We start from the raw sequence: 72,089 nt of genomic DNA on the forward strand, positions 1-72,089 counted from the left end.
CAGCCTACTCCTCCAGTTAGATGTTTAGCAGCCCACCACCATTCACGACTGGATGTGGAACGACTGCAGAGCTTGGATGTGATCCGTTGATTGTGGGATCGCTTAACTCTACCACGTGCTGTTTGTTTGTTTTTGCCGTTTGCCGTACAAGTCGTCCTGCTTCGTTACGTCAAGAGGTTGATACTGTTTTTTTTTTACATATTCCTGGTGTTGCTCCTCGCATGCCGCCCTGCAACCAACGCTGGCTTGATTGATGATTGGGGGTCCTGTCACGCCATGAGGTGGCAGATTGTGCTGGAGCACAGGTCTCCTGCTGCTGATGGCGCACCGAGCCTCAACGATGCCCAGTCTTGTGTTGCTAGATCTGTGCGAAGTCAGTCCCATTTAGCACGGTGAAAGTGCCACAACGCAATGGATTTTGTTGTTTCTCAATGTGAATGCGGGACTTTGTCTGCACTAGAACTGTGCGGTGGTCACTCTTACTGATACTGTCATGGACAGATGCATCTGCAGCAGGAAGATTGTTAAGGATGAAGTCAAGTATGTCTTTTGCTCTCTCTCTTCTTCCTTCATTCACCAACTGCTGCAAACTCAGTCTAGCAGTTATATCCTTTAGGACCCGAAACGCTCGATCAATAATGCTGCTCCCAAGTCACACCTGGTGGTGGACACTGACAGCCACACTGATATTCGAGCCACTCGGTTGCTGTAGAGCAAAGGAGACACAAGTTCTATATCTTCACAGAGCACCTTTATTTCTTAAATCAACTTCACACACAATTCTCCACAACACAACATTGCCAGCAGCGATCCCTTTATATATCAGTGGCGTCTATTGAATTACTGACATCAAATTAGGACTTAATTGGAGGGTTTGTTAACCCATTCGTTACAGCCTCCCCTTCTTTGGAGGAAAAAAAAAGAATATTCGTTTTGCACAGAGAAACAGAAAACACAAACAAACGCAAAACGATTTCTATTTGAAATTAAATACATTTCGTGGGGAAAAAAATGAACACATTCACATAAATATATGTCCTTCCTTAATAATGTCGAAAAGTTTCCTCGAACTAGCCCTTCTGTTACTAAAACAATCGGATAATTGAAAGCTACTATCGACACATTTAGTTTTTGATATTTCCTCTTTCTCCAGCATATCCCTTATGCTGGTTATGTTAATACTCAATCTTTTCTCATTTTTCAGATTTTTGTAGAGTTTTCCCATAGGAATTTATTGTCAAGGTTACACTCAGTTGGTATTTTACACAAAACCCCAAATCCCGCAACTTCTGTTAACATCTGGGATATTTAAAAGGCCATATCCACCGCCTCTATAAGGCTTAATGCCTCAGCAGCCAATGTGCTTTCAGCCACTCTCCTTATTTTCTTTGTTTCCCGTACAAGGGAAGATATTTTCCACTTGCCCCCAAATGAAATATTATAAAAACACTTGCGCGTGATACCCCATCACATAAATTGGCTTAGGATGCGTTACTGTAATCTATGAGTTTTAAGTGACGAAAATCACCCAAGAACGGGAACCTCAAAATACACTCCTGCATTTTTAGTTTGGCCAACGTTTTCTTTGCTCTCATAATGTCCTCCACTGTAGGATCATTCGTTTTCATACTCAACTCCAGGACATCAAGGGTAATATCCCGTCTGGTCTGTCTACCTAGACACTTCAGCTGTGCAATCAAACAGCGGAGCTCATATTCTTTCTGCCTTTGAAACCATCGCATCCTTTTGTGAAGCCCGAACGTGACGATTTGCTATTGGGCTGGTACTCTCCAAATAGGATTGCTGTCATTATGAGAAACCTGACTCAGTCTGTCCAATTTGCAACCCAATATATTTGAAAACCCCTGATGCCTGACTTCCATCACTGGATTCCTTCCTCAGCCCAGAGATTACAGTCGCTTCGAAATCCCCACTATCACCCCACAAAACGTCGTCGAAATGCAGCATAAAAATACCAAAAAGATTTCCTTCATACTGCGAGTATAACATCGCCAGATTTTCTTTCAAACGGCAACGCTCTAACTTTAACAAAACAGGCATAGTCGAAATAAATGCCAAAAACTCGACCCATCATTTAGCCCATAAAGACATTTACTTAACTCCCAGCTAAACATTTCTGTGTTAGCTGCCCCTTTAGAAGGACGAAGAAAAATGTCTCGCTGGAGATGATGCCCCTGCCAAAATTTAAGTTTAATATCTATAGATCTGCATGACCCTGCCTTTGTAGCGAATAGATCCAAGAAGATATTTAAAATAACCGTTTTGCCGTAGGTAAATCCACCCTTAACACCTGATCTCCTGAATTGTCTTTAAATCCTCTATCCACAAGCCCGGCCATTCCCTTGTATATTCCATCAGGAAGCACGGTTTCCGTGCAAATCCAATTGTGAGATAGAGCTATTTGTCTCCTATCTGGCTGCTCCGTGTGTACCCAAATTTACTCCAACTATTCAGTTCTTGCTGTTTGGCACCCTTTAAAACGTTTTCGTCTGATTCATTGGAAGCAACCAAACTCTCACGAATATATGGGCTTCTACTCCTCGTGGCATTCGTAGGCGTACCGATATTCGGAGAGCTTGTCAAGCCACAGCCCGATATCACGCCTGATGCCTTTTTGAGTTAACACTGCTTATTCTTTCCGTCCTGTTGTGTGATGTTTTTTTCAATATTTCTCCATCTCTTTCTGTGAACACGTTCACCATCGGACTGACTGTCCGATCTGAAATGTTTGTGTGCCCTCCATTTTCGGACTTCGTGTTCCCAATATATGGTCCTGACATCCTCGCCTCTATTGAATACATTCAACAATTGTTTGTATTTTTCAGTGGCCTTCTTGCTCCACTAATGATAGCTTCATCCTTCCATTGACTAGACCCTTCAACCAAGTAGATCACTTTTTTTCCAACCTGTGACAGTTCTCCATTAGAAAAAAATGGCATATGTAACGATTTCATCTAATTGTTTGGAAGCCACCAAAGTCTCAGGAGCATGTGTGCTTCTACTCCTCGTAGCATGTGTGCTTCTACTCCTAGTCGCATTTGTAGTGCTACCCCTATTCCGAGATCTTACCAAGATACGTCCCCTTTCCTGCCTGATATTTCGTGCTGTACAACCACTGCTTCATCTTTCCCTCCTACTGTGGGATGTTCTTTCAATAGTTATCGATCCCTTCCGATGATCACGTTCACTATCGGACTTACTATTAGAATTGCCTCTACGTTTCTGTGCCCTTCATTTTTAAGTGCATTGTTCCCAATCCATGACATTGACATTCTCCCCTGTTTGCTGTACATTCAACCAATGTTTATAGTTTCCAGTGGCCTTCCCTGTACGACTTTATACAGTTGCATCCAACTATTGTCTGGAAAATTCAGGCAATTATGTGGCCTTTGCACAGACTTCTGGCAGCTGTCGTGTCAGGAAGAAAATGGCCTGTTCTAGTTCATCAGAAGCATTGTGCTCTTCTGTAGGTACCCTGAAGATTTCAGTTAAATGATCCTCATGGTTCTGTACACGTGAGTACTGGATGACCCTGGTTCCTCATCATGTTCGTCTACCCTTTTTTAGATTTGCAAGTTTGTAATCTGTACCCATTGTCCTTGATGAATTTTTCCTAACAGTCTGATTACCATGTTGCAAAACAATTGATTTTCCCTCTATCCTTGTAACAATCCGTGGGTCTTTCCATTCACTAAAACTGTTTCTCTTATAGTACATTACGTCTCCTTGTTGAAACACGGTTTTGAGGGGTGTACATTGTGCCCTAAAGCTCTGCCAATTCTTTCAGAGACGTCTGCTTCCATAAATGTTCATCTACGTGTATGTAACGCAATCAAATGCTGAACAATGGCAGAGCTAATTATATTCCTTTCCCAAGCTGGTGGCCAGTCAGTCAAAATGGACAGAATTCTAGGAGACTTAGCAAATGTGATTTGATAGGGACAATAGCCCCCAACCATCAGCAACAAATTATTTGCATGCACCGTCCTTGTTAAGGCTTGATGTAACTGACAATTTGTTTTATCTGTAAAACATTTCCAGAGCGTTTCATCTATTATAGCATGGTTTCTCTCACACACCCCATTACTAAATGGGCTTTCTGTAGTCGTATTCATGACCATGATGTTCATGTTTTCACACATATCGCGAAACTCATCGTATGGAAATCCCTCCCCGCCCCCCACCCCCCATCTGTATGTAAGGAATTTTGCGTGTGGCCCCATTCCTGTCGATATCTATTTTTCCATGATCTGATCCCAAAATTACTCTCTTTTCTTTACTACAATGATTGGCTGTCTAAATCTGTTCGCTAAATTCAAAAAGTGCAAATTAATTATGCTGTGTGCTTCATTCCAGATCTTCAGGTGCATGGTCGCAATGTCATTAAAATCTCTGGCCAAAGATAAATTATTATCGGCCGTGATGGTGCCCTTCTCTACTTCCTACGAACGTCAAAGCGATCACTGACCTGTTCTATTAGCTCCGTACAGGTTTCATCTCTTACCCCTGCATCGTTTAATACAATTTTCAGCCTCCGCAGAAACGGACGCGCAAATTACCTATACAGTTTCATTACAATGAGTGTTTAACTGCTAAAGTCCCATTGCCGGCTGATAATAATAATTCCTTTAACCGCGTTTCCCGAAACATTATTTGTCATTAACGGAATACAATAGTATCCCAACTGTTTAAACTGCAAGCCCCCCGTTATTTTCCCAAAAGAAAACTGCTGCCTAATCAATTTCCATACCCAATTTCAGTGCGCTTTCATCATCGACGTCCACTTAATGGTAAAGGTATCTCACTGCACACAACGTTTGTGCTAATGAATGTTTCTCTCCGGTAATGTTGCACTCTTTTTAGTGCCATCAGTGCCTTTCCATTCCCAAACTTGAAACTTGTGGAAATTTGAATTATTTAACCTTGTTCCGATTTTCAGCATTTAAAAAGTCCAGTTAACATTTTAAGCAATCAATTCCATACTCGGTAGGTGTGCAACCACTGTAATCAAAACTCCCATTACAGGAGTAAAACTTCTCCTTGATAGGGCGCGTTGTCTTCTTTCTGGTCACCATCTCTTTCTGCTTCTGATTCTTCCGTGTCATCTCTAGCTTCAACCACTCTGATAAATCGTTTCCGACAGTTGAGAGCGTAATGAGGTTTAGATTCACACCGGAAATACAGATTTATCATACACTAGGCATTTCTGGAGTTCACTTACCTAGTACCATTCTCCATATCCTTTCTCCTGCAATAGGTAATAAATGCGTTTCTGTCCTCATAATTTCTGGGTGCCTATATTCTGTCATAATATCGTAGCCTACTTGTGCCCATACGATCTCACTTCTCTGTTAATAGTGTGTATTCCACATTCTGTTTCATCATTGACTTACCTATTTAAGTCATAAGAGCTGTGGGATAGACTGTTTCCCCAAAAATATATATTTAAGACCTCTGTCATTTGATCGAATAAGGTTTTATTATCGGCAAATGTCACTCATTTCAAAACCAGGAGACTTTCCATATTGGTTACGTTAGCAAAGTTCAGTAACTCAAATGCCAACACGGACTGTGGAAATTGCAGGCTGCGTTTTTGCATCCTTTGTATAGTCTACTAAATTCCACCACATACACTTAAAAATAGATGTTCTCTGATTTTCCAAATCTATCAGATTCTGACCCCAGGCTTCATTCGCACTTAATAAGACATTATTTTGTTAATATTACCCATGAATTATAATAAATTATCCAGACATTCTTCCGATTTCAGATGTTCCCACTTGAATTCGGAAAAAAAAAAGCTTTGTGTCTGATGTTAAAACTATAAAGTACAGAAAGATCAATTCCATACCTTGTTTCCTTTTCCCCAAAGCAGTTGCCATAATCCACATGATAACTTTACTTTTCCATTGTCCATAAGGTTCAGCTTCTGAAAATAATTGTGGATATTCACATCCTGACATTTCTCTTCTGGGTTCAGCAATTTTGTTGCCTCCGAACCTATTCACTCCAGTGTTGATTTAGAATTTGAGTGAAGTCTTTCTTTTTTTTCCAAATAAAGACTGAAGCTTGGCAATCCTTGACTCGGAACCGACAACCAACCTCTGCAATTACTCTTTGATCCTCTCGGTTGCTGTAGAGTAAAGGAAACACGAGTTCTGCTTCGTAGCAAAATACCTTTATTGCTTTGATCCAACTTCACACACAAGTCTCCACCAACAAAATGGTGCCTACATTTGACTCCCTTTATATCTCACTGACTTCTAATGAATAATTGGCATCAAATTAGGATTCGATTGGAAGGTTGATTAACCCATTCCTCACAACCGAGAGTACATTCTGCGCCCTTGCCACCCTCCAAGTGTTGTTCAACATAGAGCAGAGCTGATTCATCAGCCAATGGAGGACGGTACGTGGTAACCAGTCAGAGGTTCCATTGCCCATGTTTAACCTGGCGACATGAAACTTGATGGTTCCAGAGTTGATGTTAAGGACCCTTTGGGCAATTCCCTATCTACTGTATATCACTGTGCCGCCTCGCTTCAGGGACTGTCCTGCGGGTGGAACAGGACATATGCAGTGATGGTAATCGCGGTGTCCGTATTGTTATCTGTAAGTTATGATACCGTGAGAATGATTATGCCAGCCTGTTTATTTATTGTCTTTGAGACAGCTCTTCCAATTTTGACACAAGCCCCCAGATGTTAGTAAGGAGGATTTTACAGGGTCGACAGGTCTCGTTTTCTTTGCCATTGCCTTTTTCGGTGTCGAGGTCGATGCCAGCTAGTCCATCGGGCTTCATTTCTTTATTGAGACTTTGAAGCGATTGATACATATGAGAGGCTTCCCAAGCCATTTCAAAGGGCAGTTGAGAGTCAGCAACATTGCTATAGCTCTGGAGTCACATGTAGGCCAAACCAGGTGAGAGCGGAAGATTTCCTTCCTTAAATGGCATTCGTGCATCAGATGGGTTTTTCCGACAATCGACAATGGTTTCATGGTCATCAATAGCCTCTTAATTCCAGATATTCTTTTGCATTTTTTTTCCAATTGTGATGCAAGCAGAGATGACAATTAATAGAAATGGATTGTTGTTGAGTGAGGGTTTTTTGAAGTGTTGATCATCTGAACAGAATCGCTTCCCAAACCCGTTCAGTGAAATGTGTCCTGTTCCAATTTACAAAATTGTGTGAGGAAGAATTCTCTCTCCTGACAGTCTTGATTGCGACATTTTACAAGATGATTTGTAATAATAAAAAAGGTTATACGAGAAAGCATTGGTTTCACAGCCACATCGTCCCCTGAAGCTCCTCAGCAGCGCACACGTCCCGTTTTCGTTTTTCTTTCATTCCACGCGCCTTTTTCTGGATTGAGCAACGCATTACTAATCAACTTTGCTGCATTTTTGAAACAATTGAGGAGAGCAAATCATGTTTTCTTAGCCAGAAACGTGGTACTTGTTGAAATAAAATGCTTCTAAATAAGCTGTGCTGCATGTTTGAGTTATACTGTTGGACAGAGGGTTATTTGTTGGTTTAGAGAACAGTTGATCTGTTGAATGTAGTAATATCAAGGTAGGTTGCTACTATTTGTTGCACGTGGCGTTCGCAAGATTGACGGAAGTGAATTAAGCTCCAACCACATGAGCAAAGCGGCCAACTGGCGAGCCTGATGACGTTTTGACCAATTAATGTTAAAATACCACCTAGCAGTGAATAAAGAATTTAGCGTTCTTCGTTGTCGACTGATAACCCGCAAGCTGGAACTTAGAATCCTTTTTTTTTTGAAAATTCAGAACTTTAGATTACCCGGAAGATGGGAAAATTGTTTTACTCCAGAACAGTCTGAAGGTTGCCATCTTCAGAAATTTGCTTAGCAGCTTAGACATATCCTACCGAATGCAAATCTTAAACAGCAATGTTTCCCCAGTCATATAATCTACGCGATCTTTTTCTCTTCTATTTAATTCATATGATGTGGCATAGCAATGGGGATTTGCAGCACAGAAAGAGCCCCTTGGCACATCGTTTCTGTGCAGACGCAAATGGTTCATATCATCAGTAAAGCTTCCTCAATCCGAACTTTCTTTGGAAGGATAGTTTAATATGGAAAGAAAGTGAACTTTAGATAAATGCAATCTTGGCCCAAGCTTGATGCAAATTTAGTATAAGGAACTAAATTGCCAAATCGGAGCGAGCCGTTCAGCGTTGATCAAATTCATGGTGAGATTACCAGCTTGAAATTGGCCAGTGCTTGAAGAATTTTATATTTCGGACAATGATTTTGGAATTGCAAGTTCAGGGAATTTAAGTATCTTTCCCCAAATCAATCAACGTCTTTAGGCTTTTACATTTGGACGCAAAAGCGGGTCAGATAACAGGCCAAATGTTTTGGTCATTTCTATATTTCTCTTCGCAACAGTCATACAGCAGCGTTAATTCACTCACTGGGATTTTGCTGCTGAGAGCCTTCCGAACGGTATTGCCACAGAGATTTTCGAAAAGACAGGAACTATGTTACCTTCGTAAAAATAACCCTTCCCCAGTTGTGAAAGCCGTGGCCGTATCTATCCGAAACCTAAATGAATTAGTCCCTCCTCCCCTCACTCGTCCCAGCATTCTTGTTAAACTTGATACTTATTGTCTAAAAATATGTCTCCTGCGTTATATTTAGGAATGCTGCTCCCTCCCGATCTTACCTGCCAGAATTATGCCAGTCACTATTTGGCTAGTTAACTTCCCTTTTATTACTGCCTATTCTTTCATTTCTGAAATGTGATTACTTCCTTCATTTCTTATCTCTGTCTGATTGTTTGGGGGCCTAACGTACAACGCCAGGTCCCTGTGCGGCCCACCATGTGTTTTTTTTTTACATTTAGTCATTTGGTCTTATTTGATGGGACTTTCAGTTGATTACCCATCCTCAAGTCAATAAGTGATTTGTTGATCAACATCGCAGCCCCGTCCCCGTCGATCCCCACTCTATCTTTTCTGAATACCCTATAGCCAGGAATGTTGAATTGCCAATCCTGCCCATCTTTCAATCAATTATCTGACATTGCCACAATGTGATTCTCCCATGTTTCTATCTGCACTTTCAGTTCCTCCGTCCTATCCATCATGGCACTGATCTCATTAACTTTGTGCGAAAATTGTCTCTCTCCACTTCATTCTTCGTTATGTCTTTTGGCATTAATTTTGAACATACGGACCAGAATTATTGGCCGACATGCCGAGGCATTATCTTGCATTCTCTTTGAAGCATTCAGCAAAACAAGTTCGTTTTATTTTATTTGCCATATCATTGGGAGTTGGGCCAAAGTCAACATCTGGAAAGAGGCTTGAACCCTGGACTCTCAGATTAAAAGTATGTGGTTGTAACGACTGAGCTATCCAGGATCGCTTTAGAGCTGTCTCCAATGTTTGATTAGAAGTATCATACGCCGATTGCCTGCACTTCTTTGGTAATTCAACGATGGCAAGCATTTCTCTCAGAGGCAGTCTCTTTTTCTGTTTTTGTCTTCATTTCACAAATCCACTAACCGAAGCCAACTAGTCATGCATTACCAGTGCCGTGTAATGTGACAAGGATTTTTACCCACACATCTAAACTGGGCCTTTACAACTTTAAAAATTGCATTTATTTCGGGGAGATGTTGAGTTGCAGTAATTGCAATATGAAGCTCCAACATAGACAGAAATATAGATTTCACAAATTGCTCAGCGGTTCCATCTGGTGGTGATTGCGGCAGAATGTGTACACAAGGCAAACTCTTTGGGGTAACGTTCTAAAGTACCTGAGTCACATAATAGATCTGTCATCCCAACTTCTTCATCAAGAAGCTCCAAACTTTAACGATCCCAACTCTATCCTGCTAAACGTGTCGTCACACAAATAAATAAATTCTCGCTCACAGTGGTCAAGGGCAACAGCCGAAAAACGCCTCATGCATGAGACTCCAAAGGCAACTTCGATGATGCCGAAGTTGTCCACATGCCTAAACTTCTGCAAGTTACTACTGAATCCGCTTGAGTTTTTATTTAAAGCCGTACATTAACCGTATTGAAGCTTTCTGAATGACTGATCAGAGTCCAGATGGATTTTTTTTTCTGCTGCTCTGTTGGCATGTTAGATTTAAGTATATACCTGGAATGTGCGATCATACAGGGACTGACTACTTTTGCTGTGGAACTGATGAGCTATCTGTTCCTGCGACGGAAAATATACCTTTTGTGTGCGAAAAGGAGATGCCTGCATTGATTATTGTATCTCTGGTGGAGGGGGGAAATAAGAGCAAGGGAACGTAAGTGATAGGGTGGAGGACAGCAGCGATTCCATGAACAAAATGACAATATGGCAATAATGTTGCAAGGCCGGAGACAGAGGCAATGGGTTCAGTAAATGAAGAAATGATTGGGCAATGAATTGTAGGTTCCTGTAAATCTGCTGATCAAAAACAAAGAAAATTAAACAAGAGGACTTAGCATCATGTTAGCGACTACACTGTAAGTTAGGCTCTCATATTCAGTTCACGGTTTACAAGGTTACATTTTTCTGCCAGGTTATTAATGCAATTTGGCTCTTTCTCATCACTAAATCCATTATGGCCAGTTCTTTTCGGTTTTGAGATATGTTATTTCAGCAAACTGCCCTGAATTCAAGCTACCAATTCACTTATCATACAGAAATTCCGATTGAGACCAGTTTCGGGATATAGACAAATTTTGAGTTCAGACACAAACGGAAAGGTAATCTGGATGTTGGTGCGAAGGGTCCTTCCTCTTAGGAACTCTCATATCCCGGTATGTCTGAATGAAAAACACTATTCCTGACTGTACATGTTGTTGATATATGATGTTCACTTGCACCCTCAGTTTCCTACACAAGAACTGTTCATCTTTAAAGTCGACTTCCAAATCTATCTGGTCTTTTTAATTATAGAAAGTCATCTCTCTGTGGAACAATTGGGCCCTGCTGTACCGCCCCACATTCGGGGATAGAGACAACAATTATAACAAGAATGTTTCAGTTGGTAAAGCAACATAAATGGCAAGGTTCCCTTCAGAAATCAGCAAGTTATTTCGTAGAGAAAGAATTTGCAAATCATTTACTGAATGAACCATTAACTAGGACTGAAGGGGCTGCGCGATTCGTTCAGATATACCGATATGTATGTAATATAGATAGATAGATAGATAGATAGATAGATAGATAGATAGATAGATAGATAGATAGATAGATAGAGTGACAGACAGACAGACAGATAGATAGATAGATAGATAGATAGATAGATAGATAGATAGATAGATAGATAGATAGATAGATAGATAGATAGATAGACAGACAGACAGACAGACAGACAGACAGACAGACAGACAGACAGATAGATAGATAGATAGATAGATAGATAGATAGATAGATAGATAGATAGATAGATAGATAGATAGATAGATAGATAGATAGATAGATAGATAGATAGATAGATAGATAGATAGATAGATAGATAGATAGATAGATAGATAGATAGATATCGAGTGAGACTCGAGGAATGACAACATAACTTCTCCGAGCGAACTGAGTGTTTTTCTGTTCCAGCATGGGATTAATGAGACATATTGACCCATTAATTTGCAAAAAAAGAAAAGAACTGCAGGAATTGAATTGCCTGATGATCTGAAAAAAATACATCAACTCTGCTCCTCATTGCTATCGTGGTTAGCATCGCCACCGATCACGTGGAATGCCGAGGTTCAGTTCCCCAATGCAAAGAATCAGGGCGATTTTTTCATCACATCAAATTGGAAGGAACGTTTGAAAGGTGAATGACATACAGGAGACAAGCAAATCACATAAATGTTAATGGAAAAGTCAGGAACACTCAGTTGGACAACCTTTGAATGGGCCTAACTCGCACGAAGTTGATCTTTCTCTACACTCTAGGTATGACTGTAACACGACATTCTGCATTGTCTTGTTTCCTGCTCTATGAAAGGAATACTTTTTCTGAATAGGCACAAGGTTCAATAATTTTCACTGCATTCTAATATATGTGATGATAATGAATCAAATCAATTCAAATCAAATATTCAGTCTCCTGGCTTCAATGTTCAGACTCAACACTGAATTTAAAAAAAAACAGAATTGGGACTTTATTACTAAGGCAGGAAAGATTGGCTGGAGCTTTTTCAGCGGCTGAAAGGAGCCCAGCTGGAGGATTATCACCCTTTCCGGGCACCACATTTTAGGAAATATGACAAAGTGCCAGATGTAATGAGGAGGAGATTTATGAGAATATTACCAGAGATGCGGGACGACAGTCATGTGGAACGAGTAGAAAGCTGGGCTGTTTCCCTTCGAGCAGCGGAAGTTAAAAGTATGTTTAATGGAGCTGTTCAAAATGCCGAAAGCGTGGTGAGGTAAATGAGAATAATCTGTCGCCATTGTCAGAAAATAAAGAACATAATTGAAATGTGAAGAGTTTTTTTCATGCAGCGGATTGTGTTAATCTGGAATTCAATGCGTGAGAGGGTGGAGGAAGCAGATTCAATAATAACTTCCAAATGGATTAAAAAATGATCCGTGAAGTTTGGGGGGTGCAAGTTTATTGATAAATTATGGAACAGAGCCGATAATTGTATATTTCCTTCAGAGAACCGGCACTGACAAGACGGGCTGAATAACCTCCTTCCGTGCTGCATTATTCTATTGTTGCATGATATGCCGAGGGTGGGAAAACTCATGTTAACGACACAGTACCCGCATTAATCCCACTTTTTGAAGTGCAAAGCAGTTGCTGAAGTGAACTGAATGTTTATTCATTAGAGAATTCTTCCAACTCGGGTTACTGCCCAGCTGTGATCTCACCAGGAAACCGATATTGGAGTTTGGGTTATCAGCAGTCAGGTGACCCAGTGTTAAAATCTGGGAAACGTGCGAAATTTGGGTAAACAGATTTCCTGGTAGAATGTGTCCTCATAAACAGATCGGCAGCTTGAGTGTCAGGATCAAAACATCTGTGACTATTCATTCTGTTCACTCACTCGTCATCTCTCTCACTGGCAGAGGTTCTCCCAATGTCATTATCGAGAGCAAACATTCCGCAGAGAATGACTCCATTCATTCCGCACAGAAGCAGATGATTCGAAAAAAATCTTCTTTTATTATTTCGGAAGAAGCATCTAGATGCTCCTAAAACGGCTGACCTATTTAGTTTGAGTCTGATTTTCCCGACTTCTCTCAGTGCCAATCCTTGTTTTTACTTTTACGTTCTCAGTTCACACTGACCACAACATTTCCGAATTATGTTTGCACATCAAAATAATAAATGTTTATTCTTAGAATGCATTAGAAATATCTGTTTCTGTATTTCTAAGAAAAAGGGACATGACAACATGTCGGGAGGTGGGTCTGAGACCAGGGAGAGATCAGATATAATCTGATTGAATGGCGTGAGATAATCGAAGGGCTGAATTTGCCTACTTCTGCTCCTGATTCCGCTGTTACTAAGTTCCTATGTGTTTTCCCTCGAACCAATGGACAACGTGGATGTGTATGAAACCATTGCATGTCTGTCGCAATGTTTCTTCAAGAAATATACTTAAAGCCAATCCGATAAATGTGTGATTGATTGGAAGTTTTGAGGAAGCATTTGATGAACCCATATGGCAAAGCAGCAACGCAGTAAATGTTGTCCATCCGGAGCAGAATTAATTATTGCCGGGAACAAGTTACAGCTTACTGTGTCAAGGGAAGGACCGACTGAGGAATGTCAACACTGCTTCGTCAGAAAGGAGCGGAGAGAGATAAATGGTGAAACATATTAAATCTTGACCTTCAAGTGACATTTCCCTTCATCCACTTCTTCAATTCGCATCTTCTGTTTTTCTTATAATCTCCCTCTTGGCTGAAACACAGCCCCAATTGATCATTGGGAGAACTTGTTAAGAACAAAGAACAAAGAACAATACAGCACAGGAACAGGCCCTTCGGCCCTCCAAGCCCATGCCGCTTCCTGGTCCAAACTGGACCATTCTTTTGTATCCCTCCATTCCCAGGCCGTTCATATGACTATCTAGATAAGTCTTAAACGTTCCCAGTGTGTCCGCCTCCACCACCTAGCCTGGCAGCGCATTCCAGGCCCCCACCACCCTCTGTGTAAAATATGTCCTTCTGATATCTGTGTTAAACCTCCCCCTTTCACCTTGAACCTATGATCCCTCGTGAACGTCACCACCGACGTGGTGAAAAGCTTCCCACCGTTCACCCTATCTATGCCTTTCATAATTTTATACATCTCTATTAAGTCTCCCCTCATCCTCCGTCTTTCCAGGGAGAACAACCCCAGTTTACCCAATCTCTCTTCATAACTGAGCCCCTCCATACCAGGCAACATCCTGGTAAACCTCCTCTGTACTCTCTCCAAAGCCTCCACGTCCTTCTGGTAGTGCGGCGACCAGAACTGGACGCCGTATTCCAAATGCGGCCGAACCAACGTTCTATGCATCTGCAACACCAGACCCCAACTTTTATACTCTGTGCCCCGTCCTCTAAAGGCAAGCATGCCATATGCCTTCTTCACCACCTTCTCCACCTGTGACGTCACCTTCAAGGATCTGTGGACTTGCACACTCAGGTCCCTCTGCGTATCTGCACCCTTTATGGTTCTGCCATTTATCGTATAGCTCCTCCCTACATTATTTCTACCAAAATGCATCACTACGCATTGATCAGGATTGAACTCCATCTGCCATTTCTTTGCCCAAATTTCCAGCCTATCTATATCCTTCTGTAGCCTCTGACAATGCTCCTCACTATCTGCAAATTCTGCCAATTTTGTGTCGTACGCAAACTCACTGATCACCCCAGTTACACCTTCTTCCAGATCGAGTGTATAAATCACAAACAGCAGAGGTCCCAATACAGAGACCTGCGGAACAACACTAGTCACAGGCCTCCAGCCGGAAAAAAACCCTTCCACGACCACCCTCTGTCTTCTGTGACCAAGCCAGTTCTCCACCCATCTAGCCACCTTCCCCTTTATCCCATGAGATCCAACCTTTTTCACCAGCCTACCATGAGGCACTTTGGCAAACGCTTTACTGAAGTCCAGATTCAGTCCCAGTTTGAACACTATGGGGAACTGAGTGTTTAACGTAACAATTCATCATAGAAAACTCAATCATGTTCTTCGCTACTCCAGGGAATAGAAAATGGACCGAGTGCTCAGAAGAAAGAGCGTACAGAAGTAGGTGAAGATTGATTGTTGTTGCAATAGTAATGCTGCTCAGTATGAGAGGAACCATAGGTTCAGACATTTGGTGTATGTGCTTGGCTAAGGTGCTAATGGTGCGAAGCTACCATCTGTGGTTTTATGACTGAACGACTCTCGGTCAGAATCCCGCCTAAAATTAACGAATGCCTCTCGGTGAATTGCTTCTCTCAGAAGAAAATCGGGCCATATTGCCTCCTTTTGTGCTCAGAGCATTGCACACATATACAGATAATTGGGAGTCGATGTTACCCAGTGTCACGACTCTGCACAGCTCCGTTAAAAGCGCTGCATGACTTTCTTCTCTTTTCAAATAAGAAAAGAATCCATTCACATTATTTTACAATTTCTCCAACTACTTCTGTCATTTGGATTTGAGAAGTAACCTAAAATAACCAAACTGGAACGTTCCATCGGTTGGATGGATATACATTCCTTCCTGTAACTGTGTGTTTACAGGAGGTAAGGAAAATAAATGAAACAGTAGTGAATTACAGAACTGGAACCCAGCGGTCGGGATGTGGAAGGTGTACAAAGCACAAGCAATGCAGGCAGCAGGTGAGAAATCAACGGAATGTTTTCTCACTCGTGAGAAATAAGGAAGCAGGGAGTAGACTATCAAAGGGAAATTGATATTGAAGCACACAATTCACGAGATATTGATAGATATGTAAGAAAATATTTCCAAAACCTTCAATGTGTGACAGATATAGAATTTGAAACAGAGATGCGCATTGCAATTCTATGCCTTAATTAGTTGAAAATGAGAACGAGAAAGTTTTCCAGACAAACAGAAATCAGCTCAGAAAATTGTTCAGAAAGTAATCATATGCTAAAATAGACAAACTTCAATATCAGAACGCCAGAATTGGAAATGTGAAATTTGAGGGGACTATTATGGAACATGAGGACACTGCAAATTCAGAATTATTGTAAAGCGTCGCTGGGCAGAGCGACATGGAGCTCATTATACCCCGCATTCATCATCTAATTCCAAAATTGAGTTGTGGGTTTGGTTTGATAAATCGAGAAATATCATCAGTAAGAAGAGAGATCATGCTACATCTGTAACACCTATGCAGCGAGCTTAGCATGTAGACTGGAGGTTAACGCTGGTAAACAATCTTCTCCAAAGGACATGAGAACGGGGAAGGAGGACGTCCACTGGGAGGTTTTCACGGATAAAACATTTCAGCTATGAGAAGTATTTGGGGAGTTTGATTTGTTATATTGAGAAAAGAGATTAGCTGACCTAATATGGCTGTCCAGATGTTGCAAGGTTTAGGGAGACGAAACAGGGAAAATATTCGCTCCATTTTATGGGTCGAGAACTAACGGCCGTGGACTCAGCGTCATTGACAAAGATCTATAAAGGCAGATATACCATTAATTTGGTGGGATCTGAAAAAAAATACCTGAAAAGTGAGCAGCAGGTATTAAAGTTGGTTCGCTGAGTTGGTAGGAGAGCTGGTTCGTGTTGTGGAGGAAATGCAAGAGCGCAGATTCACTTGCCATTAACGACTGATGTTGTTTATCAAGGACCAATATTCTCAACTTATGTACCTTGTTTAAGGTGCTGTGACCTCAAGGTTTAATTACCAAGTCTCAAACCGGGGAGTAGCGCATGGGCGTCTTGCAACTTTTGAATGTTAAGGAGTAATTTGGGCTCGGGACGTGAGAACACGAATGCAAAGGTAGAAAGCATGAAGACGTTCGAGCTGTGCTGTGTTTTGTACTTGTCGGAAGAGAATCTGAATCTGGATTTCATGAGGCATCTTATTTCTAGCGATGACCTGCTGCTATACTTTAAGCAAGCGTGGCAAAGCCACGAATTTCAAAGCCATTCTATGCGCCCACCGAGGCTATTTCCCACATGCATGTCAAACAAATAAGTGTGAATGGGACCAACTACACGGATGAGCTCAAGCAACGAGACGCTGTTTATTGCACCGTTTTTTGTTGAAAGGCTGACGACTGGCATAGGGAGTCAAAGAACACCGAGGGAGCAGGACCACCAGAGCTGAGTAGCGGGGTCCGAGGAACCGGGGTTCTATCGTGAGGAACCAAGAAGTGGGGCCCAGGAGTCGAGAGCCGGGGAACAGAGGGCCGCAAAGCAAACTGCGCAACATGAGCGCAGGCCAGGAGTACGATCAAAGGGAATGGAACTGAATGCACATTACTGAAGTCCAGGGAGCCAGAGACGAATATTGGAGTACTAGGGGACTCAGCTACCGGGGCTCAGAGTCTGGGCATTCGGAGTGGGATCCAGCCATTTGCAGAAGGGGTTGGGCATCCATAGTGTGGGCGCGAGAGTCTGAGAGGGAAGTGAGAGACAATGCGTGATGAGAGAGTCGAGGGTGGTAATGTGCCTGGGTTGGTGAGTGAATGTGTATGGGAATAAGCGACTGCGGGCATGAAAGTGTCGACATGAGAGTGTGATTGGTGGTGCGAGAGAGAGGGTGGGTGAGCGATTGTTGGACTGACAGTGAGATTGATGGACTGGGAGAGTGTGTGGCCGGTGGGAGAGATGGGACGTTAAAAAACTGTTTGTGGCGTGAAATATTGTGGCGTTGCAAGAGTCTGTGCAGTGAATGTTTGGGAGTCATTAAAGTTTGGGAGGGTGAAATAGTTTGGGGTAGTGAGAGATGTGGGAGTTGACTGAGTGTGCGTGTTGTGTTGTGGGGGAATGGGAGTCGTTGGGAACGTGTGTCGGAGTGAGAGTGTGGGCAGGAGTTAGAGTGCAGGGTTGGAAGATATATATTGCGTGGCTCAGTCCCGTATCAGGTTTCTCCTTCAACCTAACCCACAGTGCCATATATTCTCATCCGCATTCAGAGTGGGCGTGGATGACGGGTTGAGTACATTTAGCCTGTGAGTGTTCTGAAAGCTTACACTCTAACCTTCTCACAATTCAAGACCGATGTTGCTGTATTACGTGTTTTTTCTGTTGCTCTGCAATTTGACTATTTCCAAGCATCATTTTTTTTTATTATTCGAAGAGCTGTGCCAGTATTTATTCAGCAGATATTTGCTCAGTGGCCTATTGACACAAACTTTGAAATGTGGCCCCTGACACGAACATGTTTTATTGGCCTCGCTTAAAACCTGCACAGAAATCTTCCTTATGACTGTGAGGTTTCAAAGCAAGTCGAGGTTAATGTCCAGAATATTGAAGAACTTTTGGGAAATAGACAAGGAGTAGAATCGCCAACAAAGAACAAAGAAAGAAAAAAGAACAATACAGCGCAGGAACAGGCCCTTCGGCCTTCCAATCCTGCGCCGCTTTTGTGCCCACTGGACCATTCTTTTGTATCCCTCGATACCCAGACTGATCATGTGGCTATCTAGATAAGTCTTAAATGATCCCAGCGTGTCCGCCTCAACCACCTTGCTTGGTAGTGCATTCCAGGCCCTCACCACCCTCTGTGTAAAATCCGTCCCCCTGACATCTGTGTTGAACGCTGCCCCCTTCACCTTGAATCCATGACACCTTGTGTTCATCACCTCCGACCTGGGAAAAAGCTTCCCACTGTTCACCCTATCTCTGGCCTTCATAATTTTATACATCTCTATTAGGTCGCCCCTCATCCGCCATCTTTCCGGGAAAACAACCGCAGTTTACCCAATCTCTCCTCATAGCTAAGGCCCTCCATACCAGGCAACATCCTGGTAAACCATTTCTGTACTCTCTCCAAAGCCTCCACCTCCTGCTGGTAGTGTGGCGACCAGAACTGGACGCAGTATTCCAAATGTGGCCTAACCATCGTTCTATACAGCTGCAACATCATATGCCAACATGTATGCCTTCTTCACCACCCTCTCCACCTGTGCTGCCACCTTTAAGGATCTGTGGACTTGTACACCCAGGTCCCTCAGTGTGCCTATACTACTCATGGTTCTGCCATTTATTGTATAGCTCCCCCTTACATTAGGTCTACCGAAATGCATCACTTCGCATTTATCTGGATTAAATTCCACCTGCCATTTCTCCGCCCAAAGTTTCAGACTATCTATATCCTGCTGTATTCTCTGACAATGTTCATCACTATCCGCAACTCCAGCAATCTTCGTGTCGTCAGCAAACTTACTGATCGCACCAGTTACATCTCCCTCCAAATCATTTATAAATATCACAAACAGCAGAGGTCCCAGTGCAGAACCCTGCGGAACACCACGAGTCACAAACCTCCAACCAGAAAAAATACCCCTCCACTGCCACCTTCTGTCATCTATGGCTAAGCCAGTTCTCCACCCATCGAGCTAGCTCACTTTTTATACCGTGAGATTTAACCTTTTGCACCAGGCTGCCATGAGGGACCTTGTGAAACGCTTTACTGAAATCCATATGGACGATATCCACGGCCTTTCCCTCCTCTATTGTTTTTGTCACCTCCTCAAAAAATTCAACCAAATTTGTGAGGCATGACCTCCCTCGTACTGCTGTCTATCACGCTGTCTATCGCAAATGAGATTATTCAGTTCTAAATGCGCATATACCCTATCTCTAAGAATCTTCTCCAACAACTTCCCTATCACGGACGTCAAGCTCACCAGGCTATTATTACCTGGGTTATCCTTGCTACTCTTCTTAAATAAGGGGAGCACATTTACTATCCTCCAATCCTCTGGGACCACACCCGTGTCCAGTGAAGAGACAAAGATTTATGTTCGAGACCCAGCAATTGCATTTCTCGCCTCCATGAGGAGTCTAGGATGTTTCCTAAAACGCCTAACACTTCCTCCCTTGTAATTGAGATTTTTTCTAACGGGTCAACATATCTCTCTGAGACAATACCAGTCAACATTTGGATAGGCTGAGCGAGTGGGCGAGGATCTGGCAGATGGAATATAACGTCAGCAAATGTGAGGTTATCCACTTTGGAAGAAATAATAGTAAATTGGAATATTATTTAAATGGAGAAAAATTACATCGTGCGACTGTGCAGAGGGACCTGGGGGTCCTTGTGCACGAATCGCAAAAACTCAGTCTGCAGGTGCAGCAGGTGATCAAGAAGGCGAATGGAATGTTGGCCTTTATCGCGAGGGGGACAGAATATAAAAGCAGGGAGGTCTTGCTGCAACTGTAGAAAGCACTGGTGAGGCCGCAACTGGAGTACTGTGTGCAGTTTTGGTCCCCTTATTTGCGAAAGGATATATTGGCCTTGGAGGGAGTGCAGAGAAGGTACACCAGGTTGATACCCAGATGAGGGGTGCATCTTATGAGGAGAGATTAAACAGATTGGGTCTGTACTCGTTGGAGTTTAGAAGGATGAGGGGTGATCTTATAGAGACAAAAAAGATAATGAAGGGGCTGGATAGGGTAGAGGTGGAGAGACTCTTTCCACTTAGAAGGGAAACCAGAACTAGAGGGCACAGCCTCAAAATAAGGGGGGGACGGTTCAGAACATAGTTGAGGGGGAACTTCTTCTCTCAGAGGGGAGTGAATCTCTGGAATTTTCTGCCCATTGAAGTGGTGGAGGCTTCCTCGTTGAATATGTTTAAATCACGGGTAGATAGTTTTCTGATCGATAAGGGAATTAGGGAATATGGGGAGCAGGCGGGTAAGTGGAACTGATTCGCTTCAGATCAGCCATGATCTTGTTGAATGGGGGGGGGGGGGGGGCAGGCTCCAAGGGCCAGATGGCCTACTCCTGCTCCTATTTCTTATGTTCTTATGTTCTTATGTAGCATGCCTCTCTCCTTTATGAATTCTGATGCAAAGTATTCGTTTAGGATCTCACCTTCTTCCTTCGGTTCTCAGCATAATTCCCCTCCTTTGTCCCGGAGAGGTCCGATTGTTTCCCTAACAATCCTCTTGTTCCTAACGTATGTATGTAAAAATTGCCTTAGGATTCTCCTTAATCCTGTCTGCCAAGGACATTTCGTGACCCCTTGTTGCCCTTCTAAGTCCCTGCTTGATTTATTTTCTAGTTTCTCTGTATTCCTCCAGTGCTCCATCTGTTTTTAGCTGCCTGGACCTCATGTATGGATCTTTTTTCTTTTTAATTAGACTCAAAATTTCACTGGTTATCCACGGCTCACGAATCCTACCTTTCCTATCCTTCCTCTGTACAGGCACATGCCTGTCCTGCAGTCCTATCAACTGCTCCTTATACGACTCCCACATGGCAGATGTGGATTTACCCTCGAACAGCCTCTCACAATCAACAGCCACCAAATCCTGCCTAATCCGGCTGCAGTTAGCCTTCCCCCAATTCAGTACGTTACCCATAGGACAACACTCATCTTTTTCCATTACTATCCTAAATTTTACAGAATTGTGATCACTATTTGCCACATGTTCCCCTACTGCAACTTTGATGAACTGAACGGGCTCATTCCCCAGTACTAGGTCCAGCATAGCCCCCTCTCTAGTTGGACTGTCAACATATTGTTCCAAAGAACCTTCCTGTACACATTTTATAAATTATTCCCCGTCCCGGCCCCCAGCCCTCAGCAATTTCCAGTCTATGTGAGGGAAATTAAAATCTCCCACGACAACAACCCTATTTTTTCTACACCTGTCCAGAATCTCCTTAAATATCCGTTCCTCAACTTCCCGTGGGCTGTTCGGAGGACTGTAGTATACCCCCAGGATAGTGACTGCGCCCTTCCTGTTTCTGCGTTTCACCCACATTGACTCGTTACCTGACCCTTCCATATTGTCCACCCTCTATACCGCTGTAATATGTTCCCTACACAGCAATGCTACTCCCCCACCTCTCCTCGCCCCTCCTCTGTCTCGCCTAAAACACTTATACTCCGGAATATTCAACTGCCAGTCCTGTACTTCTTTTAACCAAGTCTCCGTCACTGCAGCCACATCCAAGTTCCACGCAAGCATTAAGGCTCTCAGCCCGTCGGTCTTGCCCGTGACGCTCCTTGCATTGAAGCAGATGCACTCCAGACCTCTAGTGGCAAAGATAATTTGATTTTTTTTTTTGTCAGTGTTAGTAACGTTTAATTGGGAATTTAATTCAGTAGACACGGTGGCTGTGTTTCTGCAGGCGGATCAGCACGAGTGTGAAGTGTTTTTTTCAAAACTCCTGAAGAGTTCGAAGGCACTGGGTTATCACTGCTGCCTCACAGTGCCAGGGGCCTGGGTCCGGTTGCGGCTTGGGTCACCATCTGTGTGGATTCTGCACGTTCTGCCCGTATCTGCGTGGGTTTCCTCCACGTGCTTCTGTTTCCTTCTACCGTCCAAGATGTGCGGGTTAGGTGGATTGGCCATGCTATTTGCCCAGACTAGCTAGAGACAATGTGTGGGGTTATGGGGATAGGGGCTGAGAGGGATTGTGGTCTGTGAAGACTCGATGGGCCCAATGGCCTCCTTCTATACTGCAGGATCATATGAATCTACGAAATGGATAATCAGTAACACAGCATATGGAATCCCTGGCATGGTAGGAAGGCACACTTTAGAAGTGAGCAAATTTGCCAGTGGTTTCTTCTATGCTTCCATAGTACGGTATGTTTCAGTCACATCCATGTTTGTACAGTTAAGTTTCTTCAAGTGAATGCAGATACTGCAAAGTTTTTTTTAATCTACCATGGCGGGATACCATCAATATGATGCAAGTTGATCACTTCCTGCTGGTGTGAGTTCGAAAATAATGTTATTTTCAGAATTCGATCAGATTGTATGGTTGGCAGAGAGAAGAACGGTAAGAGAAAGATTTAAAAAACAAATACCAAGCGGACAAAGCTAACTTTCGATGAGATTTGGAGTGCTGAGTCACCGTGATCAAGAGAATGAGGGAATGGGGGGAAAGAGGTAAGACGAAGGAGTGCGAGGGCGAATGGGAAAAAGTGTATGCAACAGAGATCGAATTGGAAGGAAGTGAGAGTACCCAGTAAGAACAAGAGTGCAAAACGCTTCTTGTGGCAGAGGGTTAGAATGCTGATTTATGTGCGGAGTGAGAGGAGAAAGACGGGAGGATGATGAAAAGGTGGGAGAGCAGTGGAATTAATAGAAAGGTATATGCAGGGATCAAACTAAATAGAGAGTGAAACAATAGGAAAGGGAAAAGGTGATCGAGGCAGATAGAGAGACTGAGGAACAAAGAGAGCCAATGAGAAGAGAGAGAGTGATTAAATAACGGTCAAAAAATAAGACCATGAGATATAAGCGCGGAATTAGAACATTTGGCCCTTTGGGTCTGCTCTGTCATTCGATCTTGGCTGATATGTTTCTCCAGCGCACTCTCCCGCCTTTTTTCATATAACGTTTAATCCCCTTCCCAATAAATGAGATATCTGTCTCTGCCTTAAGCACCTTCAATGACCTGGCCTTCACAGGCTTCTCTGGCATTGAAATACATGGAATCACGAACATCTGGCGAAATAAATTCCTCCTCATCGCAGTTATAAAAGTGTTGACCCTTTACTCTGACAGATTGCCCTCGGATCATAATCTCTCCTACCAAGGGAAACATCTTCCCAACATCCCCGCTCTCCAAACATTTCAGTATTCCATGAATTTCAGTGAGATCCCCCTCATTCTTCCAAACTACACCCAGTACAAGACCCAGATTCCTCAAACACCTCATAGATCAGGCTTTCCATTCCTGGGATAATTCTCGTCTCACAAGTCTCGACCCTCTCCAAGGCCTTCTTTAGATAGGGAGCCCAACGTTTCTCGTAATCTTCCAAATGTCTCACGAGTGTCTTAAAAAGACTCACGAGTTCATCTCTGTTTTCCTTTGTATTCAAACCCTCTCTAAATGAATACGGATCTTGCAGTCCTTCCTAACTAGCAAGTCAGCCTGCAAGATAACCTTCCGGTCATCCGGAATGGACTCCCTTGTTCCACGCACGTCCGATTTCTGAATTCTCTCCCCTTTTCGAAAATAGTGTACACCTCAATTTTTCCTGCTGAAGTGCATAATCTCACACTTTCTCACTTTGGCTTCCATTTGCCTCTAATTTTTCAACTCTCATAACCTATCCAAACCATTTTGCAGCCTCCCACCTGTTCAGAATTACCTGTCCCTTCATCTTTATTTGTATCATCTGCGAACAGAGCGACAATCCGCTCAGTTCCTTCCTCTAGATCACTGATGTATAAATAAGTTACAAAGGCAGAAACATACGAGCAATGATGAAAACCATGGAGAAATAAATTTTGAACAATAAAAAGAAAGAGAGGGGCGGCACGGTAGCACAGTGGTTAGCACTGTTGCTTCACAGCTCCAGGGTCCCGGGTTCGATTCCCGGCTCGGGTCACTGTCTGTGTGGAGTTTGCACATTCTCCTCGTGTCTGCGTGAGTTTCCTCCGGGTGCTCCGGTTTCCTCCCACAGTCCAAAGATGTGCGGGTTAGGTTGATTGGCCAGGTTAAAAATTGCCCCTTAGAGTGGGATGCGTAGGTTAGAGGGATTAGCGGGTAAATATGTGGGGATAGGGCCTGGGTGGGATTGTGGTCGGTGCAGACTCGATGGGCCGAATGGCTCCTTCTGCACTGTAGGGTTTCTATGATTTCTATGATTTCTAAAGTTAGAATGAAAAATAAATATAAAGTACAGCAGAGAGCCCGAGAACGGAAATAGAGGAGGAAATAATCTTACAGAGCATGTGGAAGACTGGGAGACTAATAAAGTAACACATCGACAGCGAGAGACTGCAAGGGAAATAGAGAATCACAGACAGAGAGAGATCGTGAGATGCAACATGCAGACTTTGGGAAAAGGCACAAGAGAAAGCTGGAGAGGGAGAGAGTTCAGACGGGGATATTTGAAAACACCTTTTATTTACTTAACTCTTTCCTTGTCGGAAAACGTTCCAATGATCTTCACAGACATTTGAAATGGTAAAACCTTTACACCAATCCAAGCAGCTATTAGGAACGAGAAAATGATTTTACGCCACATCCTACATGAAAGAGAAAAAAGGACTAAGATTTTTACTGACGGAATTCCAGTGGATTTTGCTGCGACAGTTGAAGATCGCTAGAGTTGAAACGATTAAAACTGGCAAAATGGATTAAGATAGGGATTGGAAAAAAGTACAGGTATACGGAGAGTTTTGGTGGTTAAATGAGATTACAGAAATCAGAAAAACTTTCGGGACTGGAGGAGGTTAGAGAGATGGGATGGACGTCGGGATGGAGGAGGGTACAGAGATGGAGACACATCAGTATTAGGTCAGCATACAAAGTTCAAGAAGGTGGTATTTTCTAATGGAGCTTAAAAATATTTCGGAAGTCAATGGAGGCTGTAGTTTGTGAAGATCTTGCGAAATAGAATATGTCACAGAATTAGGGTGACTTATTGGGACTGGAAAAGATTTCAAACGTTGGTGGAATGTTGCTGTTGGGAAATGTGCCAGAGTGAGGGAACGTTGTATGAGCTCAAGAAGCATACATAGTTTGTGCAGGGTCTATGGACTGGAACATCTTAAAGTGATACTGAGTTCTACAGGTGTCGAGGTATTTAATGAGTTCAGGAGGAATCAACATAACAAAAGCTTTGGAAAAAAATGTAGCATTTTTAACTCAAGGTGTGGCTGGATAGAAAATCAGATAGGTCAGATTCACAAGGGACGATTTCTGTAAGGGACGTTCTGTGATTAAGCAATAGATTTAGCAGAGGGTGTTTTATGGAATATGCAAAGTGGAACGTTTGACAGAATTGCTTTGGAGTAATGGTTTCTGGAAGAAGCAATTAAAAGGTCGACAGTTTGAACAGATCCCGACAACATAAATCAGTCAGGTGAAGTTGTGGATTAGAATAAACGTGAAGGAGTAGACACGTTGTCAGATCTGGACGTCAGGTATGACATCTGCGGACTTGATTGGGAACAGGTTCCAGAGAGAGGCACGGAGGTGGCCCATAACCACGAACCAAGATGAAATGATTTGCACCCTCTCACCCATCGCATCTCCAACCCCCGAGCTCTTATCTCCTATCCCAGACACAGGCTCCACATGTGATCACGCAGATACTGAGTCACTGTCTGTCCCGGGGAGGACTGGGGGTAAAGAGAAATAGATTGGAATAAAACGATCATGGATTCAAGATATCTTTTTCTCAAATATTGTTGATGAAGCGATATTTATACCTCAAATTCCACCAGCCAACCAATCAGTATTCTACTCTCATCCAGTATAAATTGTTGTTTCTCTCTTATTCCGTTATTGTTGCAAAATGTACGAATCACTATAAGACGGGGAGCTTCAAAATTACGCCTCCTTCAGCAATAAACAAGTGGTGCACCAGCAAAGAAGTAAACTCTTTCTCTATGGAGGCAGGCAGGATGGATAGATGGATGGGTGGATAGACGGGTGGCTGGACAGATGGGTAGCTAAACAGATTGATGAAATAGTAGATAGATGAACGGAGGGATGGAGTGAAGGAAAGAGGGAAAGAGGGAATGATGGAAGGAGGGATAGTGGGATGAATGGTTGTATAAACGGACAAATTGACTTGCCTGTCATGAACATCTCTTTGATGTTTTTCATCCTCGAGGGTTTTTCCTTTGTTTCCGCCGTTGGTCAACTTTTGCATCAAAGCACTGAATCTTCGAGCAGATTCAAATTTAATTGTTTATTAATTTAGCTATCGACGTAACAGGATATTTCACCACACTCTTCAACTGCTCTCTGAATTTGGACTGAGTCGCCACATAAATAAATGTGTTTGTGCAGCAGTTTAAATCCCGTAGCATATACGCAATTTTTTCAAAGTTATAAAAAGAATCATCATCTAATCCATCTGCAGCGTCAAAAAAATATAAAAGATACACCAACCACAGAAGAAGGAAGCTGCCAGGAATGGTGAACAGCAAAATTATTGACTTCATTCTGTTCTCTATCTCTGGATCACTGTGATTCTCTCCTTTGCTCTCACCTCTCAGTCCTTTACGTATTCGACTAGTTAATAAAATATGTCTGACAGTCAGGGCGTTGACCAACAGAATTAAACCGAATGGTATCAATGGGGTTAAAATCTTTTCAAATTTTCTAAATCCAATCCATCTAGGGTCAGTGAAATAGCTTTGCTTATTAGAACAGTACCATGGTACATTCTCGATGATCTTTCTAGGTTCAAATCTGAAGTAGATGGGAATGTTTTTTAAACAAAGCAAAATGCCAATTGTAGATAGTATTAGCACCGCAGTTTTCCTGGTGCAATATTTAAGTTTCAGTGAATGACAACAAATGGCGACATATCGATCAAAACTGAAAGCGACAGTGAACCAAACAGAACAGTCTAGGGCTGCACGCAGAAGTGCATAGCGAACACTGCACACAGGGGTAATCCACAGGAAATTAATGTTGAAGTAATAATCATTGATGCGCCTGAGAATGACCTCAGTAATAATGACCAAGAGATCCGCAGTTGCCATTGCCACCAGATATTGAGTGGTGCAGGTGGAGAGACCACAATTCCCACGCGACAGAATGACGATTGCAAGCCCGTTAACTGTAAGAGAAATAACAGTCAAGAAACCGGAAATTATTAACATGCATCTGCTGCTCCCAATCACATTTGGCGTGATATTTAGCGTCAAAAACTGCGGATTAGGATCGGGTCAGTGAATCTCAAATTTGACCACAACTACCCTTCAGCTCCCACATTTGCGCCTGGCTGGCCACAGCACGCTTTCCAAATGAAAGCATCCCCATCCCTCCACGTGTCCCCAGATACCTTCAATGAGGGGAAGCACCTTCATCGAGGACCATTTTCTGAGATAATGGTACCGGAGTGAATGAAGGCAGATTTGTATTTCAGGGGCAAAAGATAAATGTCCAGATAATGCATACACAAAAAACAGAATGCACTCCAGAGTGTAGACAATGTGGAATTGCGAACAATTGGACGAGCTGAAATGGGAAATCTTGAAGAAAAAGCAAAGTATACAGATGGGTCAAACGGAATGAGGGTTAGATGAGTTGGAAAGAAAGAGCGCTTCAAGTGGTGCCTGAAGATAGACATAAAATATTTGGGATGAATATCCATGCTTTAAAATCTATACATTGAATATTAACTAATCATACCCATCAGTGTATTTTTGTTTAATATTGAAATAGATTATTGATTAAAGCACTGCAACCATAACCCAGTGAACCTCATGACTCTGCACAGGGAAAGTGATCATTCAGCCTCTGAAATTCTGTCATTAACTCTACACGGAATGCAATTGTTCAATGACAGAAAATGTCGATAAGTGCAGAGACAATTCTGAAAATATCGTGCATTTATTGTATTGAAGGGATGATGAGAATTCGATCGAATTTCACTTTGTCATTCACATATTAATTTTAGAAAAAGCTCATGCAGAGACTTAATCAGCCCTGTTGATTTTGCAAACTTACCAGGCACACCAACTATCCCAAGGACCATGTAGAATATTTTTCTGACCCATTGAATTGGTCGATGCATTTTCTGTGTGAAGTCAATCTGTCAGTTTGTGCAGCAGACAATACATGCACTGAGCACCGATTTTATAAACTCCAGGATCTCTAGGGAGATAGTGAAGTTTCAAAATTGTTTTATTCTTCAATTTAGAACAAACAGATTACGACATATGTCATAATTCCTGTTGAGGGAATATGCACGAAACTGAGAATTAATCGAACCATACACGATCTCATCGTCTGATCATATTTTTATCAATGCAATCTGTGTTAAACAGCGGTGGAGACATTCCCAAAAACAGCAAGTCACACATCCTTTGATCTCATTTTTTTGTTCGGAGATAACCTTGACTCTGAGTGGCCATTCAACAAGTAAATCCTTAATATTAGAGTGTCCTTTTGGAAACTTCGTATTCTAAATTGTGCCTGTACTATTTAGCTTTGGGTATTCGGTTCAATAACACATCGAACGAGATCAAACCATAGAATGTTTATACAATGGCACAGGGCCATTTGGTTGGTCGTGTCAGAGTCAGCTGTCTACAAGGTCAACTTATTTCTTAGTTGTCCTTGGCCCCAATATTGTTCCAAAAAACGTTATCGTCGGTTGTTTATTCAATTTGCATCCGACTGAATATGGCATCACCACACTCGCAAGCTGTTCATTTCAGATCCTAACAACGTGTTCTGTAAAACTCTGATTATCTCAATCGGCCTTTGATTTTGTTGCAAAATAACTGAAAACTGCGTCCTTTGTTTTTTGACAAATCAGCCTTTGCGAGTATCTCTCTACACTGTGAAAGACCATCATTATTTCAAACACATCTCTCAGCTCCACGGTAACTTTTCCGTCAAATTCTATACTATTTTGATTTCCCTTACATCTTTGTTCAAGTGTCGTTTCCAGAATGGTGCTGGATTTCCAATCTCCTTCTGTCTCTCACTCTGAGCTCAGAGCAACACAGGTTCAAGGTTTCATCTCTTTATTCAATACGTTACTGATTGTACCCGTGTGATGACATTATGGTATTAACATATTTTCTGTTCAAGGGGAATATTTTAAAATTCATTTTTATACAGGTCGACAGTATATCTGGAAGGACACAGTTCATATGTCAGGGGATCAGAAGGATTACTCATTTTAGCCATATGATATGTAGTTAGGAGAGAGCGAATGAAAACATCTGGAGAGCCGTAGATAGTCACAATTAGCGTTTAAAATTGGAGGTCCATTGATTTCTAACTGTGCCAACGACCACTACCTTCCACATGAGAGTGCACATCTTCTCAGCATCTAACTCTGAGAAGTTTATATATTTCAATAAGAGATCTTCCATGTCTCCATATTAAAAGAATTCCAAACTAATCAATTTTTCCACTTAAGACATACCTTTTCTTTCCATGGATCAACATGCTGGACCTTTTCCGAACTGTTTCCAATGGCAGAATATGCATCTTTAATTGCCTGGTAAAGACTCTACTCAATGTTCTAAATGCGGTAACTTCATTGCCTTCTCCACTTGCACATACCATAGCCGTGAATCTGCTTAAGCACCTCCACTGCTCTCTTCCCAAGTGAAGTTTGAAAATCAATATTTTCAGATGGAAATACTTCATCCTCTTCAGTGATGATACTGATGAATTGCTTCTCGTCCAATTATTGAGGTTGTAGTGTGGGGTCTTCCTCAGCCAATGATGCAGGCTTCTCACATCCTGAAGATTCTAAATGTTCATTTTCCAATACAGAAGCCATGTCAATGCAGACCACCAGCACCTCCCCCCCTCGCAACCCCAACTCCCCTCCCCCCCCAACCCCCCAGCTTACACAACACACACTCACTCGATTTCTATGAAAATCACCATCAAAATCAGAAATAGCAATTTTTTCCCTCCTCTCCTGCAGCTTTTGATTGTCTCCATGCTGTGGCAGGTCACTTGGCCCCGACCCTGATTTTCTCACATTCATCCAGAGAAATATAGCTTTCTGGCCAAAAAGGTATTCACTGGGTCACTGATGAGATAATGACAGTCCCGCAGTCTGTCGGCAGTCAGCCGCTGGTGTGCTTCACACCCAGGTGCTGACCTGTCGTTTTGAGACGTTGAACCCCCTCCTCGATGATGTGACCAGGCGACTTATTTATTCCGCCAGTTGCACTTCCTGAGCTATGACGTGCAGCTGTTGTTGATAGGCCTGAGGGGTCTTTGGAATGTTCGGTCTTTGGACGTTGCCAGTCTTTCGCCAGGGCCTCCATAAAGTCTGGGATATGGTTGCCTTGCGTCACAGCCTTCTCCCATCTGAAGTAGAGGCTGCCATCAGGGAGCCGCTCCTCAGGAATCTGTTTCTCCTCTCAATTTATTTGCAGTGACTGGCGGAGAGATGGTCTGTGGATGCTGGAGTGGCCAGGGTCAGCGATTTGGTGGGTAGCGGGGGAATGGGCTCGAATATGCCCCACGATTTGTCTCCATATGCAACAGTTGGCATGCAGGTCCTCATTGACGGCATGTCTGGCCTCAGAACAACAATACTTGGGTCCAACGTTACACAGCATCTCAAGGAGACACAACAGTGTGGTGAAATCCCGTCCAATCATAGACCTCCTCGGACGAAAATCCACATTGTCCCCAAACCCAGATCCGCTTCCCCAAGGAATTGAACCCCACAGTGTGAGAAGCCTCACGGGAATGCTTCGGTGCCCTCTGCCACTGAACAGGGTGGCTCCCTTTATGGGCTACTGCTGCACACCTTCCACTTCTGTGCTCTCGCCCCAAGATAGGATTTGCTGCTGTCCAGCAATGGAGGACTATCTATGGAGGGATCCTTCTCTTCTTCATGGGGATGGTGCAGGAGGGAGGGGTTCAGGTACTTAAGCAATTGGGGCTCGTACTGGGGAAGGTGTGACCTCTATGAGAAGGATGGTCTACACCTTAATCAGAAGGGGACCAATATCCTGGGGGGTAAATTTGCTAAGGCCATGCAGGGAGGTTTAAACTGATTCGGGGGGGGGGAGGGATCCTGAGTAGTGGGGCTGAAAGTGAGGGATGCATGGATGGGGACTGCAATGCACGGCATTGCAGAGGTGGGGTGGAGCAGGGTTTGAAATGTGTATACTTCAATGCCAGGAGTATTCGCAATAAAGTGGGTGAACTTGCAGCGTGGATCAGTACCTGGGACTTCGATGTTGTGGCTATTTCAGAGACATGGATAGAGCAGGGGCAGGAATGGATGCTGCAGGTCCCGGGGTTCAAATGTTTTAGTCGAAGTAGGGAAGGAGGTAGAAGAGGGGGAGGTGTAGCATTATTGGTCAGAGATTGTATCACAGTGTCAGAGAGGAGGTTTGATGAGGACTTATCTGTTGAGGTAGTATGGGCGGAGATTAGAAATAGGAGAGGAGAGGTCACCCTGTTGGGAGTCTTTTATAGACCTCCTAAAAGTTCTAGAGAGGTTGAGGAAAGGATTGCGGAGTCAATCCTGCTTAGGAGTGAAAGTAATAGGGCAATTGTTATGGGGGATTTTAACTTGACTAATATTGACTGGAATTGTTATAGCTCTAGCTCGTTAGAGGGGTCAGTTTTTGTTCAAAGCGTGCAGGAAGGTTTTTTGACTCAGTATGTAGACAGGCCAACTAGAGGTGAGGCTATATTGGATCTGGTGCTGGGAAATGAGCCAGACCAGGTGCTAGACTTGGAAGTTGGTGTGCATTTTGGTGATAGTGACCACAATTCGGTTACGTTCACCTTAGTGATGGAAAGGGATAGGCATGAACCTCGGGCCAGTGGTTTTAGCTGGGGGAAGGGTAATTATGAGGCTATTAGGAGAGAATTAGGAAACATAGGTTGGACTAGGAGATTACAGGGACTGGGAACGTCCGACATGTGGAGATTTTTCAAGGAGCAGCTACTGCGAGTCTGTGATAGGTATGTCCCTGTCAGGCAAGGAGGAATTGGTAGGGCTAGGGAACCGTGGTGCACCAAAAAAGTTTCTTTGTTGGTTAAAAAGAAAAAGGAGGCTTATGTTCGGATGAGACATGAGCACTCGGGTAGTGCACTAGAAAGCTTTAGATTGGCTAAGAGGGAGTTGAAGAGCGAGCTTAGAAGGGCTAAAAGGGGACATGAGAAGACTTTGGCGGATAGGGTTAAAGAGAATCCTAAGGCGTTCTATAGGTATGTCAAGAACAGAAGGTTGGTTAGGGCAAGTTTAGGGCCAGTTATAGATGGCAGAGGGAAGTTATGTGTGGAACCGGAGGAGATTGGTGAAGCATTGAACCAATATTTCTCTTCGGTGTTCACGCAAGGGGACATGAATATAGCTGAGGAGGACACTGGGTTGCAGGGGAGTAGAATAGACAGTATTACAGTTGATAAGGAGGATGTGCAGGATATTCTGGAGGGTCTGAAAATAGATAAATCCCCTGGTCCGGATGGGATTTATCCAAGGATTCTCTGGGAGGCAAGAGAAGTGATTGCAGAGCCTCTGGCTCTGATCTTCAGGTCGTCGTTGGCCTCTGGTATAGTACCAGAAGATTGGAGGTTAGCGAATGTTGTCCCATTGTTTAAGAAGGGGAACAGAGACTTCCCCGGGAATTATAGACCGGTGAGTCTCACTTCTGTTGTCGGCAAGATGTTGGAAAAAATTATAAGGGATAGGATTTATAGTTATTTGGAGAGTAATGAATTGATAGGTGATAGTCAGCATGGTTTTGTGGCAGGTAGGTCGTGCCTTACTAACCTTATTGAGTTTTTTGAGAAAGTGACCAAGGAGGTGGATGGGGGCAAGGCAGTGGACGTGGTATATATGGATTTTAGTAAGGCGTTTGATAAGGTTCACCATGGTAGGCCTCTGCAGAAAATGCAGATGTATGGGATTGGGGGTGATCTAGGAAATTGGATCAGGAATTGGCTAGCGGATAGGAAACAGAGGGTGGTGGTTGATAGTAAATATTCATCATGGAGTGCGGTTACAAGTGGTGCACCTCAGGGATCTGTTTTGGGGCCACTGCTGTTTGTAATATTTATTAATGATCTGGATGAGGGTATAGTTGGGTGGATTAGCAAATTTGCTGATGACACCAAAGTCGGTGGTGTGGTAGACAGTGAGGAAGGGTGTCGTAGTTTGCAGGAAGACTTAGACAGGTTGCAAAGTTGGGCCGAGAGGTGGCGGATGGAGTTTAATGCGGAGAAGTGTGAGGTAATTCACTTTGGTAGGAATAACAGATGTGTTGAGTATAGGGCTAACGGGAGGACTTTGAATAGTGTGGAGGAGCAGAGGGATCTAGGTGTATGTGTGCATAGATCCCTGAAAGTTGGGAATCAAGTAGATAAGGTTGTTAAGAAGGCATATGGTGTCTTGGCGTTTATTGGTAGGGGGATTGAATTTAGGAGTCGTAGCGTTATGTTGCAACTGTACACAACTCTGGTGCGGCCGCACTTGGAGTACTGTGTGCAGTTCTGGTCCCCACATTACAGGAAGGATGTGGAGGCTTTGGAGAGGGTGCAGAGGAGGTTTACCAGGATGTTGCCTGGTATGGAGGGGAGATCCTATGAGGAGAGGCTGAGGGATTTGGGATTGTTTTCGCTGGAAAGGCGGCGGCTAAGAGGGGATCTTATTGAAACATATAAGATGATTAGAGGTTTAGATAGGGTGGATAGTGATAGCCTTTTTCCTCTGATGGAGAAATCCAGCACGAGGGGGCATGGCTTTAAATTGAGGGGGGGTAGTTATAGAACCGATGTCAGGGGTAGGTTCTTTACCCAGAGAGTGGTGAGGGATTGGAATGCCCTGCCAGCATCAGTTGTAAATGCGCCTAGTTTGGGGGCGTTTAAGAGATCCGTAGATAGGTTCATGGACGAAAAGAAATTGGTTTAGGTTGGAGGGTCACAGTTTTTTTATTTTTTTTTATTTTTAACTGGTCGGTGCAACATCGTGGGCCGAAGGGCCTGTTCTGCGCTGTAATGTTCTATGTTATATGTTCATCGGGACCTGGGGTGGAGACTACTGCATGCAGCATTGCATTAAAAAGAAAATGGCAACAGTCCACGGGCTTCCATGAAACCTGCCCTTTTTGGAGTCCGTGAACCACGTCGAGGGTACTTGTTTTAAGCTGCACTCCCTTTTAGTTATGAAAGAAAACTTTTATTGATGTTTGGTTTGCCCTTCAGTCCCCCGCTCCGCGTTTACGGACACCCGGTGTGGAGGTCAGCGGGGAAGGCAGCAGACTTCCTCGTGCACCTGCTGCTGGGCCTGGCTCAATATGTTACAAACAGATCCAGGCAGCGTGCGAACAAGTTTTTTCTTCAGTCCGACTCTCTGCCCTTCAACCGCAGCTCTATTCACAGCTGGGTGCCTCTGGAGAGGGAGCATGCGCCGTCCGAGGGCACAATTGAGGCCTTTCATGATGGTTTGAGCACTGCAGTGGGGACTGCCATGTATTGTTGACCCCATTTAAGCATATTTTGGACCAGTGAATTAAATTTCTTTTCTGCTTTATTGTTTGCTTTATGTGGTTTGTCCTCTATTAAGAGACTTTCCTTCTTGCTTTATCACTTAGTGTAGTAGATTCGGTTTAATCTTTTTTAACAAAAAGAAAGTTAGGACGTGTGTATCTTACGACCAAATCAGAGCCAAATTCAAGATCACTGAATTTTATGACCCTCTTCAGCTTTTGTAAGGAAACGTTCCTATTTAACTGGAAGCTTAGCTTTAAAAAGTATCTATTGTTGCTAAATTTTATGGCCCGTTCTGCAAGATTGTGAGGAGTTCGTGTTATTTCATAGATTCATAGAATCCCCACAGAACAGAATGATGCCATTCATCCTATCAAACCAGCACTGACACCAATTCCACCCAGGCATTATCCCTGTCACCCCACGTATTTACTAATCTACTTGACACTCAGGGGCAATGTAGCATAGCCAATAACCTAACCCACAGACCTCAGGAATATGGGAGGAAACGCATGCAGAGATGGGGAGAATGTGTAAAACCCACACAGACAGTCACACGAGGGTGGAAATAAACCTGGGTCTCTTGCGCTGTGAGGTAGCTGCGCTGACAACTTTGTTACCCATAGCCTGGTTCAAGAATGTCCATTGTTACTGACTTTTACAAGTGTGGTCTAGTTCATAACATACCCAATGCAGACTCCAATTCTAACATTTTGAAGGGAGAGGTTTTTAGATTTTTAAAAAATCATGATATTTACTTCCCCTGGCTGAACGCATTAAATCAGCAACTTTCCTTTGGCACCGATATGCAGTCCAGGGAACTTTACTTTTTCATATAACGGTAACTTCTTTCCTCATCGTGCATTTCCTGTTGGCTTAGATTTTCGTCGGCCAGAATATGCGTTCCCTTTTCCTCCACCTCATGCAATAAGGTATCCAAAACATGTTCAGAGATATCCTGACTTTTCTTCCTGCCAGATAGACTTTCAGCTGCCATATTCTGCATTAAAAAAAAAATTCAACATGTTAATGAAAATGTAGAACAGATTTAAATAGTACCTTCAGATATAAAACAACAAAACCAATGTTCACTTACAAATAGCAAGCATAAAGCATCTTATATCATAAAGATACAATTTAAAATTACACTTAAAAAATGAATAGCCTTGACTGTTTAAACGAAAAATAATCCGGTTAATATGAATTACAATTTATTTTTAAAGCGGTTGTGTGACCTGTTGCTTCCTTTTTCTTCAATTCAAAGCTGTAGATTCCAACAGCTGCCCTCAATGGGCGTTCCTTTGCATTCAATGCGCGTTCCCACAGAGTAACGTCAGAGCGGGGCGTGGGTGGATGGAACTGCGCTCCACCCGAACATGCGCTGATCGTCACTCCACAGATCAGAGGGCTGCCTCTGAGCATCCCGGAAGGGTGCTCGCCATTTTTCAGCGCCTGTATGTTCATTCGTGGGGCATGGGTGTCGCTTTTTGGCCAGAATTTATTGCTCATTCCTAGTTGCCATTGAGAGGGTGGTGGTGAGCTGGCTTCTTGAGTGGCTGTAGTTCACCGCTGCGAGTTGACCCACAATGCCTTTAGGGAGGGAATTCCAAGATATTGACGCAGCAACTGCGAAGGAATGGTGATATATGTCCAGGTTTGGATGGTGAGTGTCTTGAAGTGGAAATTGCAGCTTTTGGTGTTCCCATGTATCTGCTGCCTTCGTCCTTCAGATGGAAGTGGTCGTCGGTTTGGAAGGTGCTGCACAAGGGTCTTTGGTGAATTGCTGCAATGCATCTTGTAGATAGCACACACTGCTGCTACTGAGCGTCCATGGTGGAGAGATTGAATGTTTCTTGATGTGGTGCCAATCAAGTCTGCTGCTTTGTCCTGGATGATGTCAAGCTTCTTGAGTGTTGTTGGAACTGCATCCATCCAGGAAATTGGGGAGTATTGATTCACATTCCTGACTTGTGCCTTGTAGATGGTGGATAGCTTTTGGGGAGTCAGGATTTGAGTGATACACTGCAGTATTACTAGCTCTTGGTCTTGAAGCCACTATGTTTATCTGGTGATTTCAGTTAAGTATGGTCAATGGTAACCCCAACGATGTTGACAGTTGGGTATTCAGTGATGGTAGCACCTTGAATATCAAAATATGCTTTTTGGAACTTCTTAATTGGTGATGGTCATTGCTGGTAATTTGGGTGGCACGCGATGACAAATTGAGTAGCACTGCTGCCTCAAAGCGCCAGGGACCAGGGTTCTACTCCCGGTTTGGAACACTGTGTGGAGTTTGCACATTCTCCCCGTGTTTGCGTCGGTTTCCTCTGGGTGTTCCGGTTTCATCCCGCAATCCAAAGATGTGCGGGTTAGGTCGATTGGCTATGCTAAATTGCACCTCAGTGTCAGGGGATTTAGCTGGGTTAAATGCATGTGGTTTTATGGATAAGGCCTGGATGGGTCTGTGGTCGGTGCAGAATTAATGGGCCAAATGGCCTCCTTCTGCACTGTAGAATCCTATTAGTGTTGCTTGCCACTTGTCAGCCCAAGCCTGGATATTGTCCAAAACTTGTTGCATTTGAAGATAGACTGCTTCAATATCTGAGGAGTTGTGAATGCTGCTGAACATTGTGCAATCATCAACGAACTACCCCACTTTGACCTTTTGATGGAGGGAAGGTCATTGTTGAAGCAGCTGAACTTGGTTTGGCCGAGGACACTACTCTGAAGGACTCCTGCAGAAATGTGGGCACTTTTCCCACTGCGTATCAACAGGCAAAGACTTCCAACCGGTACGCAGAAGTTACCTCGAATCCCGGCGTAATGACTGCACACCGCACATGCGGATACGGGCTGGACATGCGCACTAAAAGCACGCTGCACTCAATGTTCCGTTTTTTTTAAAACTGACGGGAGTGAAGCGCTGTTTCGCTCCACTGATATAACCATTTTGGCTGAAGATGCTCATGCCAAATCTAACCTATTGTCAAATACGAGCTGCTATGATATTTTCCAGCATGATTTCACAATGTCACTATCATTCTTCAAGAGCTGCTAACTTGTTTACATTCAGAAGCAAAATAAATACCCGTAACTTAAACCGCCTAAAATAGGTGAATTTCAAACCGTGATCCAATTCCCGATGCGAGCCTTCAACCTCCAACGAGGCAATCTGCGGAGACACAGCGTGACACAGGAAGACTCTCGCCATGCCCCCTCATGACGTAAAGGACTGCGAACACCCATTGAGTTCCAGTATTGAAACAGCAGTGTGTATTGAAGACAAATTATATTATCAATGAATGTTTATTTTGTTTCCCTTTTGCTATTAATTTTAAGCATTTAATCCTATTGTTATTGACCCTTTTAAAATGTCATTTCGTTTTATAATTGGAAATGTGTATTATTTAAATTGTATAAATTAACAAATATTTGCTGCGGTGACCCGCTGCAGCAAAGCAGATCAAAATAATATGCAAATAAGTAAGTGTGAATACTTCGCTATCAATGGGGCAAGAAAGCTCATGTGGTGTCCAATTACGTTTATTTCGATACGTCAGCGCAGCAATTCGAACTTTGTCATTGCTATCAAATACACCCTGCCCTCAACCTCACAATATAAATATTGCCGTATTTTCCTTGTCTTCAACTGTGACAAAGGGTCATCCTAATTCGAAATATTGGCTCAATTCTCTGTCCGCAGATGCTGTCAGATCTGCTGAGATTTCCAGGCATTTTATGTTTTGCTTCAGATTACAGCATCTGCAGTATTGTACCTTTTGTCTAAGGTTTGGTTGGAAATGCTATGGGTGGCCTCTTGGTAGCAAAGTGGGATCAGTGGTTATTAGGCAATGGCAGGATTTCATAACGTAGAGAAAGGAAAGCATTGTCTAATGTTTTATGGAATAAGAGAGGCAGATTTAGGCTGACTGTAGGCTTTTACTGGCGACATGCATGCAAATGCAAATACGGATTTTCAACGCAGCTTTTCTTGGAAATGTTTAACATGCAGGAGGCAGGAGATTGTTTGAATTCAATTTCCTGCCTCCTATCGGAAACGTGTTTGGAACAGCTCCACGTCTGCCAGCGGTCGCGGTGTGGTTGACTGAGCTTCGGTAATTGCTAATGCTTTTCAGTGTGAATATATCGGCCCAAAATACCGATTGCGAGCCGAATTTTTTTTTTAAAATAAATAAATATTTACGTTTCCGGTGCTGTTCCGCCGAAACGAGCAAAGTCTGCAGCAGCCTCGGACCCACAGCTGAGCCTTCTGTCCAGCCTCCAGCGCGCGTGGCAAAAGGTTGATAACCACACCTTCTAATGACGCAGCACGCTTGTGAACGTCCATTGAGGTCCAGGTTCCAAAAGACAGTTTTGCAGTGAAAACAGGACCATGGTCTTCGATAGGTATGTATTTGTATTTCACTTGTTTTTGCTATTGATTTTAACTTGCTAACACTGCTGTTATTGGATCTCGAAAGCTGCATTTTTAAAAATATATTTTAATTATTTCACATGAGTATTATGCAACATGAATAAATGAATGTTTTGTTGGTTTTAAATTGTGGAAGTACAATGTAGGGTCGTGGAATCATAGGGTTGAAATTTACCGTGTTGCCCTAAATCTGCAATGTATTATTATAACTTTCCAATATGCGTGGCATGCTAACAATTGTTTGTGTGATTTAATTTAGACTGGCAACTGAACATTTTGCTGGGGACAAAGAGAACTCAGAATTCCTCTGAACATGATTTGGAAAACGGAGTGGATAAAGTTGAACAGAGAAAAGTTCAAATGTCGGGCATTGGAAATCGAAACCACCGAGGAAAATACGAGCTACGGCTTGGAAGTAACTTCCAACTTTGGTGTCTGCAGATTGTGAAGTGCCGAGGACCGCAGAACAGTGTGACCCGAAACATAATGAAGTGATGCATTCAGCCAGGATATGCAACATTGTTTTGCTGAAAACTTAAAACTGAAACAAAATCACTCTGAAAGTAAGGATTTCAATCTGTACTGAGTATGATGCATTGATCTGTCTCCTCACAGATTTGCAGAAGGGTCGCAAATTTAGAAACAGCGGGGGTCTCCGAAGTTGCCTAAACAGCACAGTCTCCTTACAAACCAGAAGAGGATCTTATAATGCAGTTACCTAGGAGATTGTAAACACTGCCGCAGTCTATTGAGATTTAGCTGTTACTGACATACAGGTTGATGGCAAGATTTTTAAAAACATTTCAATCGTTTTTCTACAGGCACAAGGGCATATAATGCCCGGGAGCATTCGCTGACCCCAGGCGGACTGGCGTATAAATAAGTGGTTCACTACACAGGAGGAAGACGCTTGGGACCTGCTGGTTTTCTCATGCCTGGAGTATGTGTTGGTGGAGATATTGAGTTTTGTCAAGGTAAGATGAAAGGCGAATTGATAATTTCCAAGACAGTTGCTATGATGGAAATAATATGTTGCTTTGTGTCAACTTTCACAGATGCCATTGTGACAACACAGCAGAATATGACTGAGAGTCAGGCCACAGCACATGTTCCAACTGGTTATCTAAGGGAAGCTGGTAAATCACAACAGTGCAGCACTGAAGCTGTAGCAGAGGGGGAGGCCGTGCAGCCTGATGAATTCTCTGACATTGATATTCAGAATGAGCAAGTGATTAGGGAGGGCGATCCCTGTGATGACGCGGCTGCTGAAATGGAGTAAAAGCACCCAGAACTTTCAAGAGGTGAGTAGCCTTCATTAGTGGCAGAGGAAGACTCTATATCTCCTGAACCTACACTTCTTACAGTCAGTGGAAGTGGTTATTAATACACTTTGCGAGGCTGTAAATGTGTTAGCTGAAGGTTACGCTGAAAATGGAAGGAGATAAGCTGTAGCCCTGAGTGATTTCTACCAGCAGCTGGAAATAGCAAATGAGCTGCTGAGACAGCATCATGAGAGTTTGGTGCAGCAGAATGAGATGCTGAGACAGCAAAATGATTTCCTTAAGCCGTTAATAAATAAGTTGGTGACACCTGCTGCTGCACCTTCAGACCAGAAGCAACCTCTTTCAGAGTCAGCTGCTGCTGGGCAAGACCGGGCTGCATCAGGCATGCAGGGAGATATGTCATGTCGGGTGGAATGGCCCAGAGACGACGCAGGAAGAATTCACATCCTTCTCTTCAATCTCCAACGCTGCTACCTCTACCTCAACCACTTTCTCCTCTTATGCATGTTCCATTTAAATTGCTTCTTCCAATTTGTTTATGGTTAATATTTCCGTCTTGTTTATTTAGATTATTCAATGAATATTATCATATTTCAATCTTGAGTTTTGATGTTTGAATACATTTTTGTACAAATCTGTTAAGTTTAATGGCAAAATTGTAATAAACAAATGACAAAAAATATATAATTTGAAAACTTTAAACATGTTTGCATTTAACTTAACATAACTACCTCTACTTTTTTTTTGCACTAAAATATATTTTATAACTTGATCAGGATAAACAATAAAATATTTTTCAAGCTTAACGTAACGGTTCCTGTCTTTTTGTAGACGAGTTGTAAAGGGGATGGAGGGTTTGAAGAGAGGAATGGATGCAAGGGAGGGAAGGGGTGTGTTTGGACAAATGAGCTAAATATTTTAAAAGCTAACTGTCCAAACGTAACAGCAGCCAGACGACCCCGAAGTGCCGTTGCGTCACCTGGAGCTCGGGCTTCTCCATCAGGCTCCTATTGGCCTCATCCAGCTCCTCCATCTCCATTGGTAATTGCTCTTCTGGGTGCATTTTCACTCTACTCTTGCGGGCAAAGTTATGCAATGCACAACACGCTACAACAATCTTTGTCGCTAATTCCAGTGCATATTGCAAAGTGCACCCTGACATGTCCAGACATCGAAAACGTGACATCAGTACACCAATTGTTCTCTCCACCAGCAGAGCACGGTTGTAACGTTCCTGTGCTTGTTTGTTCGTCTTGCGGAATGGTATCATAAGCCATATTCTCAATAGGTATTCCTTATCACAAAGTAAACAACCTGCATTTCCGCGTGATGTTGTCATTGTCGAATATATCATTGAACTCTCAAAAACGAATGATCTTGTCCCCCGTTGTTTGCGTTTGCACTGAAAATCCTCATTTATGCATCACGCACAATCATGACTTTTAAAGAATGCAATCCATTCCTGTTAATAAACGCAGCAGCGTCATGTTTTGTTGCCTTCAGTGTAGTGTCTGTTCTACCATCAGCTTAAATTGCCTCTTGAAAGCCAGCAGTTCTGTGAAATCTGATGGACCTCTCCTTCATCTTTGCAGGAATATGTCAATTTTTTAAAACTCAGAAGACCTGTGCAAAATCGCATCAATTACATGGTGAATACACATTCTCGCTGCGTTTCGTGATATGTTAAAAATTTCACTGGTGCCATGTTGAAAATAGGCAGATTCCAAAAATAAAATCAGTGCTGTTGTTGCTTTCATCTCCACTGTTTAGGCATTGCGACAGCCAGGACTTCAGTCAATATTTCACAAAGGCATCCCATTCCTTCCTTGTTTTAGCACAGTCTCCTGGTTCACATCTCCTCGGACATCATTTTATATGATGTCCTTTGCCTGTGCACTCTACCGGGTGCGTAACTGATCTGCCTCCTCATCAGGCGATGACATAGCCTGACACTGCGTTCATGATGACTGCGCCTAACCTGAAGACACAAATTGGAACTAGTCATCCTTAAAATTATTGTTAATAGCTGCAGGGCAGAATGCTTGTGGGCATGTCTCCAGATTTACAATCTGCTCAGGATTCTAAATACATTTCAGATAGATAGTTCGCATCAATTTACAGGTGACTTCCTTGCATCAACGAAGGCATTCAACATTTCCAAGTCATTTAAAACAATTACTTAGACGAGTAAGTATCAACAAAGACTGAATTATAAAATTATTTCTGCACTTCTTTACTGAGGCATGGAAGAAGCAACATGAACTGTATTCTTAAATTACTTATGTCGGTTTTAACTGTGGCTTGGAAGAATAAACATAAACCACGTTATAAAAATATTTATGTGATTCGTTACTGAAGCTTGAAACGTCAAACAACGGAACTTAAAATAAATTACCTTTCTTAAGTCCCTCCTGAGGCTTGTAAGGATTAACATAAATTACAGCACTTCAGTTCAATTTTTTTCAAAGATATCATCCTTAATACCAGCATAATGAGCTGCGGTTTTTTTAATGCTGATTTTTTAAAGGTTTTTTTCCATCGTTTATTTACAACAATAACTTCATATCTAATTATCCCAGCAACATTACCCAGCTCGGCCCCTATCCCTATGTAATTATAGAATCCTAGAAACCCTAGAGTTCAGAAGGCACTGAAGGGATTCAGCCCATCCAGTCTGCACCAACTCTCCGTATATTAATTTCACTTTGGCCAACCCCACGTTTCCCATAAATCGATGTATTTACCATGGATAATCCGCGTCATCTACACTGTTTTGGATACTAAGGCGCAATTTACCTTAGCCAAATTTTGGACTGTGGGAGGAAAATCAAGCAGACAGTTGAAGAACGGGCAAACGCCAAACAGACAGTCACCCGTCTTCCCCTGATACTCATTGACCCTAAAGTGCTATATTTAACTGTCTGTTGAAAATATAAAACGTTTTGTCCTTAACTATGCTATTTGGTAGCGAATTCAACAAGCTGATCACTCTCTGGGTGAAAAAAATAATAATCCTCACCTCTGCCCTAAACGGCCTATCCTCCATCCTCAACCTATATCCCAATTCTGGACGCCCCCACAATTGGGCACATCCTTCATTCATCTACAATTTATTCTTCTTTTAGAATTTTATAAGTTTCTAAGAGATCCTCTCTCATTCTTCTGAACTCCAGAAAAGGCAATGCTAACTGACTCAATCTCCCCTTATACATCGGACCTGCCATCCAAGCGATCAGTCAGGTAAAACTTATCCTTCAATGGATTGTTATCTTCTGTTGTCTCTTTGTGGAAGCGATGATATCAGTTGGATGTGGGTGAAATGGCACTGGTTCCATTGGGATCGGGAATCCACAGTTCTATTCAGTCACTCAGTTCAAACTGCCGGAAGGAATGTGTGATAATATTCAGTTATGCTGTCCACGTTCTTCAAACACAGAAACCACTGTCTCAGATGCCCATCATGGGCTTAGTCATCTACTGGTACCACCGAGAAGATGAGAGTGACACAGCTTATGCTGGGTACAGTGAAACATACGGCAGAAAGCAAGGAGCCATGTCGACAGGGATAATACATTCTCAGCTGAGGCACTAAAGATCACCCGTAAGATACAGCGAAAATGACGTTCTGCATTCTATGACAGTGATTCCCGTCACTCTGTACCGATTGTCAGTGAGAAGACTTACAAAATCAGGTTAAAGTCCAACCGGTTTATTTGGTAACAAAAGCAACTCACTTTCATTCCCATTGTCAGTGTCCAGCGCTCCGAGGAGAAGTGCACTGCGACCCAGGTGCAAAGTTACGTTCCCTGTAAGAAGGTCCAAAAAAACACTCCCATGGTAGGCACAGCACAGTGTTGGCGACAGAGCAAATTTTCCTCAGCAATGTCCCTATTAAACCCTCCAAGGTTTGGTACAGCATGGGATTCGAACCAGGAACTATGTCCAGTTTTTTTTTTCCATTTGAATCACTGACGTTTGGAATAATAGCGTCGATTGAGAAACAATGCTTGCCACCTATTTATATGAGTAATGTTGTTGCTCTCTCTATATCCAGTTCTTGGGAGGACCTGTGGTCATTTCCAATCGCTGTACCTGAAGTCAGAGATAAATCCCTCAGAAAGGTCCGGCAAAGATTTAATTGATTATTTCAGACAGCCTCCCGAATTCTCGCTACCGCTGAAAATACCTCAATCCCCGAGAGCGCTTCTTAATCATCACTTCCAGAACGAACAACGCATCCTATCACTGTTATCTCATTAATCCTTTGCATTTTTGCATTATCCTTGGTTTTGAAGACTCTGCATAGTTCTGAATATCCCCCCACATCAACTACAACTATTTACATACCTCATAAAATAATTCCTGAAGCCAGAACCCGCCCTGTGCCTGCAAGCGCCAATGACCCCTTGAGCCCTCATTCTTTCTGTTAATTCGGAAAGACCCTGCAAATTTCCGAATTTCTCAAATATCCTCCATTGTGGACAGTGCACACTAACTCCGTAATCTCTTGCAACGGCTGTCCTCTATCTCTGTAAACGCTTCTAAAACCCACAAAAATCTTTATCCCTTCACTTCCATCAATCGCTGAAACGCTTTGATCTCTTTGGCACCCTGCAACCATTCCTCGCCTTGTAGCGCCTTAGATTCCCTGCAATTCTGTCACCATCTCGATAACAGCTTCAATCCCCGACAAAATTCTCCATCAATTTTTGATGCGGCCTCCAGCCTCGACAAAACTCATTGCCTCAGTCACCTTATCCTGCCCCGACAGCATATCCTACTCCTGTGACATCCTCCATCATGGAGAACCAGCCCTATCCCTGTAAGTTCATCCAGCCCTGATAAACCTTAACTTCTCGGTAAATTGCACCAATCCATACAACTCCTTCAATGTCTATAACTTCTTCCAGCTTCAAAAACCCTTCGGAAATGTGCTCCACACGCCAACATCTCCGTCTCATTACCCGGTTCAACTCTACAAACGTCCCCATCTCTGTATGTTTCTACAAACACCGATGAACCTTCCTAACTTTGTAAGCAACTCTAGCCAATACAGCACATCTCCGAAACATACTCCAGCTCAGATAACCTACACTGCACTTGTAACATCCTCTAATTCGTGCAATGTATCCGATCTCTGAAAGGTCCACTAACCTCTCCAACTCCCAAATTCCGTAACCACCTTCCAATTCCTGAACAACCACCATCTCGTTCATTGAAGTAACCTATCATTCAATAAAACACCGCTATTTTTTTTGCGCTTTTCATATGCGCATTGCTCGCTGTGTGTGATCAGTTGAAATCTTGAGTACGTGGTTAAAAAGTGATTTCTCATTATCAATCCGCTTGAGGACGTCCGATACTTCGTAAGAACTAAGTTACTAAGTAACTTGCATCCAGGCTTTCTTCATTTTTATATTCCAAGATAATGGTTTAAGACAAGTACCGAACAAAAAGGAAGACAAGTTCATGCAGATATATGTTTTTCTTTCACTTAAATTTGAAGACAACTCCGATTTCTCACAAGATGCTATCACAAGATGCTCATTAACGATAGTCACATTGGTTTTGCGAGAGGGAGATCATGCCTCACTAACCTGGTGGAGTTTTTTGAAGAAGTGACCAGAATGGTTGACGAGGGAAGGGCCGTGGATATCGTCTATATGGACTTTAGTAAAGCGTTTGACAAAGTCCCTCATGGTAGGCTGGTGAAAAAGGTTGGATCTCATGGGATAAAGGGGGAGGTGGCTAGATGGGTGGAGAACTGGCTTGGTCACAGAAGACAGAGGGTGGTCGTGGAAGGGTCTTTTTCCGGCTGGAGGCATGTGACTAGTGGTGTTCCGCAGGGCTCTGTATTGGGACCTCTGCTATTTGTGATTTATATAAATGATCTGGAAGAAGGTGTAACTGGGGTGATCAGTAAGTTTGCGGACGACACAAAATTGGCAGGACTTGCAGATAGTGAGGAGCATTGTCAGAAGCTACAGAAGGATATAGATAGGCTGGAAATTTGGGCAAAGAAATGGCAGATGGAGTTTAATCCTGATGAATGCGAAGTGATGAATTTTGGTAGAAATAATGTAGGGAGGAGCTATACGAAAAATGGCAGAACCATAAAGGGTGTAGATACGCAGAGGGACCTGGGTGTGCAAGTCCACAGATCCTTGAAGGCGACGTCACAGGTGGAGAAGGTGGTGAAGAAGGCATATGGCATACTTGCCTTTATAGGACGGGGCATAGAGTATAGAAGTTGGGGTCTGATGTTGCAGATGTATCGAACGTTGGTTCGGCCGCATTTGGAATACTGTGTCCAGTTCTCGTCGCCACACTACCAGATGGACGTGGAGGCTTTGGAGAGAGTACAGAGGATGTTTACCAAGATGTTGCCTGGTATGGAGGGGCTTAGTTATGAGGAGAGATTGGGTAAACTGGGGTTGTTCTCGCTGGAAAGACGGAGGATGAGGGGAGACTTAATGGAGGTGTATAACATTATGAAAGGCATAGATAGGGTGAACGGTGGGAAGCTTTTCCCCAGGTCTGTGGTAACGTTCACGAGGGGTCATAGGTTCAAGGTGCAGGGGGGGGGGGGGGAGGTTTAACACAGATATCGGAAGGACATATTTTACACAGAGGGTGGTGGGGGCCTGGAATGCGCTGCCAGGCAAGGTGGTGGAGGCGGACACACTGGGAACGTTTAAGACTTATCCAGACAGCCATATGAACGGAGTGGGAATGGAGGGATACAAAAGAATTGTCTAGTTTGGACCAGGGAGCGGCGCGGGCTTGGAGCGCCGAAGGGCCTGTTCCTGTGCTGTATTGTTCTTTGTTCCATCAGCGTAGACAGCTGGCGTAATAATTTTCTGGTTGGATATCCTATTATTCTGAGCAGAAAGAAAACGATGTTATGTTGCACATTGTAGGATCTGCGTAATTATTGCAATGGTTTTTCTGAGTTCTTCAGCATAACGCTTCAGTCTTATTGCTGGAATGTTGCCAATGCCAATGATTTTTCACGTGACCAGTGCCTTAAATTTCCGTATGGTCAAGTAGACTGAATCAAATTCACGGAAGACTGTAAGTTGTGATGCTTCGAACCTCAGCACGAGGCTGAAACGAAGCATCCACAAGCCACTTCTCGCTGAAGAGCACACCAAATTGTTCAGAGTTCTATTTGTTTTTGTTGTGCCGGGCAGATCATTGAGGATGGGGAAGCTTGTGGGGATTCCTCCTCAATTTAGTGAACTATTTACCAGAGTTCACGACTGTGCATCAGGACTGCAGTGCTTTCAGCTGATCCGTTTTTTTTCGAGGATCACTTAGCTCTGTCTATTGCCCAATTCCGAGGCCTCTGTCATGGGAGCAGCTCTGTGTTGGAACTTAATCAATGCGACACCATTTAAATGTACGCCTTGCTCTGCTCCTGGCATGTCCGCCTGCACGCTCCATTGAAACAACTTTGATCCTTGAAGTATGCAGAAAGGATAGAGTGAGAGATGTGCCTGTAATTAATATTGAAATTTATTGTGTAATATAGTTCATCTGAGTTGATGGCGCACAGTCGAACATGGACGCCCAGTTTTGGACTACTATACTTGATTGACTTGTTGTGTCAATATCTAACGTTGAACTTGATTCAGACGCTCTATTGCTAAATCCTGCAAGGGTATTAATGCCATCTGATATTGTTACTAGAAATGCCAGCACCCAGCGTCGGCCATGTGTTGAATATATCATGACTTCAAAACAATGTGGAAATGTACTGACTGAACAGATTCACAAGCGTATGTTGTTGCATTTTTGACAAATGAACCAAAGCATTTATTAAACAGGAATCATTAACGACATTTACAATAAACAACAAGGAAACTGGAAATATTTCAACACAGATTTCAAGGACAAATTATTAAAACTAACTCTATTCCTTTTACCCCGGTGTCTGGAGCTCGTGAATATCAGCAAACACAGAGATTATTAGTGGACTTCGCGCAGGTGACGTTTTCGGCAGCAGAAATTTGGATGAGCCCACGTATGGTAGAATTCAGTCTGCAATTTGAAAGAAGGAAGGCAGAATCAGATGTGAAGGTTCTACAGTTAAATAAAGGTAATTACAGGCGCATGAGGGAGGAACTGACAAAAATCGACTGGAAGCAGAGCCTAATGGGAAAGACAGTAGAACAGCAATGGCAGGAGTTTCTGGGAGTAATTGAGGACACAGTGCAGAGGTTCATCCCAAACAAAAGAAAGGTTATCAGAGGGGGGATTAGGCAGCCATGGCTGACAAAGGAAGTCAGGGAATGCATCAAGGCAAAAGAGAGAGCCTATAATGTGGCAAAGAGTAGTGGGAAGTCAGAAGATTGGGAAGGCTATAAAAACAAACAGAGGATAACAAAGAGAGAAATAAGGAAGGAGAGGATCAAATATGAAGGTAGGCTAGCCAGTAACATTAGGAATGATAGTAAAAGTTTCTTTAAATACATTAAAAACAAACGGGAGGCAAAAGTAGACATTGGGCCGCTCCAAAATGACGCTGGTAATCTAGTGATGGGAGACAAGGAAATAGCTGAGGAACTTAATAAGTACTTTGCGTCAGTCTTCACAGTAGAAGACATGAGTAATATCCCAACAATTCAGGAAAGTCAGGGGGCAGAGTTGAATATGGTTGCCATCACAAAGGAGAAAGTGCGAGAGAAACTAAAAGGTCTGAAAATTGATAAATCTCCGGGCCCAGATGGGCTACATCCTAGAGTTCTAAAGGAGATAGCTGAAGAAATAGTGGAGGCGTTAGTTATGATCTTTCAAAAGTCACTGGAGTCAGGGAAAGTCCCAGAGGATTGGAAAATCGCTGTTGTAACCCCACTGTTCAAGAAGGGAACAAGAAAAAAGATGGAAAATTATAGGCCAATTAGCCTAACCTCAGTTGTTGGCAAAATTCTAGAATCCATCGTTAAGGATGAGATTTCTAAATTCTTGGAAGTGCAGGGTCGGATTAAGACAAGTCAGCATGGATTTAGTAAGGGGAGGTCGTGCCTGACAAACCTGTTAGAGTTCTTTGAAGAGATAACAAATAGGTTAGACCAAGGAGAGCCAATGGATGTTATCTATCTTGACTTCCAAAAGGCCTTTGACAAGGTGCCTCACGGGAGACTGCTGAGTAAAATAAGGGCCCATGGTATTCGAGGCAAGGTACTAACATGGATTGACGATTGGCTGTCAGACAGAAGGCAGAGAGTTGGGATAAAAGGTTCTTTCTCAGAATGGCAACCGGTGACAAGTGGTGTCCCGCAGGGTTCAGTGTTGGGGCCACAGCTGTTCTCTTTATATATTAACGATCTAGATGACGGGACTGGGAGCATTCTGGCCAAGTTTGCCGATGATACAAAGATAGGTGGAGGGGCAGGTAGTATTGAGGAGGTGGGGAGGCTGCAGAAAGATTTAGACAGTTTAGGAGAGTGGTCCAAGAAGTGGCTGATGAAATTCAACGTGGGCAAGTGCGAGGTCGTACACTTTGGAAAAAAGAATAGAGGCATGGACTATTTTCTAAACGGTGACAAAATTCATAATGCTAAAGTGCAAAGGGACTTGGGAGTCCTAGTCCAGGATTCTCTAAAGGTAAACTTGCAGGTTGAGTCCGTAATTAAGAAAGCAAATGTAATGTTGTCATTTATCTCAAGAGGCTTGGAATACAAAAGCAGGGATGTACTTCTGAGGCTTTATAAAGCACTGGTTAGGCCCCATTTGGAGTACTGTGAGCAATTTTGGGCCCCACACCTCAGGAAGGACATACTGGCACTGGAGCGGGTCCAGCGGAGATTCACACGGATGATCCCAGGAATGGTAGGCCTGACATACGATGAACGTCTGAGGATCGTGGGATTATATTCATTGGAGTTTAGGAGGTTGAGGGGAGATCTGATAGAAACTTACAAGATAATGAACGGCTTAGATAGGATGGACGTAGGGAAGTTGTTTCCATTAACAGGGGAGACTAGGACGCGGGGGCACAGCCTTAGAATAAAAGGGAGTCACTTTAGAACAGAGATGAGGAGAAATTTCTTCAGCCAGAGAGTGGTGGGTCTGTGGAATTCATTGCCACAGAGGGCTGTGGAGGCCGAGACGTTGAGCGTCTTCAAGACAGAAATTGATAAATTCTTGATTTCTCGAGGAATTAAGGGCTATGGGGAGAGAGCGGGTAAATGGAGTTGAAATCAACCATGATTGAATGGTGGAGTGGACTCGATGGGCCGAATGGCCTTACTTCCGCTCCTATGTCTTATGGTCTTATGGTCTTATGTTGAGTGTAAGACGGGTTGTCCGGAAGTGAAGCACTAGAATAGTCACATCTAGTGTGAACAAATACATGGATGAGGGTTTCAGCAGCAGAAGAGCGGAGGCAGTTCGGAATTGGAGGATGTTGAGCATGTGGAATTATGGTTTATTCGTCAGACAATATTCTGTCAGTCTGTCTAATATCATGCAGTTGGGTCAGAGATATCGGGTAACATGGAAACAGTATCAGTCACTGTTTTTTAACATAAAGACTGTTGCCTTGTCTGTATCTCTGGAACATTTTATCATGAGGGATTTTTACACATTTCACTGTGCTTAGAAGCTGAACAAAATGTCTCACACTGAGACAAAGCATTGAGAAACTTTGAAGTTGATATTTGCCGCCGAATGAAGCGCATTGGGATAACTTCCCACACGATATCTTCCTTTCATGATCATTTAATTTAAGCAAACCTGACACTTGATTCACTCAGAGAGGAAGAGTCAGTGAACAGAGCACATTACCACAGCTGTTCTGTTTTTGACTCTCCAGCTCCCGATCTGTTCGTGAGGACTCGGTCTCTCTGGTGAAGGTCAGTCCCCCATGATGCCCGATTCACGGGTTTTAACACTGGGTGAACTCACTACCGAATGTCCAAACTCCAATATCGGATTCTGGGTGAGATCGAAGCTGACTGTGTCCGATTGGGAAGAACTCAGTAATGATTAAACATCGAATTCAGTAAGTGTTTCACACTTCAAACAAGGAGATTAATGCGGCATTTTGCGCTTATCAAAATATTTGTAAACATCAATAACTTTTGCAATGATGGAACGATGTACCAGTAAAAGAGACCATTCCGCCCATTTTCCATGTGCTGCCTCTCTTAAGGAGCAATCGAATTTGTCCTACCCCTCTTTCCTTCCCCTGATACTTTTGTTACCGCCTCTTTGCTCAATAGAAATACGTTGGGTGGGACTCTCGGTCCGTGCTCGCCTCAAAACTAGAGTGCCCCGCCCTTGGTCAATGCACCTTTGCATGATCCACCCTGGCCAGCTATGAGTCCCGGGATTTATGGCTACGTGGTGCACGGGGCAGAGAATTACGCCCGTTGTTCTCATTTACTTCAACATGCCTTCCACATTTTTAGCAGGTCCATTAAAAGTCCCCCTAACGTTCTCTCCTGTAAGGCGAACACTTGAGCTTCGTACTCTTTTCACATGACGGCAGTCCAGCTTCTTTGGACCTATTCAAGTGAATCACCTCCAGCACCATGTCATCTTTCTTAAAATGTGCTGTCCGCAATGGGTTATAATCCTCCTGCTGGTCTCCGATTAGTCATTCAGAGAGGCTCAGCATTTCGTACCTGCTTTCGTACTGCAGTCCCTTTTCCAACTCAGTAAGCTCTGAACCTTTAAGACAGCGGTCTGGTTCCCGGTCTCCAAGAAAATGCTCTCTAACTGTGTTGATCCCTGAAGTATGCAGAAATGGATAGTGTGAGCGATATGCCTGGAATCAATGTTTAAATTCATGGTTAGTACAATTCTGCTGATCTGATGGCTCACAGTCACGCATGAACACCCAGTTTTGATTTCCAAGAACTGTTGACACCACTCCCACTTTGGACGGTGGTAATGCCGCTCAACACGGAAGCAGATTGTTCTTAATGTGAACTTAGGTCTTCATTTCCACAAGACACGCTTCTACACTCAACTAGAGACAAATTTACATCTTAGTTGAGAACTGTTCACGAGTTTGAACTACTATATTTGATTGACCTGTTGAGTCAATTTCCAACGTTGAATTTGATTCAGAAAATCTATTATTGAATCCTGCAACTGTGCTGATGCCTTCTGATATCATGACTGGAAATGTCAGGACCCAGCTTCGGTGATGTCTTGATTGATCATGACTTTGAAAAAAAAGTGCAAATGTAATAATTGAACAGGTTCACAGGAATCTGTTGTTCTAACAACTGAACCAAATCATTTATTCAATCGGAATCATTAACGTCATTAATATAAACAGCAACGAAATAGGAAATATTTCAACAACGATTTATTTATTAAAACTAACTCTATTCATTTTACCCTGAGGCCTGGAGCCAGTGTCGTTCAGCAAACACCGGGATTATTACTTGACTTCCTTCAGGTGAAGTTTCAGGCAGCAGAATTTTGGATGAGTCCTTGTCTGTACAGTGTAAGACACGTTGCCCGGAATAGAAACACTGCAATAGTCACGTCTCGAGTGAACAAAGACTGGATGAGGGTTTCAGCAGCAGAAGAGCTGAGACTTGTCGGAATTGGACGATTTTCAGGGTGTGGAAATACAATTTATTCATGAGACAATATTCTGTCAGTCTGTCTAATATCATACAGTTGGGTCAGAAATATCGGGTGAAATGGATACAGTATCAGTCATTATATTTTAGCATTAGGATTGTTCCCTTGTCTGTATCTCTGGAACATTTTATCATGAGGAAACTTTTCACATTTCATTGTGCTCAGAAGCTGAGCAAAATGTCTCTTTGCGACAAAGGATTCGGAAAATTTGAAGTTGATGTTTGCCTCCTGAAGAAGCGCCATTGGGATTGTTCCCCCCAGGAAATCTGTCATTCATGGATCCTTTAATATAAAATACTCCTGAAACTGGTTTCATTGAGAGAGATGAAGTGTCAGTGAACAGAGCACAGTGTCTCGGTTGTTCTGTTCCTGACTCTCCAGCTCCCGATTGTTAGTAAGGACTCAGTGTCTCTGGTAACATGCTATCCCACTTCCTGCCTGATTCACGGGTTTTAACACTGGGTGAACTGACAGCCGATGAACCAAACAACAACATTGGGTTCTTGGTGAGATGACAGTTGGACTCTGCCGGATTGGGAAGGACTTAATGATTAAACATCGAATTCACTAAGTGTTTGGCATGTCAAACAGGGAGATTAATGAGGCACTTTGCGCTTATCAAAAGATATGTGAACCTCAATAAATCTCATAATAATGGAAAGATGCACCACAAAAAGAGATCATTCCGCCATCTTCCATGTGCTGCCTCTCTTAAAGAGCAATCCAATTTGTCCGAGCCCTCTTTCCTTCCTCTTATGTTTGGTGACCACCTCGTCTCTCAATGGAAACATGTTGGGTGATATTCTCCACCCGCGCTCGCCTCAAAACCAGAGAATCCCGCCCGTGGTCAATGGAACTTTGCATGATCCGCCCTCACCCGGGATAAGTGGCTACGTGGTGCACGGGACTGGGGAATTACTCCCGTTATTCTTATTTACTTCAACATGCCTTTCATTTTTTTTCGCAGCTCCATTAAAACTCCCCTTAACTTTCTCTGTTGTAAGGCGAACACTCCAGCTTCCTACCCTTTTCACATCACTGTAGTCCCGCTTCTTTGGTGCTACTGCAGTAAATCTCCTCTCGCACCATGTCACCTTTTCTGAAATGTGGCCTCCGGAATTAGTTATTATAATCCATTGTTATAATCCTCCTTCTGGGCTCTTGTTATTCATTCAGAAAGGCTCAGCATTTCGTACGTGCTTTCGTATTGCAGTCCCGTTTCTGTTTTCTAACTCAGTAAGCTCTGACCTTTGAGACAGCGGTCTGGTTACTGGTCTCCAACAAAGTGCTCCCTAACAATTATAATTAATATTCTCCCCGTCAGGAAATTAAACACGGTTCTCAATCCGAGATAACTGTCGGGAGCCTGGGGTCCCTCCAGTCAAGCATTTGGTGAATTATCCCTGAAAATATTTGGATTACCCTCTATTTTCCGATGAATCTGTTATTAGCCTGAAATGAAAACCGGATTACGCTACGCCTTTTGCCATTAAATGCAATTCTCGTTAATATAGTGGATAGTCATAAAGGAGACAGGGAAGATATTGCAACAGAGTTGCAAACAGACTTTGGAATCTGAAATACGAATCAACTCCGGACTCACATGCCGGACGGCCGACTGACATACACAGAATGTATCCCACATTGACACATCGTATTAGAGACTGACAAATGCTGAATGCATCCCACGCCCACACACGATATCGGACACTGATAGGTACACAATGAATCCCACACTCACATACAGTACAAAATACTGATAGATGCAGAAGGAGTTTACATTCACAAACAAAGCGGAAAACTGGCAGATACAGAATGAACTCCACACACACAGACAACTCCAGAGACTAACAAATATATTTTGCAAGCCCAATCCCGTAATCAATAGACTAACCCTGCTCTTATGTTCTTCTGCACGTTGCCCTTTTTCTGTAACAGTACTCGTGCAAGTAAGCGAGGTGTAGGAATGCTCAATAATAATTCTCGCTCACATAAACCAGACTGCTCTTTCGGAGAGTCAATGCTAACTCCATGGTCCGACTGGCCTGCTCCTGCACTTAGAGGTTCTCTGGTACCGAGAGCTCGGGAACAATAACATGTGAACAATTATTGTGTATCATGCATTTCTCTCATCTTTAAAAGTAATCGATCAAGAGAGTGGCGACATATGCTTGTCGAAACTGAAAACTATAAGAGAACGGCTCAAATTCACAATCATTCTCAGAAACAAGATAGAGGAACATAAATGGACCATTTCACCTTCAAGGCTGCTCCCCATTCAATAAAGCCTGCTTGGTTTGCTCCACTTACATGTCTAGTGCCCCATATCCCTTGAATCACTGAGACTAGTCCACTTATGTATTGAAAACATTTAGGAAATTCATTGGTCGGAACAGGCTTTCGGACACTCGCCTCGAGGGGAGACTGCCACCTAAACATTAGGATTCTTGGCCATTCTGATTGAAGTTTAACGAAAAACCTGCCTGTGAATTCCGCTCTGTCGTTTTACAGTGAAACGTGAGAAGCAATTGTCACAATAATACTTTACCGCGTCGCCCAGTAACGAGGGAGCAAGCAGCATGTTACTTTAGACAGTGGCCACGCTCGGGAGCCTCGAGACAATGGAATTCGGATAAGGGGCAGCGACAGTTACTGGGATGTCGATGAGGTATTTTCTGACCGAGCAACGCATTGCAGGTCTCCGAATCTTTGAAAATCTGAATCATGGAATCCCTACAGTGCAGAAGGAGGTCATTTGGCCCATCAAGCCCGCACCGACAACACTCCCACCCAAAACTTCTGCCCATAATCCCATGCATTTACTCTGCTTGTCCCACAGTCACTGACAGGTAATTTAGCATGGCCAATGGAAGCAACCTGCACGTCTTTGGAGTGTGGGGGGAAACCGGAGTACCAGGAGGAATCCCACGCCGACAAGGGGAGAAATTTCAAACTCCACACAGTCATCAAACGCTGAAAATGGTCTTGGGCCCCTGGCCCTTAAGACAGCAGTGTTAGCGACTGAGCCACCTTGACCCAAATATTAAAAACAAAACATATTGCAAACTTTTCTGAAAAGCAAATCCGAATGGGTAACACAGACCGTCATGCTGTGAGGGAAAGGTGCAAAGTCTGTGTATAAGATCCCTGCGTTTTGATCGTGGGAAACGATATCGCAGGTAAGTTGGATTCAACAGGATGCTTTTAATACGCAGGAATGTGGAACTCTTGTTGAGCTGCTTTGTGAAGATCGGAACTTTGTAAAACGCACACTGCTGTGGAGAACTGGAGGTCGTTCCAGCTCGCTGGTGAGCGGAATCTTTGGTGTCGAAAAAGCGAATGTGCTCACACTCCAGCTTGAACCCGGGAACAGGTTAAGGGAGGAGTTACCATTCGCAGCTGATTTCCAGGCGTATATTTCCTCTCATCTGAAGTGCCGACATAATTGCTGGTGCACCTTAATCAACAGTTAGCCCTGATGGTTGGAGCGTGTTGCCCTCTTTTTAGGAAAAATGTTGCCCTCTTTTTAGGGGAGCGTGTTGCTAATAGCATCAAGGTTGTGGGTTCAATCTCGTTGTGTTAGAGGATTTCTGCTGCCCACAGCGGTGAATTTATCGGTTTTTCTTGCCATCGTTATTTCGGGAACAGTTTCTTGGAGATAATCTCTCCCCCCCCCCCCCCACCCCGCCCCCCGCTTTCCCCGCCCACCTCCGCAAGGTGAATGGGTGGGGAATAACGAAAGATGCAGTATACTTTACGAATGTTTGCAGTTATTCACTTTGCTCACAATATTTCAAAAGTCGCTGACGCGGGAATGATTCAGGTGGTTTGGAAAAGTGCTAAAATAACAGCATTATTTAAAAGTTAGACAGTGATAATGTAGGGAACTATAGGCCAATTAGCGGAACATCTGTCATTGGGAAATTGATAGAATGCATTATCAAGGAAGTAATAACACTAAAAAGGAAGGAATATAATCACAAAGTCAAAGGATAATCTATCAATCTCAGTATTGTTTTGTGAAGGGTAGATTATTTTTGATTAAATTGCTTGAGTACTTCGAAGTTGTAACATGAGCTTGGTTAGACAACATTTGGCGTCTGGTGTGCAGTTTTCGAACTTTTACCTCAGAAATAGTATTATTTCCATAGAGGGATTTCAGCTTGTTTCACCACATGTGTTCTGGAGTTCAGAGAGTGTCTTCTGTCTTCTGTAATCTCTATTTATATTCTACTTATTTGAATTTACATGTTCGATGTAGATAAAACAATTCCCTTGGTCAGGGGGTCTGGAAACGCTGGGCAGAATTTCATAAATAAGGAGATGCTATGTTGGGCTAAGTTGAGGAGGTTTTTTTTCCGCAAAGAGCTGTAAGTCTTTTGAATTCTCTGCCACAAGAGCAGGGACAGCTCAATTGTTTTTATGTTTAATGTAGAGTTTAATAAATTCCTGATTAATATGCAGTAAAGGTTTATAAAGTTCAGATAATTCGTTGAAGAGAGGAAATATCTGAAAACATAATCCAGGAAAAGCAGAACTCTGTCTATTTTAGTCAGGATAAACGCTGAAACTCTGAAAAATATTGCAAACTTGAATTGAGAGTGAAAGAAAACCTCCATATTTTAGATGTCAATTCCACAGATTCTGAATTTGTTCATTTATGACCGGCTCAGAAGCTGCTTCAATGTTTCCAGCATTCGGGATTGCAAACAATAATCCCTCCCTTGATGTAAGATTATTGATCTTGTTGTTATGTTGACTCTCCAGGTGAGTTTCATGACCTCGATAAAAGCAAATTACTGCGGATTCTGGAATCTGAAACCAAAAGAGAAAATGCTCCAAAATCTCAGCAGGTCTGACAGAATCTGTAAGGAGAGAAAAGAGCTTTGGGTCAAAGAACAATACAGCACAGGAACAGGCCCTTCGGCCCTCCAAGCCCGCGCCGCTCCCTGGTCACAACTGCACCATTCTTTTGTATCCCTCCATTCCCACTCCGTTCATGTGGCTATCAAGATAAGTCTTAAACGTTCCCAGTATGTCTGCCTCCACCACCTTGCCCGACAGCGCATTCCAGGCCCCCACCACCCTCTGTGTACAATATGTTCTTCTGATATCCGTGTTAAATCTCCCCGTCCCCCCTCACCTTGAACCTTTGACCCCTCGTGATCGTCACCACCGATCTAGGAAAAAGCTTCCCATCGTTCACCCTATCTATGCCTTTCATAATTTTATACACCTCTATTAGGTCTCCCCACATCCTCCGTCTTTCCAGTGAGAACAAGCCCAGTTTACCCAATCTCTCCGCATAACTAATCCCTTCCATACTCGGCAACATCCTGGTATATCTCCTCTGCACTCTCTCTGAAGCCTCCACGTCCTTCTGGTGGCTGGCGACCAGAACTGGGCGCAGTATTCCAAATGCGGCCGAACCAACGTTCTATACATCACACCCAAACTTTTATACTCTATGCTCCGTCCTATAAAGGCAAGCATGCCATATGCCTTATTCACTGCCTTCTCCACCTGTGAAGTCGCCTTCAAGGATCTGTGGACTTGCACACCCAGGTCCCTCTGTGTATCTACACCTTTATGGTTCTGCCATTTATCGTATAGCTCCCCCCTACGTCAGTTCTACCAAAATGCATCAGTTCGCTTCGAGTCATTTCGAGTCATCTGGACTCGAAACGTCAGCTCTTTTTTCTCCCTACAGATGCTGTCAAACCTGCTCAGATTCTCCAGCATTTTATCTTTTGAGTTCATGAACTGTATATTCAGTTCTGACTCTTTCCTCCTCTCATTTCAAGCCTCACTTTTTAAAATTACACTTCAGTAGCTCCATAGATGTGCGGGTTAGGTTGACTGGCAATGGCAAATTGACCCCAGTGTCAGGGGACTGGCAGGGTAAATATGTCGGGTTACGGGAATAGGGCCTGGGTGGAATTGTGGTATGCGCAGACTCAATGGGCCATGGCCTCTTTCTGCACTTTTAGTGTTCCATGATATTATAACATAAACAAGTACTCTGAAAAAATATTAACCCTATAAATATGCACCATATAACACTCCTGTAGGTTAAATCTTCCAAGAGGTCGATCAGAGATACAAACAAAATCTTGAAGCCTCTTCGTGTAAGGTGTGTGGAGGGCTTCAGAAGAAAGGATTTTTTTGCTCTTGATTGTGCAATGGTTTTGGGGATGGTGGGTGCGGGGGGGATGTGTGTTCATAGAAGGCGAGAGTGGAAAATATCGGGAGAATGAAAAGATCAGTTTCAGATTGTTGTAAAAGCATTTCATGATCATTCCTCAACGTGTCAATTGAGGCGCATATCTTTCCTTTGCCGCATTTCAAGAAGCTAATTTCAATACGTTAGAATCTTATGAACCCTACTCTCCCGAATGATCCCTCCACGTTGAACCATGTGCTCACATCTGTGTGATTACATGCTGACGTGTTTCACAGCTGACATACACCTGACGATCTGCAGTTCGCTTTGAGGTTAATTTGTCCACAGTACTTCAGGCAACACTCCTGATCATCAGTGCCAGACCTCGCAGGCAGCACCATATTTGCCTTTAGGGGGCCTGAGGGCAGGGCTCCACCTACCAGGCAGGCAGTAAGCTGGTAATAACTTGTCAATATCGTCACAATGAGAGGGAAGGGGAGAAGTAGAATCACGCAAGGGAAGAAGATGCAGCGTGAGGGCTACACTCAGGAAGAAGAGTATGCGATGTGTGTGAGGGGGCTCATGTTGATCTGTGCAAATGCCCTCATGATGGTGAGGGCAGAGGGGACTGTTTGCCGAGGAGATGAGGTCAGATGGAAGTATGATGGCATGTATGACAGTGTCCAGATCACCAACAACCTGTCCTGGTCCCTCCATGCTGACGCTACAGTTACATAAGCCCTCAATACCTCTACTTTCTCAGAAGACTAAGGAAATATGACATGCCAGCGACGACTCACACCAACTTTTACAGATGCACCATAGAAAGCATTATTTCAGGTTGTTTCACAGCTTGGTATGGCTCTTGCTCTGTCCAAGACAGCAATAAATTACAAAGGGTCGTGATTGTCGCTCAGTCCATCACGTAAATGAGCCTCCCATCCATTGACTCTGTCTACACTTCCCACTGCCCCGACAGAGCATTCAGCATAACTAAGGACCCCACGCACCCCAGACATACTCTCTTCCACCTTCTTCCGTCGGGAACCGACTAGAACAGCGTGTTCCCTGCTGTCATCAGACTTTTGAATGGACGTATCTCAAAATAATTTAATTTTTATCTGCACCCTAGCTATGACGGTAACACTATATTCTGCACATTCTCCTTTCCTTCTCTATGAACGGTAAGCTCTGTCTCCATAGCACGCAAGAAGCAGTACTTTTCACTGTACACTAATATATGTGACAATAATAAATCATGTCACAATAATCAATCAAATCAGATCAAAATCAGAGTTAGCGGTGAAGTCCCTTCAGTGAGCAGTAGTTGAGATGTCAGTGAATGTGTATTATTCGTCCTCTTTCTGCACTGGATGGTCAAACTCTTCTGCACAACATTGGCTCTGACAACCACTGCCACTGAGTCTCAAGCCAGAGTGGTGCGATTTCTGGACCTTCTGCTGTTAAGCAAACATTACTGCTCCCTCCAAAAGCTATTCCAAAAACAGTTCACTGAAACGTTTTAGGCTTTCAGGGTCTTAACTTCACTTGAGTCGTCCTGGGCTGCAAACATTAAGAAATGCATATACAGTTGCAGTTCAGATATGGTACTCCGAATGAGGAAACAGTGAACTAATAGCGTGGCATATAATCCACAGGCCACCTGCCAGCAATATGGTCAATTTTCTGTGGCTGCGTATTTAATGAGCTGGGAACCGGGTGATATGGAGCAAGGAAACACTGGCGAGAGAGTATCAGGATCCTGCCAGGTATGAATGGGATTTCAAACTGCATCAGGATCCTGCCAGGTGTATGCAGAGTTTCACAGTGTGTCATGATCCTGTCAGATGTGAAGAGAGTTGCATCGTATCATGTTAGTGCCAGGTGCGTAGAGAGTTCCAGAGTATCAGGATAATGCCAGATGTTTATGGGGTTTGTGTATCATAGAAACATATAAATGAAGAGCAAAAACAGAATATTCAGTCCTCTGCTCCTGGTCACCATTGAATATGATCACGGCTAATCCGCTACCTCAAAGACATACTCCAGCACTTTACAATCTGGAAATTTGTATATTTCCTTCTTAAATATATTCAATACCTAAACCAATCTGTCCAGCCCTATAATAATTTCATACACCTCCATTAGACCTCGTCTCATGCTTCAAAATATCTGTTCACCCATGAATCTTCATGTGATAATCCTGCCATCCGAGGAACCATTATCGTGTAAATTGAGTTCGTGTCTATATATGCCCTGTTTGTGAAATCATCTCCCACTCACCTGATGAAGAGCCAGTGCTCTGAAAACGTGTGGTTTGCGCTACCAAATAAACCTGTTGGACATTAACCTGGTGTTGTGAGAGTTCTGATTGTGCTTACCCGAGTCGAACGCTGGCATCTCCACAGCACCGGTGAATTCCACCATTTGTTTCTCTCTATTTCCCCCTCTTCACTCTCTGTCTACCTCATCTGTATCCTTTTCTATCTCCCATCTCGTGACTTTATTTCTTCAGCCATATCTATATTTCCATCTGTTTATATCACTGTATCAATACTCCATGTGCCCCCAACGTCTGTGCCTTAGGTTTTGCCTCACATGTTCCTTCCTATTTTCTTTTTCATTAACTCTGCATCTCTCTCCTTTCCTCATTCCCAGATCCCTCTTTCACGCCCACGCACTCCTCTCTCTCTCTCTGCCCTGTACTTGCCTGTCTCTTCGTCTTTTAACTACACCCTGTCTTCCAGGCTGGTCAGCTGGTCAGAACAGTGGCAAATTGAGTTTAGCCATAAAAAATGTGAGGTGATGCTTTTTCGGGATGACTAACAAGGCAAGGGAATGCACGATGAATGGTAGGGCGATGGAAGTACAGAGGACCAGAGGGACCTTGTGGTGCATGTCCAAGGATTCCTGAAATCAAAAGAATAGTTAGATAAGATGGTTAAGATGCAACGTGGAATGATTGCTTTCATTAGGTGAAGCATAGAATATAAGTGTAGGGAGGTTGTGATGGAGCTGCATAAAATGCTCATTAGGCCACTGCTCGAGTACGGCGTGCAGTTCAGCTTGCCACACTATAGGAAGGGTGCGATTGCACTGGAGAGACGGCAGGGGACATTGACCAAGGTTCACTGGGCTGGAGTGTTTCAGCTATTAAGTGAGTCTGCTCAGGCTGAACTTGTTTTCCATGAAGCAGAGAAGGCTAAGCAGGAACCTAACTCAGGTGTACAAACCTATGGACATTGAGAGAGTAGATAGGAAGAAGCTTGTCCCCTTAGGAGAGTGGTCAATTGCCAGGAGGCATACATTTAAGGTGACAACCAGGAGATTGAGAGGGGATTTGAGGAAAAACCTTTCATCACCCAGTGGGCGCTCGGAATCCGGAATTCTCTGCCTGAAACGGTGATAGATACATAATTTAAGGAGCAATGAGACGAACACTCTAAAGACCACAGCTAACGAGGCTACAGACCAAATGCTGAAAAATGGGATTAGAATAGATTGGTCCTTGAGGGTTGCTACAGACATAATGGGCAGAAGAACATATTTATGTGCTGTATAATTCTATATAACTCCCTGGCTCTCCTCTGTGCATCTTCCATTTGTCTCACCGTCATATGCTACTACTCGCTTTTCTCTTCATCCATCTTCACCTCCCGCCCTCCCTACGACCCATCCCCCCCCACCCCCCCCCACCCCCCACTCTCCCCGCCGCATGCTTATCTGTCTTTGCATCCATCCATCCGTCTCATTCAATCCGATGGAACACATTTCCCCTCCCCCCATTATAACTCACATCTGTCAGTCTCTCTCTTTTTCAGTCTGTCTCGCTCCATCCTCTGCCTTCCTTGTCTTATCCAGCTCCTCCATCTGCCTTCAATTTCCACCTGACCCAATGGCCTGACACTATCCATATCTTAGAAGCAATCTTAGAAATCTTAGAAACCCGACAGCACAGAAAGAGGCCATTCGGCCCATCGAGTCTGCACCGGCCACAATTCCACCCAGGCCCTAACCCCATATCACTGCATATTTACCCACTAATCCCTCTCACCTACGCATTCCAGGACACTAAGGGCAATTTTAACATGGTCAATCAACCTAACCCGCACATCTTTGGACTCTGGATATGTGTGTGAGCATGACAATGGGTGATAAATATGCCTGTCTCGACACCGTGGCTACCCCTCTGCTTCCCACTGCCCCTCTTTCCCATTTATCTTCCCACCGTTGATCTCTCCAGGTCTCTCTCTATCCCCCTGATTTTTTCTCATGTCAGTCTGCCCAGTTGGTCTTGACGCTTCTGCCTCTCTTTCTATTGCCCACCTTTCGGTTTCATCTCATGTGTCTGCCTCCCATCTTTTTCTCCTAAGTTACCTTCGCTTTGATCGCTTTTTCGCTCTCCCCTTGTCTGACACCCCCCCCCCACTTGTTTCTCTCCCCCGAAAACCTGTGTGACAACCCACACACCCCACCATCTCATCCTAATCTCCACACCCTTTTCAGTTTCGATTTACCCTGCATTATCTATGTGTGTGTGTGTGTGTGTGTGTGCGTCTATTTCCTTTCTTTCGCCCGATCAATTTTTCTGTTTCTTTTCTGCCTTCCACATCGATCTGCCCTTGTCTTTCTCAATCAGTCTGTCTATCCCCTTCTTCCATGGTTTCCCTCCACCATTTGGTCTCGCCATCATTTATTTTTTGCACCGAGATCTGGCAGATCGCTGCTTGGCAACAGACGAAATTAACCAGAAAAATAACTGAAAACGGAATTAACAAAAGCAGCATCACGTGTGCTGAGTCCAGTTCTGAAGTTTCTCAGTGAACATTCAGCCAGTTTCATTTAACTATGAAGCTGCGATCCCAACAACAGACCATTTATATCACGAAGACCTGACCATTTGGGCAACTGAATGTACGATAAGAACCTGCTGTGCAGGAAAATAAACAGCAAAACATCTTCAGAAATTCATCAATAAAATAGTCACATTCTTCGAAATAGACCTTGTCACCTCTAAATATTTAACTGTCTTAAGCTACCGAAACTTGTATCTATTAATGGTCACCCTCCCAACTGCTAGTGAAATACTGAAATTAGTTTTAAAAATCATGATCACAACTTCCCTGCACCCCAAAAACATAAAAAAATGAAACATAATTCAGTTCTTGTTCAAAGGTACAAGGAAAATGAATTTGTATTTTATTCCAAAGGAGGTGAAAGGTACACATTAGGTGAGAGAGCAAATATGAGGCCTGAATTTCATGTTGAGGTCAACCATGAGACCAATAAACCTACGTTTGGTTTTGGTTATTCGAATTTTCCAGACCTCAGGGATCAATAAAATGGTAAATCTCATCGCTTGTGGTTCTAAGCATATTTCATGATTTTTAAAAACAATGTACAAAATTTATTTTTTTATGTTCAAATCCCTTCAGAAAACAGACTCTGTCTCTATTGACATCTCACTTCGCATTCTATTTCAGTTTAACGCTGGATAATAGCTCTCGGTGGTCAGACACTCCCAGGATCATTCATACCATTTCCTGCCTTTCTGTGTGTTTTCTCCAGGACTGATGTTTATCAGAGTAAACATTACTTTCTCTTACGTTTCTCCCCCGTTGACCTATGCAAGCTCTTTTTAATCGGAAGTGTTATTTCTGGTTGGTGCACTTAACAAGATCTACTTGCTATTCTTCTTCGGCCTGCAATCCCTGTCTCCTAACAGCTGTGGAAATTTCTCATCTTTCACTGGGAGATCTAGTTATGCGAAGGCAGGAAATAAGATAACCATTCAGTGCGTGAATAAAAATGACACATTCTTCAGATCCACATTCCCACCATCTGAGCTTCCAGCAAATATCCAGTGTTTGGACAGCAATGCCATAACCTATCTCTACTCATCTTATTTTCAGTTTTACGTACGATTTCCTTGTCTATCACACATTGTCAGCCCTAGCCACTCGCAGTCTTGCTCCAATGTTGCAAGTTGTGGTTTCAACACTGTGACTTTTACGGATATCATAATGTGACAGCAGTGCTGTAACGGAAACTTCTCTGTTGAATTACTGAGATAACAGGAGGACATGTGACTTCTGGCATTCTCGCAGTTTCAAGTTGAAGCGAATAAATGCTGCTCGATTTTGGCCCTTTTTTTTAGGCCCACAGCCGGTCAGTCGTGATATCCTGCAGATCTCAGTCATCCAGATCAAAACGTGCCGTTCATTGCATGCGAATTATACTAACCAGTGCGGTCTGATCTCACCGCGTCCAATTTCTGATCTCACTGCAATCCACTGGAATATGGAGAGCAATTAATCACATTCCTTGCTTGTTCCTTGTAGATGGCTGGGAGGATTTGCCCAATCAGAAGGCGAGTTACTCCTCTGAGTACTCCCAGCCTCACGCCCATTCTTGTGGCCACATTATTGATCTGGCTGGTCCAAACAGCTTATGTTCAAGGGTAATCACCAGGATGGTGATACTGAAGTTTTCAGTAAAGGCCATTCCACTGAATAGTTACAGGAGATGTTTAGATTTCCTGCTGTTGCAAATAATCATGGCCTGGCGTTGGTTTGTGTAAATGTTACTTTCCATTTATCAGCTGCGAGAGGGGTATTTAAGTAGTGCATTTCTGCTGGTAAAAAGATACGTGATCTGCAGTATTTTTGCAGTGTTTCACAGGCTCTGGGGGCTCTTCCCTTTTGGATCTTGAACAAGCAACATATCCTGAATAAAACTGTATGTTGTTTGTTACAGACCATAAGTGTGGCTCCTCATTGTGTTAAACTTTATGCAATTTCCCGATCGATACGTAACATAAAGAAGAAAACTGGTGCTGAGGATGGGACACTGAGACAAAGGGAAAAATAACTTTGGATAAAGGCAAATTACTGCGGATGCTGGAGTCGGAAACGAAAAGAGCAAATGCTGGAAATTTTCAGCAAGTCTGGCAACATCTGTAAGGAGAGAAAAGAGCTGACATCATCTGGACTCGAAACGTCAGTGCTTCCAAGCTATGGAGACTATGTATATTGTGAAATGTAATGGGCTGCGGGAACAGAGATTCACAGCACAGCAATCAAAGGGCTGTGAGTACTTAAACAATCTACTACTCAGGAAACAAGGAAGAGTCCAGCCAAAAATGTATCTTTCCATAGCTAAATAAGCATTGCATTATATATTGAAATATTGCACCCGGGAGTTGGTAACTGAAATAGTGGGAAAATATGGCGCCATGGATGCATTTGATGGAGACTGTGAGACTTGGAATTCATATCTAGTAAGATTCCAATGCTACCTTCAAGCCAATGAAATATCAAATGACATAAATTTCGAACATTTTGCGGTTTGACAGGACAACAAACTTTTGCTTTGCGATGAAGTTTGATCTATCTGGCAAAGCCTTGATTTAAAACTTTAAAGATTTTAAGAGAATATGGCTCATTGGAGTCAATCATTGTTGCAGAAAGAATTAAGTTTCAATCGATGTCAGGTGGAAAGGGAAAACATTTCACTATATGGCCACCTAATGAAGGCTAATTATGTAGCTGAAAAATAGGCTTCACAGATATCATGCAGGGTGAAGTTCTACAAATGGAGAACACTAAAATTAAACCTGAAAAAATACAAGCATGGCATGGATATGAACAAGTTGGACACTCACCGGGGAATGCTGGTGCAGAGAAAAGAAATGCATGAATTGTGGAAAAGGGGGTCTTGTTGCAAAAACAAGCTGGACACAGCAAACATCACCTTTACCAACGAGATGTAAGGAAAATAACACGTTGAAGTTTGCTAGAAAAATCTACAAGTTGACAGGCAAAGATGACAACACCTTGGAAGGTAGGGTGCCAGGACAACTTCAACAGCTGAAGTTACGTGTCTTATCGCTACGGGCAGATTTTCAAAGTTTTTGGTGTTCCTAAAGCTCGATGCTGACCAAGTCAGAATGGTGGGTGATACTGGGGCTGCCATTATAATTGACGTCGGAGACAATCTAAGTTAAGGCACCTGCTATTGAAGCCATCTAATGTTATTCTGAGGATGTTCACTGATGAGCTTGTACCACTAAATTAACACATTTTGGGAAAAGCGGAAGTGAATGGACAAACAGCAGAGATGTCTCTCTATGTTGTCCATGGGACGCTTCCTGCTTTATTTGGTGGAGAGTGATCAGGAAAAAAAATAAACTCAGCTGGGGAGCTGTAAATTCGCTGATCGATTGTAAGAATGACCAACAGCTACTGGAAAAGTCCAAAAGTGTGTTTGAAACCTCACTGGGCTCAATGACAGGAGTTGAAGCCAAATTTAAAATTCATGCATGTGAAAATGTCCTCAAGCCAGGACAGTAACAGAGAAATCTGACCAAAAGTTGCAGAAGATTGGCAATGACTACTCCAATGGATCAGTTACTAGAAGTGATTGGGCTAAAACAAGCATGCCCCTACTGAAATCTGATGGCTCAGTAAGGATATGTGGAGATTTCGAAACGACAATTAACACAGTATTGTGCAGTGATCAGCATCCACGGCCATTGATTGATTGCTGGAATATCCTCAGGCCAGAAATTTAGTAAATAGATCAATCACAATCATACATTGAAAAGAATGTGACTGCTGAATCACAACCATTACTCACGATCAGAATTTGATGGATTTTTTTTTCGAGGACGTGACAAAGGGGATGGATAAGGATTGAGCAATGGATGTTGTCTACATGGATTTTTGTCAGATTTTCGACAAGGTCCATCGTCGTCGGCTCAAGCACAAGATTAAGATGCAGGGTGGCTTGGATGTTTGGATATAGAATTGCTTTGCCTATCGAAGTCAGAGTGAAGTGGTGGAAGGGTTTTCTTCTGTTTGGAGGACCATGACTAGTGGTGTTCCACAGGGATGAGTACAGGGATTTTTTCTACTTGTGTTATATGTAAATTATTTGGATGAAAATAAAGATGGGTGTGTTAATAATTTTGCTGGCAGCACAAGGTTAGGTGGATTTGTGGATACTGTGGAAGGTTGTCAAAAGATGCAGCGGGATATAGATCAGTTGCAGACATGGGCTGAGTTCTGGCAGCTGAAGTTTCATCCGGGCAACTGTGAGGTGCGGCACATTAAGAGATTAAATGTTATGGGTACGTATGCAGTTAATGGCTGGACCCTGAAGGATCGTGGGGTTATAGACCATAGCTCCCTCGAAGTGGTCACATAAGTAGACAGGGTGTTAAAGAAGGCTTATGGCGTTCTTGCTTTTATTGGTCGGGACATTGAGCACTAGAGTCAGGATGTCATGTCGCAGCTTTATAAAACCACACTTAGTGTACTGTTTTCAATTCTTTTAGCAACATTACAGGAAGGGTGCAGAAGAGGTTGACCAGGGATGCTGCCTGGATTAGAGGGCGTGAGGAGAGGCTGAAAAAACTATGGTCATTTTTTTTCTGGAGCAGCATATGTTGAGGGGAGACCTGATAGAAGTCTATAAGATCATGAGAGGCATAGAAAGGGTTCACAGTCAGAATTTGCTTTTCCCAGAGTTGAAATGTCTAATACAAGGCGCCATGCACTTAGCTGAGAGCGAGAAACTTCAAAGGAGATGTGAGGGACAGGTTTTTGCACAGAGAGTGGTAGGTGTCTAGCATGCCCTGCCAGGGGTGCTGGTGCAGGCAGATAAGATAGGAAATTTTAATAGGATTTTAGATTAGCAGATGAATATGCAAGGGATAGAGGGATGTGGACCTCTCGCTTATTTTGCAGTTGGGAGAAGAGAGATGGATGGCCTTCACCTCACAAACTCTCGAATTAACCTCAACTGGAAAAATAAGCTGTGTGCATCAGATTAAGAGTAAGACGGTTTCGTCAATACCTTTACGGGTCTCATTTTAGACTTTTGATAGATCACTGACGCTTGGGTTGTAGTATGTTACAGCGATTATTTTTTTAAATCATCGGCACACAATTATGATATTGAGTATCTGCATTGGAACAACATGTATATGTGGATGTTTTGTCAAGATTGCCGTTGCGAGTCAAGGAATGAGTGGATAGTGTACCAGTGACTTCATTTCAAGTACAGAGATGCCCAAGGAATAACCTGTGTGGGAAGTTTACGGAAATGGTCCTAAAAAGAGCAATCACAGGAACACATCATAAAAATCGAGGATTCAAGCCCTACATCACAACAATACTGAAGTTCGCAGTCCAGAATCGAGTTTTAGTATGTGGTATCGGAATGTTTCTTCCTCCACGCCCACGTTGAAAATGTGTTGTTCATCTGCATGAGGTAAAATGAAGGAACTGGCATGTCGCTATTTTTGGTGGCCGGCATGATCTGCTTGCACGCGAGGTGATGCAAAGGAGATTCATCAGGATGCTGCCTGAGATGGAACATTTAAGTTAAGAAGAGAGGTTGGGTAAGCTTGCGTTATTTTCATTGGAGCAGATAAAACTGAGGGGAGACCAGATCGAGGTGTACAAGACTCAATCAAGGCATCAAAAGACCATGGCGCATTGCCAAGACGTGTTAGTAACGTGTTGATATCATAAAGCGACTCTGCATATGCATGGTCATGATACAAATGGTCGATTACGCACATTGCCTTGATGTACCTATACTGGAACAACGTGGCTATGAGTATGGCAAGTTCTGGAGTGTTCAGTACTGGGACCATAACACATGAAGTGTTCAGTGTCTGCACCCCTTTCTTGATGTCACCTGATGCGAATAAAATTGGTTGAAGACTTCCATCTGTGCTGTTGGGGGCCTCCGGTGGGAGCGGAGATGGATCTTCCACTCGGCAGCTTCGCCTGTAGATTTTCATTCACCTTTATTATTTAATGGACGTGGGAATCGCTGGCATTCATCGCCCATCCCCTATTTTCCCTTGAATCTTGATTGCTTGCTTTTTCAATTCAGCGAGCAGTTAAGAGTCAACCAATTTTTTTTATGGTGGCAGAGACAAATGATAAAACCTGGAAGTGTTGGATTTTCTCATCTGAATGACTGGTAAACTTTTTTTTTGACATTGTACGATAGGATCACAGTGATTATTGGGGAAACTTGCTTCCCTCTACCCAGCATGGTGCAATTGTGAACCGTTGCCCGCCCAGCGTGAGACATGGCGTCTGAATGACACGCCAGCTGGCGTTACCCGGGTGATAAGACTTCCTTTTCATTTGGAATTTTGCGATCTCATGTCCGCATAACTTTTTACTGTCAAGTTTTGTTTGGAAACTGCCCTCTGGAGCATCTTGGACAAAATACACCATCAAAATCAGAAATGAAAATGCAAGTTATTGTTGCGATATAGATGTGTCCTCTGTGCTAGTTACGGGTGTTACCGATTACCTAGAAAATAATGTCTGAAACATCCTCATTAATAGAGATTCAGGTAGATTTGTCATTGGTAATAATTACTTTCTCCTCTCGGCAAATGTGGTTGTTCCCAGTGAAGGCAACGGAAAATGCACTAGCAGTTTTGTTCTTTTACTCATGATCACAAAGCAGGATTAGCAGGGACGGAGATTAGCAGGGACGGAAATTCACAGGCAAAACAAAGCATAGAATTCTTGGTCATTGCCAAATTGATTCCCAAAACACCAGACAAGAACGCCCTTGGATCTTGGAACAGAAGAAGGCCATTTGTCAGTTCATTATGTTGTGCAGACAAAATAGGAGCTGGCATAATGGTATTGCACGACAATTAATCCAGAAATCCAAATAATGACCTGGGGAACTGGGTTTGAATCCCACCACAACAGATGATGGAATTTGAATTCAATAAATAAAAATCTGGAAATAAGTGTCTACTGCTGACCATGAAACCATTGTCGATTATAGGAAAACCCCATCTGGTTCACTAATGTCCATTAAGAAATATGTCATCCTTACCTGGTCTTGTCTGTCTGTGACTCCCGTGCCACAGCAATGTGACTCACTCTCAACTGCCCTCTGAGATGGCCGAGCAAGCCACTCAGCTGTATCAATCGCTACAAATCTCAACTAAGAAATGAAACCGGACGGAACGCCTAGCATTGACCGAAGTAGCTTAAAAGCCAATGGTAAAACAAACAGCCCTATCGACCCTGCAAAGTCCACCTTACTAACATCTGGGGGCTAGTGTCAAAATTTAGAGAGCTGTCTCACAGACTATTCAAGCATCAGAAGCAAAAGCTTGGCAAGGCCATTCTCACGGAATTTTAGACACCACCATTACCATCCCTGGATATGTGCTGTCCCACCGGCAAGACAGACTCAGCAGAGGTAGCGGGAGGCACACTGGTAAACAGTCAGGAGGGAGTTGCCCTCGCAGTCCCTACCATCGCCTCTGAACTCTATGAAGTCTCATGGCTTCAGGTTAGACCTTGAGAGGGAAACATCTTACTGGTTACCACGGACAGTCTTCCTCCAGCTGATGAATCAGTATTCCTCCATATTGAAGGAAGCACTGAGGGTGGCAATTGCGCAAAATGTACACTGGGTGCCGGGGAGGCGGGGGGGGGGGGGGGTGGTGGAGGGGGGG

General features: G+C 43.3%; 1 protein-coding gene across 1 annotated transcript; it reads right to left on the bottom strand.

The window, feature by feature from the left end:
* Positions 1–26,822: 26,822 nt before the first annotated feature.
* LOC144505379 (putative G-protein coupled receptor 139) lies at positions 26,823–38,296 on the bottom strand. Its single transcript, XM_078231495.1, has 4 exons — positions 38,174–38,296; positions 35,913–36,085; positions 30,175–30,278; positions 26,823–27,709 (listed from the first exon to the last, which is right to left on the bottom strand). Exons 1-4 carry the CDS (start codon positions 38,294–38,296, stop codon positions 26,823–26,825), a joined length of 1,287 nt encoding a protein of 428 aa, XP_078087621.1.
* Positions 38,297–72,089: the final 33,793 nt, after the last annotated feature.

Source organism: Mustelus asterias, chromosome 16 (genome assembly GCF_964213995.1).
Source record: "Mustelus asterias chromosome 16, sMusAst1.hap1.1, whole genome shotgun sequence".
Classification (NCBI taxonomy): Eukaryota; Metazoa; Chordata; class Chondrichthyes; order Carcharhiniformes; family Triakidae; genus Mustelus; species Mustelus asterias.

What these genes read in the sequence shown, in the direction of transcription:
- LOC144505379 (XM_078231495.1), bottom strand. Translation starts at nt 38,296, where the DNA reads ATGGCGAGAGTCTTCCTGTGTCACGCTGTGTCTCCGCAGATTGCCTCG. An exon ending in TTAGGCGGTTTAAGTTACGG is followed by an intron (nt 36,086 to 38,173) that starts GTATTTATTTTG and finishes TTTTTAATGCAG; the next exon opens with AATATGGCAGCTGAAAGTCT. An exon ending in AGTTACCGTTATATGAAAAA is followed by an intron (nt 30,279 to 35,912) that starts GTAAAGTTCCCT and finishes GCAATTCATCAG; the next exon opens with TATCATCACTGAAGAGGATG.